General features: G+C 36.9%; 2 protein-coding genes and 1 pseudogene across 6 annotated transcripts; 2 read left to right on the top strand and 1 right to left on the bottom strand.

Moving 5' to 3' along the window:
- The first annotated feature begins 14,718 nt into the window (after nt 1-14,718).
- On the top strand, nt 14,719-15,687 carry LOC124229388 (olfactory receptor 10AG1-like; annotated as a pseudogene).
- A 14,133-nt stretch (nt 15,688-29,820) lies between these two features.
- LOC124229387 (olfactory receptor 10AG1-like) lies at nt 29,821-30,810 on the top strand. Its single transcript, XM_046644580.1, has one exon. It carries the CDS (start codon nt 29,821-29,823, stop codon nt 30,808-30,810), a length of 990 nt encoding a protein of 329 aa, XP_046500536.1.
- A 2,687-nt stretch (nt 30,811-33,497) lies between these two features.
- LOC124229389 (ubiquitin carboxyl-terminal hydrolase 25-like) lies at nt 33,498-63,320 on the bottom strand. 5 transcript variants are annotated; one of them, XM_046644582.1, is made up of 6 exons: nt 63,241-63,320; nt 59,828-59,967; nt 49,699-49,782; nt 42,109-42,232; nt 35,022-35,110; nt 33,498-34,539 (listed from the first exon to the last, which is right to left on the bottom strand). In XM_046644582.1, the coding sequence occupies exons 1-5, from the start codon at nt 63,267-63,269 to the stop codon at nt 35,068-35,070; spliced, it is 420 nt and encodes a 139-aa protein (XP_046500538.1). In that variant the 5' UTR covers nt 63,270-63,320; the 3' UTR covers nt 33,498-34,539; nt 35,022-35,067. The 5 variants fall into 5 exon arrangements, 4 of the variants coding, with proteins under 4 accessions (XP_046500538.1, XP_046500537.1, XP_046500541.1 ...); XM_046644581.1 differs by having other exon boundaries at nt 35,022-35,088; XM_046644585.1 differs by lacking the exon at nt 49,699-49,782.
- Between the last annotated feature and the right edge of the window lie 8,769 nt (nt 63,321-72,089).

The following is a 72,089-nucleotide window of genomic DNA, read 5'->3' as shown; positions in this document are numbered from 1 at the left end:
AACCCTCTCCCACACATTGTGAATTGAGTGCAGAACCCCAGGTAGAGGATAACCCAACCTTCTCCAAATAACTGGACCCAGAAACAGGACATCTAGATTGCTGATATTTCCAGTTGTCCATCTTATATTATGGTCTTCAACACTATGGGCAGTTGTATCCTTTCATGGAATAGTGAAAAACAAACTAATTTATATTGTTCTACAGCCAGGATTTACATATTTAAAGACAAAATGCTGAAAGTTCTTTGTTTCCTCTGTCAAGAAAAAATAAAATGATTCAGGGCACTTGTTTTTCTTTTGTGGGTTAAGGAGGTAGAGAAAGCATTATCTAGATTAAAAGCTACATAGAGGGTACCATGGGCTGTACTGTAAAAGGATCATATTTGGAATCGTAGTTATAAATGGAGGGAGTCAACTTAAATTCATAGAGAATAATTACCTCATATTTTGAAGAGTCATTCATTTTCTGCACTGGCAAAACTAAAGAGCAAAATTACAATTATATAAGAATCACTGTCGCCAAGGTTTTTATATTGGTATGGCAATAATGGGTTCATTCAATCAGCCTGGGCTGCCAAAACTCTGCATTTTCCGAAGATCTTTGGGACTGGCCTTTGTCGCTTGAGTGATAACCTGTGAAACCTTGGAATAGCCCACCTGACAAGAGCATCTTTCTATCCTGGGGCCCACACCAAAAGGTTTATGCTAATGATGTGACTACGGTGAATGCCTGTTTTTGTACCCTCTGGGCTAGGCTGTATCAGTCTGAAATTTGGGGTGGGACAGTTGGAGACTAAGAAATTAAGGACAATTATGTGGGCTCTGCATGCCTATGTACTGACCTCCAATAAACTTTTCTGGTTGGAGATACTTCAAATGAGTCATCAGACAACAATGCTGGGAAAATTGAGTTCTGTCTGTGTGATTCCAACATGAAAGGACAAGTGGAAGCTCATGCCTGGTTTCTTCACCCTATACACCTTTTTCCTTTGTCAATTTCAATCTATTTATGTAGCTGTAATAAACCATAAGGATAGAAATTATTCTGAGTTATGTGAGTTCTTCTAGTGAATCACTGAACCTGATGGTGTTACTGAGCCCTAAGGGAGCAGTGACTTGCAAGTGAGTCCTTTTGCCTAGAGCTGCTCATGCCAATAGAATGAGACCAGGTTTGGAATAGGAGAGTAGAAATTTTACTTGTTGATCAATGAATGGAGGAGGCAGAGCTCATGCTCTAAAACATCTTCTCCCTGAAGGGAAGGTGAGCAGGGTTCTTATGCTATATGAAGGGGCAGAGGTCTCCAAGTCATTGCTCAGGGCAGAGGCATTTGGGGCTCACACAGATATTCCCTTCTTGCACATGGCACTGCTTGCACACGTTTCCTTTTGTACATGGCACCATTTCACCATCTTGGACATTTGTGGTTTGGAGCAGTTCTGTGATTTGGCCAGCTGGCATTGTTCTGCCTTGGTTCCTATAAGCAAGCACAGCTTAAAAACAAAGCATTAAACACGGAAATTTTTGTAGGGACTTCTCCAGGTGACAATAGTGGTCTTATGTACCTCTGGCACAAGTAGTAAATTCAAAAAATTTTGTCAAGTTTTTTTCTTTTTATAAAAATTAATATTTCAAATTTCTTTATTTTTGTGTTATGTAGAATACAAACTTTAATTTATTCTAAAAATATAAAGTGAATATGTAAATTAGGAAAAAAATAAATGAATACATACAAATTCACTTCCAGAATTAAATTAAAAAACAAAGAACCTTGAGTATTTCCAAAACTGGAAGTTCTTTGTGATCACTCCCATTACCCTGCCTCCTTGACAGTGAAAACCATTCTTCTGTATTTTTTATTATTCCTTTCAATTTTAAAAATAAATTTATCCATTTCCCTAAAACTATGTCTTTAATGAATCTATTTTTAATTTTTGAATATTATAAATATGATGTCAAGCTGTTTGTCCTCTGTATTGTTTGTGCTTCTCTTCAATACTGTTTCTAACATTCTACCATGTTTATACTTGTCCCTGCCTTCTTTAACTTCACAATTGTGTAGTATTCTTTTTCTTTAATGTGTCAAAATTAAATTGTCCCTTAACTTCTATTATGACAAATGCTGATGGTTTACATGTCAAATGGGACACAGGAACAAGGGTTTGTCTAGGTGCATCCCCAGATGTGGCGTTGATTGAATATAGGGTATATATATTGTAGAGGGTCAGAATTGGCCACCCCAAATGTGTCTCTTCAGCTTGATTATTTTTAATAACAAAAGACTTTGAAAGAAACTTTTACTTTCCCCCTAACTGCCTAAAAGAATTTAAGACAGAAGGCCTGTCCTAGGACAGGCCATCACCATAGATAACTCTGAGTACAGGTAGACTGTAAGGGTCCTTGGTAAGCCCATTCTTATCAAAGTTCTGTCTACCAAACATTTGCTTTTCCATTTCCATGTGAATTGCATTCCTCCCCTTTGAAGCCCCAAACCACTAATCCCAACATCCTCCTCTGTCTTTATCTGAAGATGGTATTTAAAGTGACAACCTCAGCCATTCTGGTGAGTTATTCTGTTTTTCTGGGTTTCTCCCATGTATACATGTTACAAAACTTTGCTTCATTTTCTCCTGTTAGTCTGTCTCATGTCAATTTAATTCTGTGATCTTCAAGTCATCTAAGATGTGGCATAGCTGACCTTATGGCCTGTTGCAAACAGGTCATTCCACTTGACCATCCAATGCTTTTATTGGTTTACATAGGTGACCTTTGCCAGATGAATGTTCATGAAGGCTTTGGTGTTGTATGTAGTACCTGTGAGCCCTGCTCTCACTCCACAGATCCACAGTGGTTACCTGGCCCTGGAGGCTCTGCAGCAGAACGATCAGGCTGTTCTAAGAAATGGTTCACTCTTTCACTGAGTGGCTTGTCTACATTTTTATGCACCAGCTGGCTACACATTGGCTGGATTCTTTCTGTTCTCCCTGTCCTGTGTATTTAGTGGAATCACATATAGGACCAAGATATTTCACAAGTAAATATTAATATTATACTTTCAGTTAAATGTTTTAATTTCCAGTAAAACTTAGGAATACGAACATGTTGTAAACAATGTTTAGGAGATGAAATCCATTTATTCTGAAATTTGGGTTTTTAGATATAACATATTTTAAGCTATATTCCCTGATCTCTAATTCAGCTCTCCTACATCTAATTAATGTCATTTACAAAGTCTACAAATATTTCCAACTTTGATGGAAATGATATTGAAATTTGACTTGAACATCACAGCTTCTATCAGGTGCAACTTAAGCAGCAAGGGTAAGGGAAGGGCTGTTGGAATTTCCCTCCAAAAACTCTAAATGTGACTGTTTCCTTAGCAAGCCCTGGCCCCAACTCAATTTCCTCCAGAGCTCTACAAAGCCAACTCCCTGGGTACCTCCATGTTAATAATACTTAGCTTTAAAATTAAGATTAATTTTAATTGATTTTTATTGGCAAATGATAGAAGATTTCTATATGCAGGAAGTGCATGAGCCTATGGTAAATTATGTGTGTTGGATTAATCCACTGAACATGAATCTATCTGCTTTGGAACAATACACTGATGAAACTCTTTGCAGTAACTAAATATGTGTGCATGCTGCTTTTAGTGTATGCGTCAATCTGGAAGAGAGAAAGTGAGAGAAGAATTGGAGATTTTTAAGGAGAAGGGAAGGGAATAGGAGAGCTGTTGGAATAGGTGCATTTTAATCAGATAGCAGTTTTCATGATTGCACAATTTTCACAAACTCTCACTTATTCTTTAAGAAATGTGTGTGTATGGGAGGGATAAGGGAAATAAAATGTGGGGGGTTTACAGTTGCAATTAAAATTTTGATGTTGCTTACATTTTAATTCATTAATATATCCTTATGTAAATTTTGATTATTTCTTTAACCCATCATTACCTGTAAAAACTATTTTTAAATTATCATATTTTCTTATTTATTGTTCAAGGAATTTATGTGAAAAATGTTCCAAATATATTTTTTCTTTAACTCAAATGAAATTTAAATTGTAAAACATTGAGACTTCTAATTATTTTATTGAGTGTGATTTTATCATTCTCTTCTTTCTTTAGAATCTGACAATATTTATTAAACACTCTTCTATGAGTGTAATAGTATTTTTGCCTCTTTGCTTTCATATCTATATTGATTTGTGTTTTTTCTAAATTTCCCAGTCTTTTATTTCACTTGAATATTTAGTGTTATTCTGTTCCTCAAATATATCAATCAATGTTTTGTTTTATTCAATGGTTTCTGAATAATTTATTTACTAAAATTAATGCAGGAAGTTAGAAATGTAGGCTCTAGGCTGGGCTTTGGTCAATATTTTCATCAATGATTAGATGAAGCCAAATAGAAAATGACTTACAAAACTTGTTAATATCACAAAGTTGGAAAATAAGCAAACAAGTTGAAAGAAGTGAAAGAATCAATATTCAAAAATCACAGGGATCCAAATAAATAACCAAAACAAGAAAAAGATGATGTATTAATAGATGGAGTCTGGCATTTAGGCAGAAAAAAATTCATACAAATAATTTGATATTAATATGTAAAATAATTTGGGGTTTAATTTGTTAATCTAAACATGGACAATGCAATTTTCATGAATCTATTAAACACAGGAATTCATGCATTTTGTAAACAATAACTAGATAAACACTAGTGCCAAGATTAAGTGATAATCCCATTTAACTCAAACTGCTCATATAAAATCAAACATAGTGTGTTAATTCACAGTCAGTACATTTCAAAGGACAGAAACAAAGAATATTATATCAGGAAGATAATACCCAAATGGTTGGGTGTATGGGAAAGAAAAATCAAATACCAAGTAGTTGAATTGATGTGAAAATACGTTTTCTGTAGAAGAGGAATGTTTGAAGAAATTTATTGAAAACATATAGCTTTAGTAAAATATATTTCTTTATTGAAACAATTTTGAAACAAATAGCTTTACTAAAAACATATAGATTGCATGTCAAATAGGATGTGTGGCATCAGAAAGTAAAAATGTGGTCATTCATTGCTAAACTTAGATATAATTTACTCCTTTGACTCAGAAATTGACATGTTCTACTTTTAAGCTTCTCTTTACATTTTGTGATTATAATCTCCCTGTGAAAATGTTACATATAGCCAGGTACAATCCCTAAGTCTCAAAAGAGTCTTTTATGGTATTTCAGTCACTTAACAGAAATCATTACCCCTAGATTTGTTACCCAAAAAGGAGATGGTGAACATTAACCAAGGAATTTTGAGGTTTTGCAAACAGGAGTTCAACCTGATGAAGATCTACGTCAAAAAATCAGAGTTTCTGAATTGGGATCCAAACCTTCAACCTCCTGAAATTGTCTGATCATTTTAACCTTGTGTTGTATAACAAATAAAATTTATTAGCTCGGTTTGTGTTGAAGGTATGTTAGATTCTTTAATATACTAGTAAGAGAAACAGAAAGATAAAAAAAGGTACAGACTTGTAGAAGATATGGAAATATGTTTATTTAACTGGAAAACAGAATAAGCAGCATAAAAATATGAAATGAAGGTTGAGGTTTCATTTTAAAAATCTTAAAATTATCTCACCTAAATCATGCATTACAGAAGAGGACTATGTGTCAGAATCATCTCAAATGCTAAATTTGGTGAAAGTTAGTCAAAAGGAACAAACAGCACATATAAAGAGCAAATAGTAAAGATATTTACATATGGTTGTAATGACATAGCTTTATCTTCGAACACTAATGCCCAATAGAGACAATTAACTTGGGCTCATAAGATGATGTCAACAGAGAGCAGAAGCAAAGTGACAAGAAACAGGATCTATTTTTAAATGGGCCATTGCCAGAACTTTTTTTCAAAACATAAACAAAGTTGTAAAGTACACTGTTTTCCTATTTTTAATTTTGATTTTCCCTTTAAAAATGCAGATATATTACATTTTTTCCCCTGAGGGTAAGAGGGTGTAACTTCATATGAAACTCATATGAAGTAGCTATTTACTACTGATCTGTTCAGATGAACACAGCATATTTGATGTGAAAAAACACACATAGGATTTTAAAGACACCTCTACTGAGAACCTTAATACTAAAATTTGACTTGCTGAGAGCAGACTCTGTCCAAAAGGCTGTTTCCAGTACACATCTCACTAACATCTTGTGATCAATCTCTTACTCAATTTCACTTTCTCTTCTCAAAAGTACAAGCTGTGGGGGCCAGCCCAGGGGCACAGCAGTTAAGTTCGCACCTTCCGCTTTGGCAGCCTCGAGTTCGCTGGTTTGGACCCCAGGTGCAGACCTACGCACTGCCTGTCAAGCCATGATGTGGCAGACGTCCCACGTATAAAATAGAGGAAGATTGGCAGCGGATGCTAGCTCAAGGCAAATCTTCCTCAAAAAAAAAAAAAGTATAGGCCATGATTCCATTCTCTTCATCTTCTTTGTCAGGGACACATTGTCCATTTAAAGAATCTTTATAGCATGACTCAGTCCACTCCTGATTGCCTGATTCAAATTGATGTCTGATGTTGTATTGATGGTTTTGTAAACAGAGTGTAAACAGAAGAAAAAAGCACCAATACCAGCAACAATACATTTACATAATTCTGGTTATTTTGAAAGTTGTGATTTGCTAAAATATTTTAAAAGAAACTGTGCATTAATTAACATCCAACTACATTGAGCTTAATTACTCACTAAATAACATAAACACCATTATAGCCAAATAATCTCGAATAAGAAGAGCACAGTTGGAGGCACCACACTTCCTTATTTCAAACTATATTACAATGCTATAGTAAGCAAAATGGTATGGTATTGGTATGCAAACAGATACAGAAATCAATGGAACAGAAGACAGAGCCCAGAATTAAACCCACTCATTTTTGGTTAATCAATTTTCAACAAAGGCACCAAGAATATAGAATGAGGAAAGTCTCTTCAATAAATAGTGCTGAGAAAACGAGATATCCATATGCAAAAGAATGAAATTGGACCCTATCTTATACACAAAAAAACAACTCAAATTAAAAACAAGTAGCTTGACAACAATGGTAACCAAAACCCAGCAGCCTGAAGACACTGGATTGTGTAGCCTGGGTTTGGAGATCCTAAGGATGTCCCATCCTCAGAGCAATCGTTAACACATTCTATAAAACATAGGATAATACAGCCTTTTATATTGCATGATAATCCAACAAAAGGACATTAATAGCAATGAAAAAATCCCATCTACATGAGTATTAAAAATTTATCAAAATAGCATGCCAAAAGGAAAATATAATCTGCATATACAGGATAATGTAACATAATGAAGAACACTACTTACTGAAAGTGATGTAATTGCTGCAAAAGTCGTTCAAGAAGTTTATAGGCTGTTAAAATTAACCAAGACATAGTTAAAATAAATTACATATGACTTTGCCTTAAATAATTAAAAAGTATGACCAAGAAACTATGTGAAAAATAGCATAAATGAATTATTAAGAAAAAAAAGAGAAATGGCTGGAATTTCTTAAGATTATGGCTTTTCTATTATTCCATGCACTTACAGTGTGCTGATGGACCTTGATTCTATTGGAGACTTTTCAACGCTTCAAGAGTAGTTGATGCAGCAGACAAACAGTACAAGAAGGGATTAGGCAGGCAGCCTAAATCGCATATGCTCAAAAACTATCCAGCTCACAATTTCTGCTCCAGCCTCCTCATAGCACTTCCCTGTTACTGCTCTGTGATTAAGGTCTCAATGAAAATGTCACTCTTGTTGTCATTGGTGCCACCTAACTGTGCAGAAGACAGTGGGATGACACTGACACTTCAGAGTTCAGATGACAAGAGTTTCACAAATTATTTTGTATATTCTGTTCATGTGAGCTTCAAATTGTATGCCCATCTTCACTGAGGCTAGTCACGGGAGAGATATGATAGTTAGATTTCTAATCTTAAACTGCAGAAATACAAAACAAACCCACCTAATCAAGATAGTGGGGATATTGCATAAATAATAAGTTGTCTCACAGTACTCACTGAAGTTGCAAGAGCCTGAATTCAGTATCTGTGTCCCGGGAACAATGTGAAGCAAGGACTCATATTTCTTATATCATTTATGCTAATATTTGCACACCTGCTTAATTCTCCTCTATGTCCCCGACGTCTAAGTTCTACCTTTTCTATAATCAAGATGGAGGGAGATATGGCCAACGATTCCCATGTTTAAACAATTACAGCTACAAACAGAAGAATGACTTTCACTTGGTTTTTATTAAAACATTTGGGGGAAATGTTTCTTGTTGAACGATTTGGTAGAACATCCATTGTTGAACCAATTAACTATGGCCAGGTGTGTGCAACTAAGCTGAAGAATAGGAAACTTCCAGGATTTTAAGATCTGAGGGCCTTAAAAATGGATAATCTAAGACAGGATCCCAGGTTTAGTGCGAGGCTCAACTCTACCCAATTATTAAAGAACAGGTGGCTTTGACATTTTCCACTGGTGACTTCCAATGTTGCTATGGTCATTCCCTGGCTGCCAGCAAAAATAGGGAGAAGTGGAATTCCAGGAGATGTTCTCTTAAGCAAGCGAGTAAGTCTGCACACATTGTTTCCTCCGTTATTTCATTACCAATGACTAAGTCACATGGTCATGCTAGCTCCAAGAGAGACTGGAAATGTATCCAGGCCACTATATAAAAAAGAACAAAAACAAGAAGAAAACCCCAAGAAATTAAGGAGAATTGAATTTGGTAGATGCATATAAGTCTCTAACATCATGAGGAGTACAATCATGAGGACCAAGGAGAACAAGTGAATGGAATTAAGGATAAAAATGGCATGATTTGACTGAATTTGTAGAAAAATATTATCCTTGAATTAAGAAAGAGAAGATTGATGAAAGTGAGATAGTACTGAAAATAAAGAATAATTTTTAAAAAGCATTTCGGTTTAAAAAGTTTCCAAGGATATGAAGTAAGCAAGTCCCCATGAAAATAGAGGGAAATGAGTGGAATTAATTGAAATTTAGTAGAGTCAGTATAATTACATGACTGGCTAGAAAATGTGGGTAAAAGAGATGGAGAATGATAAATATGTCGTATTTTCTAATACGGCTGATTTTATGTGTGGTAAAATTGAGAATCAAAACAGGAGAAAATGTTTGGGCATAGCCTATATGTAAATTCTGTGACCAATTCTCATTAACATACACTACTTAATCCTATCCTGGCCATTATCATCTCCCACATAGATTATTTCAATCACCTCGTAACTCGTCTTTCTGCTGACACTTGTGTTCATACGAAAGTATATTGTTTTCTTATTTCATACCACCTTTCAGACATTTTACTCACAGCTAACCTTGGAAAAGAATGCAATATATATGATTAGTGATTTGGAAAGTTTAAATACAAGTCTAAATTACGGAGTCCCTAAAACGTTCCAGAATAGTCTATGTAGATGGCTCCATACTTGAGAATGCTCTGCAATCAAGGAGTTTCTGAGAGGAGAGAAAGTCAGATCATGGAATAAAAGTTAAAATATAATATAATATGGATCAAAGTAGAAATTATATTGGAAGGATATGGGTTATATTGAAGCATTAAATTAGAAATATTTAATTTTGCCTCCAGGAATAATGGGTCACTTTTCACAGCATGTGATGCACCAGCTCAGCATAAAAGATAAACAGGAGTTTGGCAGTCAGACATTGTGATGAATCTACGTGGTACAAACTTTTGTGTGCTTCCTGAAGAGTATAACACACCAACTTATATGGTTAGATATTTATTGAATACTTCAATAAATACAGAAAAGCTGAATGCATGAATTAATTAATTTACATAGCTTACCAAAGATTCATTGCAACAATAATAATTCACTCTTTCTCTCTCCCATGAGTTTTAAGCCCTCATAATGTCATTTTCCCATCCTCACCTTCTCGATATAGAAAACTCAGACTCAATGTACTATATCTTTTTGCCCAAATTCAACTTTTTTGATGTAAGTACCTGTAACTGAAAAAAAATTCTATCCATTGCATGAACAGAGGGCCTTAATACATAAAAAATCTAGGTGATGCATGAACTCCAGATAGTTTCCAAGTTACATTCTGTGAGGTTAAGAAATCGTGTTTTAATAATTTCAAATTTACTAACCTCAGATTTCATGCATAGACATAGACCAACTTTAAGACTCTTAGTATCATATACAGCCTTTCTCAGTAGGGGAATTGCTCTACTCTCCAAAGGTGGAGAGACAAGTAGGGAGGAGGGGCCAGGAGGCTAGTGAACCTTAGACCATATTCCACAGAGAAAGAAAATTCAGTGTAGCACTAATCCAATCAGAGACAGACTTTGCTATTTTCTAACATACCACTTGATAAACAGATTATTGAGTTTAGAAATGCAACATGTCATGAAGAGAAGATGCCCCCACAAAAAAGAAGGGTCTATTTCTTACTAAGTCACATCAATTGATTTAAGTAAAGTATGAGCTTCAAGGAAAAATAAGAATGACTGAATTTGTTACTTGAAAAATTCAAGTCAGAAATTTATATTATATAAGACGATATTCTTTACAAAAGAGCAATGCACAGTGATTTCTTCATAGTGTAAAAAGGTAAGCAGTAATTATTTTCCCTCCTTATTTTATTGTAATGTATTTTTTTTAACTCAAGAATTGAAAGTCATCAAAGAAAACACTTTCTTCCAGTCAGATACCTTTATGAGATAAATCTTTTCAACTTGAAATATACAGACTGTAACTAAAAGTGATCAGTCCTTCATTTTTATAGCAGTAAATGAGATACAAAATTGATATGAATTCACCTTGCTGTTGTGAAGTTTTATACTTATTAGTTTTATTGGTATTATTCAGAATATTAAATTCAAAATAATGTTTCCTGTTGAATGTTCTATGAAGCCCATTGAGTTTTGATTAGCGATATGGACTTTGGCATTCCACTGCTGAACTTGAAGTCAGTGAGATTACACACTGGTTCTTGATATTGGACACGTTCCTTAACCTCTCTATGCCTTGGCTCTTTATGCAGAATGTGAATAACAACAGTTCTTACTTCATTCAGAATGCAGTAAATGAGTTAATACAGGTAAAGTCATTAACAAGGTGGTTAGAATATAATAAACGTTCAAAAATTATCAACAATAACAAAATACTTTCAAATAATCAGACATCTTTATTCTCCAGAGCTAGGCTAGTTCTTCCTAACAGAAAAAATGGAAGAGGAAGGACTGAAGTTCCATGTTAGAACTGCCAAAGTAAAGTTAATGGGTGATGAGAAGAGTAGATCAAGTTCAGAAAAGAGAATAACCAAAGTTATCTCTGGGGATGCTTTTATATCTTAAATAGAATTTGAGTTAGACTTTTAATTTAATTTTGCCTATATTTCTCTAATAAATCGACTTCTCTTATGTGCTCAAAATACAGGAGGCTGGCATGGACGAGAGAGAAAACTAAAAATAAAACCCCACTATGTTAGATGGTTTTTCCTTAGATATTGCTGCTGCTCTCTGTTCACCCAGCATAGAATAGTGCACCAACATTCAGCTCAATATTTCTGCTGAAACACTACCGTGGACATTCTCTCTTATAGATTGAGAATACTACTCTAGCGCAGTAGAAAAGATAAACAAAGTTTAAGAAGAAAGAAAAAAGATGTAAGTTAAAATAATGATAAATACAATAAGTATGATAACGATTACAATAACAATGCCTAATAGAACTTCAACTGCCTATTTTAATTCAAGTCGTTAACATAGATTATGCAACTTACTCCTCAAAACAACTCCCTGAGTTACATATTATTGTTGCTGTGTATATTTTCAAACACAGTATATTAAGCTTTGATAATTTAAATAAGGAAATATTACCCAAATATATCTAATTACCATTTTGTCACTTAGGCTCAGGTTCATTGGTCAAATCTAGTTAAATCTAGTTAAACTGAGCACGATTGCTGAGATTACTGGGAAATTACTCATGCAGTTACCCATCTGGATATATTTATAAATCTGTCTAATAAGCACTGGCTTATCTATTGGAATACAAATCTGAATGAGAACATGAAAATATTTTTTTTTTCCTGGAGTATGTTTTATTCTCTTTTCTTAAAAGTAAAAATAATAGAACGATTCTATGATACCTTAAGATCTGACAATTCTCAGGGTAAATGTCTTCCTTAAGAAATTGCCTAGTTCTTCCATAGTACCTTGCAATTCTTTCTACATAGTCTTTGCATGTTGTAGGGTTACACCTGATTTACCTGTCTGACTTCACTACTAGACTATAAACTCTATAAAGACAGAAACTGAGGGGCTGGCCCCATGGCCAAGTGGTTAAGTTTGCGCGCTTCGCTGCAGGCAGCCCAGTGTTTCGTTGGTTTGAATCCTGGGTGCGGACATGGCACTGCTCATCAAACCACACTAAGGCAGCATTCCACATGCCACAACTAGAAGGACCCACAACAAAGAATATACAACTACATACCGGGGGGCTTTGGGGAGAAAAAGGAAAAAAATAAAATCTTTAAAAAAAAAAAAGATAGAAACTGAGCTCATATTACTTACCAATATTATCCTTACTACTTGACGCACTTTGTATTTAACATACACTGTAATTACCCAAAATAAATTTCAACATATACCACAAAATATATGTTGATAGACAGCCTGATATATTCATCAAAAATATCTAGGTCATTGAAAATTCAATTTTATTTTTGGTCCAGTTGTTTTTCATAAAGTATGACTTCTGAGGCAAAAAAACCATAGGGAAGGTGACATAAAATCTTGAAAGTTTTGAGAAGATATGAAATGGAGAAATAACTACCAAAATGTGAAAAGAGGAGGAAAAAAGGGCAGACAGCCCAGAAAAATAAAGATAGGAATGGCAAAAGAAAATTTTGGTGGGGTGCACTCAGTCTCCATTTACAGAGAGTCTCATATTATTTGAATCTGAAGTATCCCAGGTCCTTGATGCCTCCTCTTGATAGTTCTGAGCCGTAAGCGGAGATGAGCCAGGATGGAACATTTATCTTTAGGGTAAGCTGTGAAAAATTAAAGTCAGAATAGAGGATTCACTGAACTAAGAAGGGAACAGTTCAGGATTAGTGAGAAGTGAGAAACAAAAAGTAGAATTTGTTGATTTGTTTTAGTCTTCTGGGATTTGTGAGAGCGAACGGGAACTGGGGACCTTAAAAGAAGAAAGGGAGGTTGTGTTCTGTAGGAAGCAAGGATGAATTTGGAGTCTAAGAAGTGGAAGAGAACTTCAAACATCTTGGCAATGCGGATTTTGGAGTATGTGACAATCTGAAAAAGGTCACAGTTTAGCATTAATGAAGACTGGATGGAAATCACAAGAGATGTCTAGGATCCAGTATAGTGGAGGAGAGATTGAACTCATTTGAAATAAAATGCTTAATTCTTGAAGGAGCTGATTAGGCTAAGTCTATACTGTGTTTAGCACTGTGCTTTCTGATAGTTGTTCAGATATAGATATTTAGAATATGTATTATATAACACATATTCTGTTTACAATACGTAGTATTTATCCATAGTAAACTACAATATTTACGACAAAATATATGTTGATTGACATGTTCATGATATGTATTATATATTCACATATATTTTATATTCATAATATATATTATATATTTTCATTAACTCATATTTAGAGGTAGGAAAAGATTTTATATTTTGTTTAGTGTCAGGTTTGTGAACCCGCTGATCAAATTCTCTTGCACCTTTATTTTCTCTTGTCTTTGGTTTTGTTTGTCTTTTTTTTGTTTGTCTTTGTCTACCCCCAAAAGTGCCTAAATTTTACTTCCAAAGGCCTCGAATTTGGAATATAAACAGAGTTAAGATTACTGGGGGAAAGTTGAGTTGAGGACATATGACAATAAAACCTTGTTCACTTTATTTCACATTCTAAACTTCAAGTGAACATGTGACTTGCTATGATGCATTATTTCTAATACAAATTTGCATGATATAGTAAATTGAATATTTTTCTATGATGGAGGCAAGGCGACATTCCTTATTTTTCTGACCAGTGTTTAAGTCTCTTTCCAGATAGCGGTGGCCCAGGCTGGGCTGAACTGGGCCTGACAGGGGAGTCTTACTGACCACTTTCCCCTTTGGTTATCTGAGATGCAGTTCACAGGAGAAAAAACAAACTAGACATGAAAGAATCATAAAAGCAGATTGTAAATTATAAGCTGCTATGGAGGAAAAATACAAATAAAAAGCAATATAGACCAGATTTAACAGAAAGAAGAAATTTTTCTCATTAGAGAATTGCACATGTTCCCTAGCAGTTCTTATCCTGAAACTAGGCTACCAGACATATTTTGCTCTTATTTTATTGTTGTCTGTTATGCTGTGTTGTTTGTTTAGCTGTATTGCTAACAAGAGCAGGAAGAATAGAATTTAAGATTACTTTCTGTTTTTACATACTGGAATTTTAAAATGTTGTATTAGAAACATATTACCAAATATATTAGCTATATAACCAAAAATATAAAACAAACAAACAAATAAAACTGGATATCTATCCTGTATCAGTGGATTTAAAATCGTCTATGTAACGTCTCACTTTGCAGCTGGGCTTAGCAGACTGAAGTGACTTCTAAACCTTGAAATTATTTTGTTCTTAGATGGAACCCACAGGACAAAATCTCTGACAGGGGAACCACACCATGTTGGTAGAATTCAACCTCTTTGGCTTTTCTGATGTTTCTAACCTCCAGGGATTTCTTTTTAGGGTGTTTTTTTTTTTTTTGTATCATTTATGTGATTATTCTGATGAGCAATAGCTTCATTATCATAATAACCAAAGTTGATCCTTCCATCCAAACTCCCATGTATTTTTTTCTTAGAAATTTTCTTCTTTGGAAATATGTTATTTGTAAATCATTGTACCAAGATTATTAATAGGTCTTCGTACAAAAAACAAAAATATTTTTTTCTGGCCTGTGCTATTCAAATGTATTTCTTTCTCATCTTCAGAGTTACTGAGTGCTTCATTGTGACTGCAATGGCTTATGACAGGTATATTGGCGTTTGCAACCCAGTACTCTACCTTCTCATCATGAATGATAGGTTGTGTATCCAATTGGAAGCTGGTTGCTGGCTTAGTGGAATTCCAGTCCATGTAGGGTTCAGCTACCAGATATTGTCTCTACCCTACTGTGGATCTAACAAGTTGAGTCACTTTTTCTGTGACACACTTCCACTACTTAAGCTTGTCTGTGGGGAGACTTTTATGATTCCAATGTTGATTTATTTTCTTACTGTTCCAGTTGTCACTATATTCTTTTTACGTTGATATTTGGATCTTATGTGGAAATAAGCTCAAGCATCCTGAAGCTGCCATTAGCAACTGGGTGAGTCAAGGCCTTCTCCACTTCTTCTTCTACTCTCGCATTTCTGGCTTTATTCTTTGCATCAGGCATCATTACATATTTGAGGCCAAAATCCAGTCATTTAACAAGAACTCACAAATTCCTTTCTCTGTTTTTTACACGATTGTGACACCAATGATTAACCCTATAATATATTATCTGAGAAACAAAGATGTTAAGGTGGCACTGAGAAAATTCCTACTGAAATGGATTGTGCTATGACTCAACATCATAATCTCAAACAATTTGTTTCTTATTTATCACAGATCTTATACATTAATTTTTATTTTTGTCCAATTTTGCTCATCCTGCAAGTTTTTCCATTTTTTTTCCCACATACGATGGATGTTCAATCCATGAGACTGACACAATCACCATTTTCTTCCGAGAAAAAGTTATATGTGTGTGCATGCACATACACACATCAGTTTCCCTGCTTTGTCTTCTGACCTTTAATGTGACTGAAACTGTTAGAGTAAAGAATATATCTCATATCCAAAAGCAACCACCTCCAGGCCAGGAGGCGGCCTGTAGGGTGGTTTGGAGTAAACCTTTTTCAGAATTGAGGTGATCAACTGACCCTATCACATTCTCCTTGGGTCTTCTAACCATGAATTCAGAGAAAAGGCAGTGGAAACAGAGAGTAAGTGGCAAAAGTCTAGAATCAGAGAAAATAGAGGAGCAAAGAACAGACAAAGGTCAACAAACAAAAGGTGAGCTGTAAGCATCATAGAGCATCATTGAAGCTGGTAGCTACTAAATTAGAAATAAACATCTACTTCTGAAGAGATAGAAAATGATCCATTCTCAAATCTGCTGTTGTTTATGGGACTTCTGGTTGTGTTTTGCAATGAGTAAAGATTTAGCTCTCTGTGAGCTCTGCTGAAATGGTTTTCTGTGCTGTTTCACTATGTGTGTCTCCCCACTGTATAAGTGGAAAGAAACTAACCAACTCAAGAAAGGGTCAAGAAGAAGGTACACATTCAGATAGAGGAAAAAATGTTGGGTCTACTTCTTCTAGCTTTTCTGATATCTTCCAAGGTCTTTGCATCCCTGCTACTTTCCATCCAATCAGTCCAAGAAATACATGACTTTACTTTTTCTTGGAAACATTTTCTAACTACAGTAAAGTTGGCAGGGGGCGACTCTAAATATTCTTCTTCCTTTGTGGCCCAAGAAAATACACTTATACAGGGCAGGTGATAGCATGTTAATTATTCTCTCTTTTGTCTGCAGTCATGGCTTTGAAATAATTTAGACATTCCAAAGTCTTATTTCATCATAGAGGTTGTCTTGGACATTTGCTGCATTATCTACTGGCTCCTGTGGTTATCTAGTGATGGATCTTACTGATTAATGAATGAGAAGATATCAGACTTCTCAGCTCAGTCCCATGCTTCTCACTTCAAATCTACGTGCAGAGAGGATTTATCTGGGTTATTCTCTTCTATGTGTTAAGAAACCTGCCTGTATGAAAAAAGTTTATAATTGTCCAGAACTTTCAGTAGCTGGATGGATAAGCCTACCACGTTCAGGGATGAAAGGCTTCATTCAAACACAGCTGGCTGCATGATGAAAGTCTAGTTCCCCAAGTTCTATATTTTGAGTGATAATAGTGATGGTTTGACTTCAGTCAATCTATTTCCTGCCTCACTTTTCAATATGTTCTGAAATCTGATGAGGAAAGAGGAATTATAAAGATATCTTAATATATTAACACTAGAGAGATTCCATAATAACTAAAGGATATTAGAGAACTGGCAAGAAATAAAGATACATTTTAAATTTGGTTTGTGAATGACTCCACCTTGACTTTTTTCTAAAGGATTTGAAATATACTTTCTTATCTTCTTTTTTCTTAATATTTCAACTGTTGAATATGGCAATGCATGAAGTCTTGACTGAATTCCTTTATTTATAATATTATGCTTTATTTATAATATTATATTTAATTAAATTTAAAATATGAGTGGATAGTGTTTATTGAATACTTCACTAAATGTCAGGAATTATGCTGCACATTTTATAAAATTAATTTAATTTTCAGAGCATTAAAAGAAACAATGAAGCTAAAATAATTTAAGCAATTTGCCAGTCACCACATATGAAATTCTTCAGCTCTAAAGCATGCCCATATATACTGCATTATACTACATATATACTATATTTAGTACTATGTGTCCAGTAAAAACTCATAAGCTTGGGTATCTGAGGACTCTATTTTAAGTCGAGATCCTATCATATATTTCCTGATCATCTTTCCATAACATAAGAGTAGAAGAGCGCTGCCTCATCAACATTCATCTTTTTTACTGTGGTGAAGGTGCCAATATCAAAGCTAAAAATTATGGAGAGGTATGTAAACAAGAAAGATTTAAGATCACAGTTATGTGTCGGGGGGAGAATTAAGTGTTGAGTAAGTCAGGAAGGGAAAGATGAAGACCAGAAGACCAAGGGTATTCTTATCTTTTCCCCTCATACTGATGTTTGTGATTTGGTCTTGATGAGCCTCTAATACTAACTGTAATGTGCCCTTATGTAGTACCACACTTATATGAATCCTCATCAATTTAAGGGAAGACAGTATCAATGATTCCCATTTTACTAGTGAGCAGAATGATCCATTAAAAAGGGATCCATCTAGGGGCTGGCCCCGTGGTCGAGTGGTTGGGTTCGCGTGCTCTGCTGCATGCGGCCCAGTGTTTCGTTGGTTCGAATCCTGCGCGCGGACATGGCACTGCTGGTTGAGCCATGCTGAGGTGGCGTCCCACATGCCACAACTAGAAGGACCCACAACTAAGAATATACAACTATGTACTGGGGGGACTGGGGAGAAAAAGGAAAAAATAAAATCTTTAAAAAAAAAAAGGGATCCATCTAAAAGTGGCAGAAACAAGCTTAAAACCTGTGCTGTCACACTCTGAACTACTATATTGTCTTTGGACATAGTATATGGGCCAGAACAGATCGTATACTTAGATTAAGTGATTTATCTGGTCTCATTGTTAAATCCTGTTCTAGCAACTATGAAATATGGAAAATGTGTAACTCAGATCTGGCAGTTCACGTATAGAATCACTTTTTATCCAATACTAGCTAACTAATTGTTTAGTATTAGTATGCAAAGTAGATTTTATTGATAATTTTGTTGAGGGTAAGAGGATATGTTTTACGCAGTTCACCCTCTTGAAAACTGATTTTTAAATCCTCAATCGATTTATCTGTCCACTCAAATTCCTTTTTCCTTCATGTTCTTAGGGGCTTGTTCTCTGATTCTCCCCAAGAGACTGCTTAAATTGTCTTATTCCTTTTCCCCTGAAATCCACTAATCACTGAAATTGTTCCCTCTTTTATTATTCAAATCACTTAAATATAGTCTCAGTATTTAACATCAGAACTTGTGTTACCAGCCCCTTACAAGCACTAAGAAAATAAGTGCTTATCAAGGTGATGGAAAAGACCCATCTTAGAAGGCAGCAAAAGATGTAAATAAAAAAACATGTTTCAGTTACAAAATCTCATGGTGCTTTTTCAGTCAGTAAGAAAGTTAACGTCTGTAAAATAATTTGAAAACTTACGAGTGATAGGTGGATATGAAAATATGACAATGTTGTTTTCCTGAAGTAGCCACTTTGTACCTGAGAAGAGACAGACTTTTCCCTTGTTGAGATATTAATGCAAGTTTACATTTATTGAGGATTTCTATGCCGAGATTTTTGCATAGTACTTGACATACATTATTTCACTTAATCTTTACATCTCAGAAGTTTGATGGTTATCAATTAAATTTTATTTGTGAGGAAAATGAGGTTCAGGGAAGTTAAGTCACAACCTAATTACAGTTTAAAAGCCTGAGTCTTAGAGAACTAGAGCTAGTTCTAATGATGAGATGGAGTATAATTATAGGGACTGAAGACTCAAACTCTCCCCTTAGAATCTAGAGCAAACATTTGTATCTACCATATTGAAAGCCTCTGTTCCCATGTTAAGGGGCTGACATAGAATTTGGATACAAAAATCTGCAGATTATCAGGCAAATAACAAGGTTAGAGTTTCTTAGGTCACAGATATAAATGACAGGCTATGTATTCATTGGAGAAGAGCCCTCTCTGGTGAGGTCTCAGGAAAGGTGTAGAACTGGCTTGAAGCATGACAAGAGGGTGAAATCATCATAGGCTGTAGAAAATAGACACACATTTTAGGCCAATGAAATTAGGAAAATGCATGCACGTTTGAATGCCCATAGTATATGCAGGAAACAATTTTGAACAGAACACCACTTTCACTTGCAGAGAAGTTGAGGAACCACTTACTATTTCATGAATTTGGGGCACTTTTGGACTAACACAGGTGCCATACACAAGAAATTTTAAACTTTCATATATGCATAATAGTTCTTATTTTAATATATACTATATATATTTATATATGTATTATATATGCACATATATGTTATCAATTACAGAAAATGAAAAAATCAGACTGGAAAGAGATTTTGAAGGTGTATATCCTCATACTTGTGTAGTACAAAGAATTAGACAGTAAAAAATATGGATTTGGTGACAACATGAAAGTGATAATGCCTAGAGGGTGGAAACAGATGTTTAAATCTTTTTAAGTATTTTGAAAAATAAAATATATTACAAGGGAAGAAAATTCTTGTTGAAAAAAATTAAAAAGTCATAGCTTTATTGCTTTGGCATTTAAATATCTTTCATCTCTTGCTGGCCTCCTGCTGTTGTTTGAACTTATCAAGCATCCTCCAGCTTCTCTCCCTTTATTGTCGTGTTGTTCTAACCACAGATATTCACCTTTTACTCACTCACTTCTTTCCATTGTTTATTTAAATGTTATTTCTCAGTGAAACTTTTTACCTATATATATGTCTAAAATATAAATACATTTTATATAAATCTGTATATAGCATATATTAATGGTAATACCATTATCATTAATGATATTATGATAATAATATTTCATTTTTAATAAAATCTGTCTAAAGAAATAAAGAAGGAAAAGAACACAGTAGATGAGAATTTTGAAAATATAACTGTATACAAATGAAACAGAAGAATAATAGTTGAGGTTTTTTTTAAGGAAACATAATCTATTAACAATGAATCTAGGATATCAAAAGTAAATCAAGCAATGTGTTCTTCAAGTAATGACCCCTAATTCAGAAAATAAAGTACAACATTCTTGTCCAAAATTAATTGGTGAATAAGTGTTGAATGTACACATAATGTAATCAACACTTAAGATCTGGAAGAAGAGAATGGTGACATGATTCTCTGAATATATTTTCTATGAAAAAAAGTCATTTACAGGGGAAAAGATTTCATGTGGTCCAAATTAATTGCCCAACAGTATGAGGGATCCAATTTCATCTCATGTAAAAGTCCTACAAATTGATCCAAGAAAGAAGTATGAGTGATTAATAATGGCATTTTCATGAATAGCTTTGCTGCTCTCTCTCTATCAATAAGGAAGATCAGTAACAATTGTATTATTTCTCCAAAATGTCAACCTCATTGAAAAAAATGCAATTCAATTAACCAGTTGCCTTTTATATATCAATGACATTGCTTTCTAGTTATCCAATCATGGATTCATTATTTGATTTTTTTCAACATAATGGTTACAAGCAATAACTGAAAAAAGAAGTTGTATTTTGCTTAAATTGTAGCTCAAATTTTCTGACATTTTTCTGAAGTGACAAAGTAATTGAAACTATCTTCTATCTTAAATCAATTCAGTTAGCATGAATTCAATCTTATATTGATCCGTATAAGCTGAGGACTATGGTGGACAAGAGTAATGTATCAGAAATCCAAACTCCTATCAGGCTTTCAGTGGATTTCTCAGGAGAAACTTTACAGACTGGGAGAGAATGGAATGATATATTAAAAATACTGAAAGACAAAAGATTTTACCCAAGAGTAATCTATCCAGGAAAACTATGCTTCAGATATAATGAAGAAATAAAAACTTTCCCAGTTAAACAAAAGCTGAGGGAGTTCATTGTCACAAGACAGCCCCCCCCAAGAAATGATCACGAATGTCCTCATAACTGAAACAAAAAGTAAAAGGTTTACAAAGCCTTGAACAAGAAGATAAATAGACAAAATCAGACAAAGGCAGCTCTCTATCAGAACAGGTTAGCAAACAATTGTAACATTAAAGATAAATGGAAGGAAAGCATATAAACCATAGGAAACCATAAACACATCATTTTAATCACAAATTCACAACACAAAATCAAATAATTTGTGACAACAATAACTTAGACAGGAAAGAGGAAAGAGATGGAACTGGCTTAGAGTAATGGCGATAGCATGCTATCAGAAAATGGTCTACCTCATCTATGAGAAATTTTATACAAACCTCATGGTAACCACTAAACAAAAAAAATGAGAACAGAGACATAAATGATAAGCAGAAAATTGAGAAAACCATCACAAAACTGAAAATGTCAGTCAGAAATACAGAGGAAAAGAAACAAGGGAAATAGAAAGCAACTGGGGAAAAAAGAGAGAAAATGGCAGGATTAAGCCCTCATATATCAATACTCACTCTAAATGTGAATGGATTGAATTCTGCAGTCAAAACACATGGAGTGGCTGGATAGATTAAAAAGCAAAATCCAACAATATCTGACTCTGGCAAACACATCTCAGCTCTAAAGACAACCACAGGCTCAGAGTGAAGGGATAGAAGATGAAACTCCAAGTTAATCATAAAAACAAGAAAGAAGGTGTTGCCAAACTCATATCAGGCAAACCACACTTCAAGATAAAAATAGCAATGGGAGACAAAGAGGGGCAGTATATAATGATAAAAGGGATGTTCCACTAAGAGGACGAAACACTTATGAACATATATGGATTTAACACAGGAGCACTAAAGTATATAAAGGAACTATTAGCAGAGATAAAGAGAAATATTGATAGCATAAAATATTAGTAGGGGCCCTCAACACCCCATTTGAATCAATAGATGGATCATCCACACAGAGAGTCAAAGAAATAGTGGAATTAAATGAAAAACTCCACTAGATGAACTTAACAGACATATATAGAACACTCCATCCAAAAGCAGCACAATACACATTCTTCTCAAGTGCACATGGAACATTCTCAGAGATGGACCATGTGTTGGCAAACAAGGCAAGCATCAATAAATTTAAGAAGGTTGAAATCATATCAAGCATCTTTTTTGACCAGAATTCTATGAAGCTAGAACTCAACTACTAGAAAAAAGCTGCAAAGTGACAAATATGTGGAGACTAAACAACATTGCACTGGACAACTATTGGATCAATGAAGAAATCAAAGGAGAAATATAAAAGTATCTAAAGACGAATGAAAATGCAAATACATCATACCAACTCTTATGGGATGCAACAAAAGGACAGCTAAGAGGGAAATTCATGGCAATACAGGCCCACTTATACAAACAAAAAGATCTCAAATAGATGATATTAAATTACACCTAAGAGAACCAGGAAAAGAAGAACAAACAAAGCCCAAAGTCAGCAGAAGGATGGAAATAATAAAAATTAGAGCAGAAATAAATGAAATAGAAACCAAAAAACAAGCAAAAAAAAAAAAAAAAAGGAGAAAGGATCAATAAAATTAAGAGCTGATTCTTGGAGAAGATAAACAAAATTGACAAACTCTTAACCAGACACACTAAGAAAAAAGAAAAAGGACTCAAATAAATAAAATTAGAAATGAAAGGGAGAAATTACACCAGACACGACAGAAATACAAAGGATTATAAGAGAATACCATGAAAAACTATATGCCAACAAATTGGATAACTAGAAGAAATGGATAAATTCTTAGAATCATACAACTTCCCAATACTGAATCAAGAAGAAATTGAGAATCTCAACAGACCAATCACAAATTAGGAGATTGAAACAACAACAAAAAAAACTACCAAAAGCAAAAGTCCAGGACCAGATGCCTTCTCTGAAGAATTCTAGCAAACATTCAAAGAAGATTTAATACCTATCCTTGTCAAACTATTCCAAAAAATTGAAGAAGATGGAACACTTCCCAACATGTTATAAGGAAACATCACTCTTATCCTTAAACCAGACAAGGACAACACAGTGAAGGGAAATTACAGGACATGAGCCAGCCCTGTGGCTGAGTGGTTAAGTTCATGTGCTCTGCTTTGGCAGCCAAGGGTTTGCCAGTTTCAATCCTGGGCACGGACCTACACATCACTCTTCAAGTCATGCTGTGGTGGCATCCCACACAGAAGAACTAGAATGGCCTACAAGTAGGATATAGAACTAATGTACTGGGGCTTTGGGGAGAGAGAAAAAAGGAGGAAGATTGGCAACAGATGATAGCTCAAGGCCAATCTTCCTCACAAAAAAAAGAAAGAAAATTACAGGCTAATATTGCTGATGAACATCTATGCCAAAATATTCAACAAAATATTGGTAAATCGAATATAGCAATGCATTAAAAGGAGCATACACTATGATCAAGTGGGATGCAGGGATGGCTCAACATCCACAAATCAATCAATGTGATACACCACATTAACAAAATGAGGAATAAAAATCACGTGATCATCTCAATAGATGGAGAGAAAGCATTCGACAAGATACAGCATTCACTTATGATAAAAACTCTCAATAAGATGGGTATAGAAGATAAGCACCTCAGCATAATAAAACCCACACATGACAAACCCAAATCCAACCTCATACATTTTGGTAAAAAACTTAACACCCTCCCTCTAAGAACAAGACTAAGACAAGGGTGCCCACTCTTGTCACTCCTATTCAACATATACTGGTGGTTTTGGCTAGAGCAATTAGGCAAGAAAAAGAAATAAAAGGTATCCAATTTGGAAAGGAAGAAGTGAAACTCTGTTTGCAGATGACATGATTCTTTACATAGAAAACCCCAAAGAATCTATCAGAAAACTATTAGAAATAACTAACAACTGCAGCAAAGTTGCAGGGCACAAAATCAACTTACAAAAATCAGTTGCATTTCTATACTCAGATAACAAAACAGAAGAAAGAGAATTCAAGAATAAACTCCATTTACAATAAAAACAAAAAGAATAAAATATCTAGGAATAAATTTAACCAAGGAGGTGAAAGACCTGTACAATGAAAACTATAAGACATCATTGAAAGAAATTGAAGAGGACATAAAGAAATGGAGATGTATTCCATGCACATGGATTGGAAGAATAAACATTATTAAAATGTCCACATAACCTCAAGCAATCTACAGACTCAGTCTAATCCTAACCAGAATCCCTAAGACATTCTTCACAGAAATGTAACAAAGAATCCTAAAATTTATGTTGAACAAAGACCATGAATAGCCAAAGCAATCCTGAGAAAAAAGAACAAAGCAGGAGGCATCACAATCTCTGTTTTCAAAACATACTTCAAAGCTATAGTAATCAAAACAGCATGCTACTGGCACAAAAACTGACATACACATCAACGAAACAGAATTGAAAGCCCAGAAATAAAACCACACACCCATGGACAGCTAATCTTCGGTGAAGGAGCCAAGAATATACAATAGAGATTGGAAAGTCTGTTCAATAAATGGTGCTCGGAAAACTGGACAGCCACATGCAAAAGAATGAAAGTAGACTGTTATCTTACACCATATACAAAAATCAACTCAAAATGGATTAAAGACTTGAATGTAAGACCTGAAAGCATAAAACTCCTAGAAGAAAATATAGGTAGTACACTCTGACAAGTCTTAGAAGCATCTTTTTGAATACTATATCTACTCAGGCATGGGAAACAAAAGAAAAAATAAACAAATGGGACTACATTAAACTAAAGAGCTTCTGAAAGACAAGAAATTATGAACATAATGAAAAGACAGGCTGCCAACTGGGAAAAAATGTTTGCAAATCATACATCCAACGTGGGGCTAATCTGCAAAATATATAAGGAACTCATACAACTCAACAACCCCAAAATAAACAACCCAATCAAAAAATGGACAGAGGACCTGAACAGACATGTTTTCAAAGAAGATATACAGATGTCCAACAGACACATGAAAAGATGTTCAACATCACTAATCATTAGGGAAATGCAAATCAAAACTACAATGAGATATCACCTTACACCTGTCAGAATGGATATAATCACCAAGACAAAAAGTAACAAATGATGGAGAGGATGTCGAGTAAAGGGAACCCTCATACACTGCTGGTGGGCATACAAACTGGTACAGCCACTGTGGAAAACAATGTGGAGAATTCTCAAAAAGTTAAAAATAGAAATACCATATGATCTAGCTATCCCACTACTGGGTGTTTAGCCAAAGCACTTAAAGTCAATAATTCAAAGAGACTGATGCACCTTTATGTTCATTGCAGCATTATTCACAATACCCAAGATGTGGAAGCAACCCAAGTGTCCATCAACAGATGAATGGATAAAGAAGAGGTTTATACAATGAAATACTACTCAGCCACAAAAAGGGAAAATTGTTCCATTTGCAACAACATGGATGGGCCTTGAGGATATTATGTTAAATAAAATAAACCAGGTAGGGAAAGACAAGCACAGCATGATTTCACTCATACATGGAAGATAAGCAAAGACATGGGGAAAGAGAACAGATTAGTCGTTACCAGAGGGGAAGGGAGTTGGAAGGTGGGTGAAGGGGAAAAGGAGCACATATTTATGGTGATAGATTCAGTTGGTAGTGAGAATGTTTTCCAGTTTCAGCAAGGAGTCCTTTCTCAGAATTTCTCCCACTGCTGTAGTGTTGTGTATGGAAAGCAAAAAAAAAAAAAAAAAGAAAAGAAAAGAAAATGTGTCTTTTCTTCTCTGGCCATTGGGAGCATGTGTCACACCTATTCATAGTCCGCAGATTCTCATTATGGCTAAGTTGGACATTTAGGTATTCCTTTCCTATGAAGAACATATGATTGAGTCAGATGGCCAAAACTCATTGTATTACACAACCAGTTAGTCATGAGGTTTCCATTAGCATCTCCTATCTGATAAGCACTGGCCCTGAAGCCAGTGGAGACAGCAGGGGCACATTATTTAGTTAGAAAACATCAAACTCTTGTTCTGCACATCAGTGTCTAATTCCACCTTTCTGGCAGTGGAGTTGGGGGGTGCTTTGTCCCAGGCAGTGGAGGTGAGAGATCTGGAAGTACCTATCATCTCCAAATATAAGTTCAGTGAAAGAATTAAAAGGGACTATAACCTCCTGACTAAGAAAAAAAGCTGAGGACAAAAGTTGGAAGAAATATTCTGAATGAATGAAGATGAGCAGAGTCTCTGGCATGTTAATGAATCTGTTACAGTAACAATAGCATGTTGCTATGGAAACAAAATTCAATCAAATATCGAGCAGTATTTTGGGGCTGGAAATCTTAGCTTCATGCTTGAAGCAGTTCTCCCCAAAAAGTGCATAGAGGAGGGTTAAAATTGTGAAATATTAAGTTATTAAATTTTGCAATAACAGGGATTTTTTCAAAAAAATATAGATAATACTGTTCTTAATCCTTATTTACAGAGTTCATTAGTGAGCTAGGTAGGTCTATGCAGGGGCTCCCATAGTGTCTTAGAGAAAATCATAATTTAAATAAAGTAATCTTAGATTCTATAGGACAGAATTGCCATTGTCTTCATAAAATTTACCCCACACCCACAAATGTCTACTTCTACAAAGCAAGTCAGTGCCCCTTAAAGATGAGAAAATAGATAAAACATGTCCAGATGATGTTAACAATGCATGATTTGCCACAAAGGTCTATTCGGAGGAATTATAGAAAATAAAATAAGACATAAGAAATAAATAAATAAGGAATTAGAACATTTTCCTTCAGGTAATATCAGATCATTAAGAGTATTTCTTCTTCTAGGACATCCATGCACTCTGATTGTATTTGGAAATCAAGAGTACATAAAATTATATTCGATAGAGAGACTGAAGGAAACTGATCTACCATGGAAGAATCGTTTGGAAAAACACAACAAATTAATTGCGAACAGGAGTATTTAACTAGCAATTTAGATGTAAGGAAGGAAAAGAAGTATTCCCACAGGGAAGAAGTAATATTTCCTCTGTAAAGAGCATTTGCTGTTTAAAAAGCAAATTAGAGGCCAGCCCAGCAGCATAGTTGTTAGATTCCCACACTCCACTTTGTTGGCCTGCAGTTCGTGGGTTTGGATCCCTGGGACAGACCTGTACACTGCTCATCAAGCCATGATGTGGCAGCATCCCACATACAAAGAGGAGGAGGATTGGCAGAGATATTAGCTCAGGGACAATCTTCCTCATCAAAAAGAGGAAGATTGGCAACAGATGTTAGTCCAAGGCCGGTCTGCCTTGAATAAAAAATAAACTAAAAAAGCAAATTAACTTCTTGTTTAAAAATGGTGTAGATCCTAAACAAATTCCTATTTAACAATATGAAAACGTCGTCCATGAGAAAGAAGCAACTACAGCAAAATTGAAAAAGGTAAATATGAACTACTGATATGTTGATATTCTATTTCAATTCAAGATGATTTTTTAATTTAAGGATGAAGATTCAATAAATAATATCAAACAAATAAAATCATGAGTAGTTGGTTGAAAATGCATTCATTATTTAAGACAGCACCTGTAGATTTCTGAATTTCTGAATTAAAAAAATTAGATAATGTGTTTGAAGCATTTGAAATATATAAACTCTTAACTTGTCTATTGTTGTTAATTATAATGTTAAAAGTCATTCACTTTAAGAACTATCATATTAAGAAAATATAATCAAATAATGACATATTGCATTCAAATTAATTGAACATTTAGCTACTCTGATAATAAAATAAATGTTCGTTTTATAAGTAAAAGTATTTCTATGAGAAGGACTCTGTTTTTATTAGGGAATCTCCCTTTATTTAGGAAAATATGATACATTAATTTCATCCAAATTTTAATTCCTGGAAAAGACATATGTGGCACAAATTCTTTTGCTCATATCCTATTATTATGTTACACAATCAAATCAGACCATAAACATGGCAAGATTTGAACACAACATCTGACTGCATTTACTAAACTTTTTTTATATTGATTTTACTTTTCCCTAGAAACATTTAATTTTGGCTCAAAATAAAGCAATATGCCTGTAGGGGAGCAGAATTTTCCACCTCAACGTTTATCTCCTTGGTATGAGGATTATTTTGGGCTCGATATTTTTAAAAAACTGCACACATGGGAGAAACCCTGAAAACCAAGTAGACATCATCCTTTGTAAGAAATATTTACATTTGTAAGGGAAATCTGTACCTGGAAGAGAGGGGTGACCTTGTCTCTAGAAACTCTTATCAGTGGGGAAGGAAAGGACGTAAATCTGCACAATAACCTTATTCTTGTTTACTATACTTCTGGTAATCTCCCATAACTGACACCCCCTCAACTCCGAACACCCTCCTTTGTCTTTAGCTGAAGATGGTATTTAAGATGACAATCTTGGCCATTCTAGTACGTGACTCAGTTTTTCTGGGTTTTTGCCGTGTATACATGTTATAAAGCTTTGTTTGATTTTTTCCTGTACTTCTGTCTCATGTCAATTTAATTCTTAGACCAGCCAGAAGGACCTAGAGGGTGTACAGGAATTGTCTTCCTCTCCTACAATGCCTAGATATTATTAGATTCAAAATGCCATAATTTGTGTTTTTTAAGCAATAAAATCCATTTGAATTCAACAAATTAGAATGAGAATTACTGGAACCTCATGATATTGTATTTTTACAATTGTATTTTTAATTACCCTCTCTCACTTCATAGAAAATAACCAATTCTAATAATAATTTCCACTTTTAACTTAATTCAGAATCATGTATGAAGTAACATATTAGGGGAGAACCTTGTGCTATATTCTTTATAGAATGAACCATGGGATGGGATGTAATGTTAAGGTAGAAAAGACATGCACGCAAATAGTTAGTGGAACATTGTGTTAGATCTTATAAGCCAGATGCTATATTATGGTCTAGATTGATTGGGAAAAAAATTCATGAGAGTTAGTCAATTGATCATTGATTTGGGGTTTTGACTGGAATAAATAGTTCATCTACATTCTCCCTTCTCACACTGTGAAATTAAATAAAAATTTCTAGCTATATGGATCTTATTGGTCTAATTAGAATGCAAATCTAACACCATAAATAGTTTAAGCATTTTATTTATTTAATTAATTCTTTTTCTGCAGATGACTTTATAGCTCCTGGTTTCACATCAAATCTCCCAGGATCACAGAATACAAACGTGAGCAAGCAATTGAGAAACTATATAGACCAAAGCTCACGTCCCAATCCAATTATAAAAGAGGAAAATGCAGCCAAAAAATCTAAGTCCACAGAGAGAAAATAATTTGAAAATTACAGAAATCAACTGCACTATAATGATGGAATTTGTTCTCTTGGGCTTTTCTGACATTCCCAAATTCCACTGGGTTCTTTTTGGGATATTCTTAGTCATCTATATCATTATCTTGTTGGGAAATGGTATCATAATTCTAATAACAAAAATAGATTTCTCTCTTCAGACCCCTATGTATTTTTTCCTCAGCAATTTTTCCTTTCTAGAAATCTGTTATGTATCTGTCACAATTCCCAAAATGCTCATGGACCTTTGGACCCAGAAAGGAGTTATTTCTTTTTTTGCCTGTGCTACACAAATGTGCATCTTCCTCATGCTGGGAGCTACTGAGTGTTTCCTTCTGGCCATGATGGCCTATGACCGATATGTGGCCATTTGTAACCCTCTGCACTATCCTCTAGTCATGAACCACAAGGTCTGTGTCCAGCTGGTGGTTGCCTCCTGGATGAGTGGACTTCCAGTTCAGATAGGGCAAACATGCCAGATTTTCTCTCTGCCCTTTTGTGGTTCCAATCAAATCAACCACTTCTTCTGTGATATACCCCCATTATTGAAGCTGGCTTGTGGAGACATCTTTGTGAATAAGATGATGGTCTACATATTTGCTGTACTATTTGTCACTGTTCCTTTTATGTTGATACTTGGGTACTATATTAGAATTATCTCTACTATCCTGAAATTGCCATCAAGTACAGGATGGACCAAAGCATTTTCAACCTGCTCTTCCCACCTCATAGTTGTAGTTTTATTCTATGGATCAGCCACTATCACTTATTTAAAACCTAAATCCAATCAATATGAAGGAATGGACAAACTACTCTCTCTTTTCTATGCTGTTTTGACCCCAATGTTCAATCCTATGATATACAGTCTGCGGAACAAAGATGTCAAAGAGGCACTGAGAAAATTTCTTCTCAAATTTTCAGCATTGTGGGATATTTGAACTAGTAAGTTACTGTTTTATATATTTAATTTGCATGCAGATTTAATTGAAATTTCTTTTCATTATTGTCGTAAATTTTTAAATAAACTAGTGATGTAATTACTTTTAGTAGACTCATTTTCTCATAGTTGTGATAACTGTGTTCATTTATTTAGTAGTTTTACTTTTAAAGATCAATTTCCTCTTCACTGTAAACTAGTAAATAAAGATGTGTAACTAAACAAGATGATGTGATAGGTAGTATGTTCTATAATTTAAATCATACCTTTTTTAATTCTTTTGCTGATCTTTCTAGACATTATCTCAACATTCTCTATTGAAAAATCAAAACATCCTTAGATGCTATAGAGTCATTACTAAATGATTTATTTATAGAAATTAAAGCATAAATACATAAGGATACATGTATAAGAAGGACTACTAAAAATAATGAATGCATAAGATAATGTTTATTGCAGCACTCTAGTTCTAAGCAAAAAAACTTTAAAAGTGAATACTTGTATTGAGAAATATTTTAGTAAATATGTTGTATAAATATAATAGACGCTTATGGAGTCATTAAGAAGACCATGTTGCACATATATGGTAATGGCCCCCAATAAATCTTTCCTTATTGTATCCATGCCCTTTTGTTATTCCTTCCCACCTTGACTGTGATGTGATTATCTTTGGTGAATAGAACATTGGTAAACATGAATAGCAGTTGGGCATTAGGACTTGTCTTTTCTAGCAATGGAAATCTTTCCATCCATAGGTCAAAAAGATAAGACTAGATTCCTGGACAATAACAAGGAAAATAGAAAGAAGCCACAGCTCATATACAAACCATAAGGATGAAATCAAATTTAAACAGTTATAATATGTTATTTTGAGAGTTTTTGAAACTATTATTCAACACATTCTATCATATCTTTAAACCTTATGTTATTCATAAATTTTTAAAATTTGTTAATCTCTTTCTATATTTGAAATGTACCTTTTAGTTGTTTTTCTTAGAAATGCCAATATGTGATAGACTTTCTAATTCCTTGCATATCCCCAAATTTCTTCCACAAAGTAGAACACTCTGGTTTGAAAAAAAGTCTCTGGGCTGAGTAACTGTAAAAAAATTTACAAGATCATTACTAATAATATAAAGGGGAGAAATACACATGCTGTCAGATATTGAAATTGTGGATAAAAATGTATGACTGAACTGTTTATCTACAGCTCCCCAAAACAGTATATGCATCCTTTTTAAGGAAAATATTCACCAAGGTAAACCAAAAACTGTACCATTAAAAAACCAATCTCAATACTTAAAATAATAATAATAATACAGAATATGTTCTCTAGTCACAGTGGAATTCAATTTCATTTTCTTGTGTAATGTGGTGGAGGAGGGAATTATGAGGAAATTTTTGGGCTTGATAGATATGTTCCTTATCTTGATTGTGATAATGGGTTCATTGCTGTATACATATGCAAAATGTGTCAAATTATAAACTTTAAATACAAGACTTTTATTATGTTTCAATGACACATTAACAAAGCTGTTCAAAAAAAGTGTGAAATTGAAACACCAAAACTTTCCCTTAAAAAAAATATAAAGAGAATCCATTGCTACGAAACTTCACTTACTAGAACTGCCAAACAAATCCTTATCCTGTAGTAACATGATACCAGAGAAAAGTACATATCTCATAAAGAAATAAATAATATGAAACAATAGTAAATATAAAAATAAACATTAAATATCGTTTCTATTTTAATTTCCTTAAAATACATATGCATCTTTAAAGCAAAAATTTTAACATTTTTATACCACCTAGTACATAATAGGTATCTTAGGTCATGTGGTAACTTGCTGGCCCATGGCCAAGCATTCTACTAAGGCCCAGTGGCAGGTCAAGAGCTTGTTCTCAAAAAATGACTATTTATCCACAGAGAATGACAGGGCCTTAGACATTCGCCTATAGGGACCTGTCACAGGCTCCAAACAGCATCCCTACCTGCCACTCGGCCTTAGTAGAACCATTGGATCTACTGGAACAGATGGTCCAAGTGACAGAGCAGCTTACACAGTGGCCTGGAGCTGTTGCAGAGTCTTCTCTTGTTCTGGGCCCCAATCTAGACCAGAAGCTTTGGGTCATTTGGTAAGTAGAGCAGAGTAACATACCTAAATAAGGAGTATGTTGCCTCCAAAATACAAAGAGGCATACTAAGTATCGCGCTTCTTTCTTGTTGTAGGAGAGACTAGATGCAGAAGCTTATCATAACTTCAATTTAGAGGAGGTATCTCAACATACCCCACATCACTGGACCTCTAGAAATTTCAATGAGGTAGAAGGACCCTGGAATTTAGCTGGATTTATTTTCCACCCTATGGTAGAGAAATATCATACCAATGACTTGTTCACTAGGTCCAATCAGCATAATGTCATCTATGTTATGGACCAGTGTTAATCTTTTTTGGAAAGGAAAGGTGATCAAGATCCCTGCAAACTAAATTATGACAGGCAGTTGGAGAGTTTATACACCCTTGAGGTGAGAGAGTGAAGTTGTATTGGTGGCCTTGCCAGCTGAAAGCAAACTGCTTCTGGTGAGCCTTATGGACAAGTATGGAGATCAAGATCGGTAACTGCATAGCAGGTATCAGGGCATGTGTTAGTTTGCTCAAGCAACGAAACCACGTATGGAACATCAGCTTCGATTGAAATCAGCACTTTATTAAGTTTACAATAATCCACTGTCATTCTTCAACATCCATCTTCGCACATGGCAAATAGAAGAGTTGAATGTTAATGTGGTGAGAATGATCAGCTCTGCATCTTTTAAATCCTTGTAGGTGGCACTGTGTAACCTCTCCAGGAATGTGGTATTGCTTTTGATTTACCATTTTCCTACATAAAGTAAGTTCTAATGGCTTCCGTTTAGACTTATAATAGGCCCCACTCCACAGGTCAGGGAACCAACGTGGGGATTCTGCCAACTGCTAAGTATATCTATTCCAACTACGCAGTCTGGAACTGGGAGAATAACCACAACCAATGATGTTAGGAGCAAGAAGCCAATATTGTTATACTTGTTAGTTTTATAAAAATGTTTGAAAGTATCATATACACGGTCATCAAAACATTTGCTTATTATAAGCATTTTATTAGGAGTATCCAATGGTAATATTTTGCATATCTCTATCATCAGGTCACACCACAGACTGTTAGTGATCTCTTTACTACTGGAAATAGCGTCATCAAGGTCTATAAATGAGATTAATGCTCAATCATCTTATATAATCAATTCCAGAAACTCCAGAACGAATTCAGAAAATTCATGTTTAAAATTCTGATTCTCTAGAACCATTGTCAGTAACAAAATTTGCGTGAGTCAGGGTTCTCCAGAGAAACAGAGCCAGTAGGATGTGTGTGTGTGTATATATACATAGATAGAGAGAGAGAGAGAGACAAAGAGTGAGTGAGACAACTTACAAAGAATTGCATTTACAGAATTATGGAGGCTTGTAAATCCAAAATTTACAGGATGAGCCTGGAGGTTAGTGACCCAGGAGAGCCAGTGTTTCAGTTGGAGTCCAAAGCGCTCTTCTGTGGAACCAGGAAGAGTTGATGTTCCAGATGATGTCTGAAGGCAATACTCAGGAAAATTCTCTCTTGCACAGCGGGGGCTGGTTCTTTTGTTCTATTGAGATCTTCAATTTATTGAATAAGCCTCATTCACACTGTAGAGGGCAATCTGTTACACACAAAGTTTACCATTTTCAATTTTAATCTCATCAAAAACATCATCACAGAAGCAGCCAGAATAATGATTAACCAAATACCTGAGTATTCTATAGCCCACCCGATTTGACTTAAAAATTAACCATCATGGATAAATGCAAAAAGCAAACCAACCAACAAAGAAAATGCACTACACTCATCAGAATAATTGATGAACAAAAAAGGTAAGTAGAAACGTATTAAAGAATTCAGGAAGAAGTTTATATCATATACTGAAGAAATAACATACATGTCTTAGCAGACACTGAAAGAAATGAGACACACTGGGAGATCATGAAGAGATACATTTAAAGTACTGAAAGATAATGACTGTCAATTCAGAATTTCATATTCACTGAAATATTTGAGATAACTTTCCAATATATAGGGAAATAAAGGCTTTGTAAGGAAAATAAAAATGCGTAAACTCACACAGATAAGCAAGTGAACACTTACATGCACACAAACTGAAGTAACTTATAGCCAACAAGTTAGTGCTTCATCAATGTTCCAGGCAGAAGGACTGCAACAGAAAGAAACATGTTCTAGACAAAGAAATAAAAAACATTAAAAATGTAAAAATAATGGTAAATATATGCAGTATTGTTTTTAATTTTATTTCCTTCAAAAAATAAATAAGCAAAACTATGCTGATGAATTGTAACTTTAAATAATACGTAAAAGTAATATTTATGACAAAATAGCACAATGAATAGATAAATTTGATTTGCTGGCGTTTTGCTGAGAATTTTTACATCTGTATTCATAAGAATTAACAGACCATTTGCCATTTGTTTTCTCTACTTCTGTCTGTCTGATTTTGGCATCAGGGTAATACTGATGTCACAGAATGACTTGATAAGTATTTCCTCTTCTATTTCCAGAAGAAGTTATGAAATGAAAGATTGGTAGGATTCTTCTTTAAATCGTGGATTACACCAGTGGAACCATCTGGGCCTGGGACCACTCCTTGGTATCTACCCAAGATAACTGAAAGCATGTGTTCTCTTAAACACTTGTACAAAAAAGTTCATAAGCATTATGAATAACTGCCAAAGAGTGAAAACAACCCAAATGTCCATCAACTGATGAATGGATGAAGAAAATGGTAGAACCCCACAAAGGAATATTGTTGGTCAATAAAAGGAAATGAAGTACTTATAGATACTACTACAACAGAGGTGAACCTCAAAAACATATTTCTAAGTTAAGTAAATTAGATGCAAAAGACCACATATTGTATGATATGATTATATTAAATGTCCAGAATAGGAAAATCTATACAGACAGAAAGTTTGTTAGTGGTTCCTAGATTTGGGGCTGGGAGAGTGAGGAATGACTGCTAGCTAGTGCAAGCTCTCATTTTGGAGTGATAGAATGCACATCTCTTTGAACATACCAAAAATTCTATCTTAAGCCTTATATTTCTTTAAGAATCATTTGCATTTGATAAGGAAAAAAAGTTCATGTGGAACAAACACACAAATAAAAAGTGAATAGATCCCATAAAAACACAGCAGCAAGAGAAATAGAAGATACGAAGAATATATAGACAAATAAAGTGGAACATGCACATGAACTGATCCTTCAAAGAAGAAAACTAAGCCAAAGAAACAGCAGAAACATCACAAGCTATGATCAAGATTCCTTTTTCTGAATTGAAAGAAGATTTGAAACTTCCTATTAAAAGAGCACATTATGTTCTATGTCAGCAAAGAATGATCATACTAAATCATATATATTAAAGTCAGTATTTCCTATAGAGATTCCAGATCAAAAAACTTTGTTAATTTTAAAGACTAGGAAAAAAAATCAACAAATCAAATTTTCAAAAGAAATATTTTGTGCCAAGATAAAATGGAATCAAGGAAACTGAAAAAATGATGAATATGAATATAGGATTAAAGGTAGCAAAATCGACATTTAACTATTAATTACTAATGTCAATATTTCTCATAGTAGGAACCTAAGAGGTGTGCCTAAAAAAGGACAATGATGGGGCCAGCCCAGTGGCATAGTGGTTAAGTTCATGTGCTCTGCTTTGGCCCCCAGGGTTGGTGGGTTTGGACCCCGAGTGCAGACCTAGCACCACTCATCAAGCCATGCTATGGTGGCATCCTACATAAAATAGAGGAAGATTGGCACAGATGGCAGCTCAGTGACAATCTTCCTCAAGCTAGAAGATGAAGATTGGCAACAGAGGTTAGCTCAGGGCAAGTCTTCCTCACAAAAAAATAAAATACATAAAATAAAAAAAAATAAAAAAGGACAATGTGGATAATATAAAGGTGATTTTTTTTTTTTTGATGAGGAAGATTAGCCCTGAGCTACCCTCTGTTGACAATCTTCCTCTTCTAGCTTGAGGAAGATTGTCACTGAGCTACAATCTGTGCCAATCTTCCTCTAATTTTTATGTAGGATGCCACCACAGCAACGCTTGATGAGCGATGTGTAGGTCCCTGCCTGGGATCAGAACCTGCAAACCCAGGACCACCAAAGTGAACCATGCAAACTTAACCACTATGCCACAGGGCTGGCCCCTAAAGGTGATTTTAAATGTATTTGTGTGTGTATATACGACTGTGTATATATGCTTCTATGTGCCTGTGTGTGTATGGCACATATTTGTCACATGAACATTATGACAAAGCAAAGACTAAATATATATTTAGTAATATCTAAAACTGCAACTTGCATAACCTTAAAAATGAAAAGACATTCAGTATAGTTTTTAAAATCCAAATATATCATGAAGTGTTTCAGAAAGGTAAAAATAAAAGCTCAGGCAAAGATATATTTAGGTAATACACATGAAAAGAAAGCATTGGTTCTAATGTTAATATCAAGACATACAGAATGCAGGGAATAGCATCAAAATAAATTAAAAATAGATACTTTGTAACGATAGACTGTAATTCACAATGAAGATGTAGTGAGTATTGTCTATGCAAAATGTATTGTAGCGACAAATATCTTAAATGAGGAAACTTCTCATATAGTACATGCAAAGACAGACAAAGGAACATTTTACCATTAGGAAAACCTAATACACCTCTATTATATATTTTTAGTCAATCAAACATTAATGAGCATATAACAGAATTACTAATAGGCAATAAGATTGTTTTTTATAGATAAGTCTGCATTAAATGTTGATCGTAACAAAAGAAGATTCTCTTTCTTTTTGAGAGCATGTGCAACATTTGGGTAAAATGCCAATGTTAGCAAAAAATAAAGTCTGAATACAGAAAATAATACGAATTACATCCTGTTTTGAAATAAATGACTTTTTTTTAAAAAACAACTTCTCAAACTATTGCATATAGCCACAGAAAAATAATTAAACTACTCCAAATTCATAGAGAGATAAGGAAAAAGTCTTAAATATTGATAATGAAAGTGTGAGAAAGTAAAATGTGTGGGATGCCACTGACATGGTGTCACTGCAAAATCCACATCCAAATCCCAAAGTTAGAAAAAAAATAGCAAAATAGACAATGGAAAGATAAGGAAAAGCTTAAAAGGGAAAACCAACCAGAAATTCTTAAAAAATCCAAATGCCTAAATGAAAAATTCTCTCTCTGTTTCATCTACATCTCTAAGGTGAATTAAATTAACTGTTTTTGACAGTACACTACCTAAAATATTCACTCATTAGGGAATACTCATTGAGTAGCAATATGTGCCAAATATGGTTCCAGATTAAGGAAAATAGATGACAATAATGTAAATATAAATTAAAATACATACTATGTAAATAATGATAAGCACAATGGGAAAATTTAAGGAAGCTATGAGGAGATAGGATGGGGATGAATTGCGATTATAACACAGTCAATGATATCCTTACTTACAAGAAACATTTAACGGTAAATATTCTGTGAATAGCAGTGTGCAGAGCCTTGTAAACATGAGAAAGGAAATGCAGAAAAATTGTACGAAGAATTTTCTGTAGTAAGAGGTAATTTGTGAGTGTAATGCAGAGGTGTTATTTAAACTTAATAATCCCACTTTAAGGAAATATCCTAAGGGTGCACTCTACTTTCTGGGAGACTGTTCTGTTGATACCACATGGGTTTTTACAAAGTAAATATAATAATAATAATAGCAATGATGAGAAAGAATGTAAGGAAGAGAAAAACAGTACCACTTATAATAACTTTGAAGAAAACGTTGCAAATGCAAATAAGTTCTATTTGAAACAGGGCTGAACATATGCATAGTAAAGACACTCTTCTGCACCTTTGTTCTTGAACCTGGACCCTGAGGAGAGGTGGAATCTTCAAGGGCATCTCAAAGTGGTAGGAGTCAAGAAAAAAAACAGCACAAGCTGAGTCAGGATCAGCCCTGTAGGGAAACTCATAAAGACACCTAGGGCTTAGTTGTGGGAAGAGCCCAATCTGCCAGCCAGTTGTATATTATTCTCTAACGTGCTTATCTTTTGTCATTCTTGAGTTTAAGTATAATCTTGATAAATGTTAGTGCATAGTCCCTCTATTCTATAAGGAAATAAAGAATGGGTTTAATGCCCATGCTCTGGAAGAAATAGTGAAATAATAAAGGGGAGAAATATACACTCACAAACAACATGATAATGCACACCAGAATTAGAACACATTTTCTGTGGTCCTTGAACCACAAACTGGGTTCAGATTGCTGTCAATGCATAGATCTGAGGATGGGGCAGAGTGCTTTAAACTGGAGTCAGACATCAATGACCCCATGGAGAGTGGATTAGGATTTATGTGAGCTGTGGTTTTGTTATCGGTTAGATGGTATTTTCTCAAGGTAGGCAGATATAAACTTACATATGACTGCAACTATGGGAGCCTGTCCAACTTGAGTGATAATGGAGTTGAAAGATAATACCTGCCATTTAATGTAAAGGTTAAATACATATATGCCTATGTGTGTAAATAAACCAGTAATGTATGTTGAAATCTTAACCCCCAGTATCTCAAAATGTAACTGTATTTGGAGATAGAGTCATTGAGGAGGCAATTATCTTAAAATTAGGCATTTAGAGTGGGCCTTAATCCAATATGACTGTTGACCTTATAAGAGAAGGAGGGCGCCGGCCCGGTGGCTCAGTGGTTAATTTCCTATGTTCTGCTTCTTGGTGACCCTGGGTTCTCTGCTTCAGATCCCGGGTGTGGACATGGCACCGCTTGGCAAAAGCCATGCTGTGGTAGGCATCCCACATATAAAGTAGAGGAAGATGGGCATGGATGTTAGCTCAGGGCCGGTCTTCCTCAACAAAAAGAGGAGGATTGGCAGTAGTTAGCTCAGGGCTAATCTTCCTCAAAGAAAATAAATAAATAAGAGGAGATCAGGAACAAGCATTCAGAGAGAAAATATCATGTGAAGACATAAAGAGAAGATGGTCATCTTCAAGGCAGGGAGAGAAAGGCTTCAGAAGAAATCAAACCAGTCAACACCTTGATCTAAAAGCCTATGATCCAGAAGAGTGAGAAAATAAATTTCTGTTGGTACTCTGTTATGGCAGCCCCAGCAAAATAATACAATTGGTAACAGCATATATATGTGTATATGTGTGAATGTAGGTTTGTGTGTATGTGGGGGACATATATATATATATATATATACATATATATATATATATATATATACACAAACAGAAGCAGCTGGATGACAGTTTTCTGCATAGATATTGGGTTGACTATGATCTTTATTTAAAAATTACTGAGGTGAACAGAAAGGTACTATGAAACCAAAAATAAAAACACTTCAGTCACTACTTTTTGATATGGAGACAATGAAAATTAATCTTAATTGGTATCAATTTAATGTAAACAGCACACTTTATTCATAAACCAATTTTTCCCAAACACTCTTTTTACTGCCTCTTTTACATTCTCGTTCCTTAAACTGTAGATGTAGGAATTCAGCATGAGACTGGCTTTGCTGTAAAAAACTGACACTATCATGTCCCGGTCCAAAGAGTAGCCGGACCTTGGTCTCACATACATGGAAAAGACTGTTCCACAATAAAGTGACACTCCAGTTAGGTGAGAGCCACATGTAGAAAAGACTCTTTGTCTCCCTTCAGCACAACGCATCCTCAGAATGGCCAACAGAATGAAACTATAGGAGACCAGGATAATCAGGATGGTGACTATCTCGATACCCTTAAAGTAGAAGACTAGAAGATGCTTTTTGTTTATATCAGAACAGTAAATGGTGAGGACAGGAAGGATGTCACAAAATAAATGACTAATTTCATTGGAAGCACTGGAGGATAGGGTAAATGCCGCCCTGTGTGCACCGAAGCATTCAAAATGCCACGAAGATAGGAAACAATGATGAGTGGCACATAGACCCTCGGCGGCATGTTAACTGGATACAGCAGAGGGTTGTAGATTGCTACATAGCGATCATATGCCATTGCAGCCAGGAGAAAGCATTCTGTGGTCGCAAAAGTAACATAGAAAAACATGCTGGACATCCATGGAATGAAATAATTTATTCTCTGGAAGAAAATTGTTCAACATTTTTGGGGTGACAACTGAAGAATAACAAGCATCCAAGAATGATAACACACTCAGAAAAATAGTACATAGGGTTGCGGAGTCAGGAATTGCCAATGACCAATACAACCAGGCCCAAATTTCCTATCAGAGTGAAAAGATAGATTGCTGGAAATAGTACACAAACCTAGATGGTATAGCCTCCTACACACCTAGGGTATATGGTACTAATCTGATGGGACCACCATCATATATGCGGTCCATCATTGACCACAATTTCATTATGCAGCACATGACTGCAGCTAGTTATAATTTAAAGCTTTTTTTAGTCAACATTCTTTTGTGATAAAATCAAATTTATTTATTTGATCCTTCAGTAGATCAAATTGCTTTAAACTAAAAAGTTTTCCTTATTAAATCAAAAGATGCATTTTATCACATCTCTTAGAATTTTGCCTAATTCTTTAAAAAAAAAAAAAACCCTATAAACATACTACCATATTATAGATCAGAGGTTGGTAAACTGCAGCCCATGGACCAAATCCAGCTGGCAGCCTATTTTTGTAAATCAGGATTTACTGGACCACAGCCACACTCATTAAATAATGTATTATCTATAACTGCTTTTATACTACAACACCAGACTGAGTAACTGCAACAGAAACCATATGGTCAACAAAGCCTAAAATATTTACCATTGGCCTTTTACAGGAAAATGTTTGCAGACGCCTTCTATAAACGACTATAAATTGAATTGGACGATGTATCCAAAAGGGATTAGGAGGAAAAAAAAAAATCAGAGAAACATTAAAATATACACCTAAATTTAGTGCCCATAATGCCACTCCAAAGTCCTAAAAATCTAAGCTTCAAACACAATTGGAACTAGAAAATGAAAATTTTGGTTACATAAAATATAAAAAAATACTGAAATATATTCATAATTTATTTAGAATAACAAAGTATATTTTGTGCCTCTTGAAATTAATTAAAGCCAATTATTATTTCTATTATAAACAGAACTTATATCCACTTTATATAAATTAGGTTTTTACCTGCTAATGGCTTGCTCCTCATCAGTCATTCCAGTCTCCCTGAACGCCCTGTTTGATTCCGCCAAACTCAAGGCAATTGCTCTCTGAAGATCATCTTTATCATCTCCAGTGAGATCAATCACATCTGAAAAGCAAAACTAACTTTCTCAAAATGAAAAGTCAAACAGAATGAAAGGTAATTCTTATCATGGAGATTTTACACCCACTATACCCTTTCAAACCAAAGTCAGCACCAACATAATTCTCTATAAGATCCTTTCTGAAGAGAATACAAACATTTTCAATGGAACATACTTCGAAACAATGTTCCTCTCTGTAAAATATAGCTAAAAGCAATAAGGGCATAAATATTTTTCATTACAGAGGAAACAATATTTACTAGGAAGTCCCTGATTAAAAGTATATAATAAGCAGGAAGACTGCTAAAAAATTTCTTTACCAAACAAATTTGAAATTAACATAATTAAACATTTACATTTATGCTTTTGGAAGTTAATCCAAATATACACACGTTACAGTTCATCCACAATACCACCTAGACGTTGTCTATCCAAGTATAATAATTAACAACTGAGCTCTCAAAAATTATGTTTCAGAAACTAACTGACCGTAGATATATATACGTTTATATACACATTGTTTTAAAGTCTGGAAGAATGTGCCAAATTGTCAACAGTGGTTAAGTTTGATGAAGAGGGTTATGGAGGAGGAAGTGTAAGGATCTCTCACTTTCTATTTCAAACACTTCTCTACCATCTGAATTATTTAATAATCATTCAGTTTACTAAATAATTTTAATTTAAAAAAGTTTGCATTTCACAAAAAGAAATACACTAAGCAAAGAAAATAGTTTTGATGCTATAAGTATTCTTTTTCCAAAGAATAAAGGCTACAACTATTACCACCTACAGAAAAAACACTTTTTAACCAATTTCCCAGTAGATATTCATCAATTTCCTTAACCCAAAAGATGCCAATAATACTCACATTATTGTTTAAACAATGGTAAGAACCATAATATGTTGCCAAGTAGGGGATTATAAAACAATATGATGAGAAAGAAAAAACCATATCTGTTATTACCTTATCTTTGTGTGGTTGGGATTTTGCTTCTGGGTATTTTGGACAAGTTTTGTATTCCTTTCGTTTATTTGTATTTGAGACATGTTAAAAACTAATTTTTTTTCATTGTAATCCTAGAATTTTATAAAAGGGAGACAAACAAAAAGGAGTAGGTGATGGGAGATAAGATGCTTGCATTTTACCATCTAGCTATAGGGTTACATACAGAGGCTAGAAAAGAATATTCCACACTTAATAAGAAATAAATAATATATATTGGCCTATTTCTATTGTTATCCACACTTTTTCTCCAAAGGGTAGCTTACAAGGATATTAAAAATATTAGAAATAATAGCTGGCCATGGAAGATTTTTTTTTAATGTTCTTAGAAAGTATAATAAAACCTCACAAAAATGTAGTAAGTAGGGTCCAAAAAAATTCAGTCAAGTAAAATGCAGAACACGTAGCAAGGTAACTGAAACGATGGAGCATGCCTAGATCTATCAGCAGCCAAAGGCTTTCTGAGTCCGGCTTACAAGACCTAAGCACAGGTCGACCACGGCTGAACATGGGTGTCACCGGGGTATAACTATCCAATCCAACTTAAATATTGATGAAGCAGAAGTCAGGACTAGAGAGGGATGAAATGGCCTTATGAAAATGAGAACTACCTTGGTCATTAAATAATGACTAGAATAGAGGTGAGTAAAGAGAGAATAATGGAAGTAAGGGAAACAATTTGAAAATCACCAAGCAGCAGAAAAACAGGTTTTGGGGATATGATCAATTAGCCCTCAGACTCCATTCTCTCATCCTCCAAGTATGCTTTATTCAACTATAGAAGCTGGAAAGATTAAAAGATACAAACAAATCTATTTTCCCAATTCATGTGCAGTTAAGGTTCTGGATAAAATTTAGGTTCCACCAACTGGATGCACTAACATGAGCTTTGGAAGGCAGAGTGAGGGGGAAGCCCGACTCCTGCTGCTTTTGGCTGTTCTCTCCAGCATGACTGAAGAGATGTGGGTTGTTCCACAGTGGCATTCCAGTGTCCAATTTCCAGCTTCAGGGATGTCAAGAGATAAGAGTAGAAGCGGCAACTAGACTCTGCATTCCAATGTCCGGGCAGAGCTCAGCGGCAGTTACCTAATCTTGGATGCTTATTCTTCTCTGGGCTGCAGCTACAGAAGCATGTTCTTGAACCCAGGAGTCCCAGAGGCAGCCTCCTGATTCACTCACTCACTACCCTCCTGATTGTGGCAGAGGGAGAGCTTCCCTGGCTGGCGAGTCCCACAAGAATCCAGGAGTCATTTCTGAAAGCTGAGCTAGAGATCCTCTCTCCAGTGCTTCCAGTGATTTCTTTAAGAACCTAATCCTCTGGATTAAATTTCTTCTATGAAACTATCTAGAGTGTTTACTGTTTCGTGACTGACAAGTAAACCAAACCAGCTAAGGCAGAAACTCACTCAGAAATAGCAACAACTTAAACTTAGAGCTTTTTCATAATTTATCAATTGTAACTCAAGCAACACAAAAGCAAAACACAAGGCAAGATATTTTTAACTCTATCTGATACAAGAGACAGATAACTGACATTGTGAGAAATGAAGTATATCATCGTAAGAATAAAAAATGGCGGCGAGACTTCAAATTTAAGTCTTCTATTAAATCCAGTGGCTTTCCTCCACAGTAGCAGTTCTCCAAGTGGAGTCCATGGATCCTCAGGGATCCCCTATGGCCCTATGAGGGAAAGGAGGTCCTTAAGTAAAATATATTCTCATAATAGTACTAAGGTGTTATCTGCCTTTTCTACCGTGGTCATATTGGCACTGATGATACGAAACAACAATGCATTAAACTGCTGCATCTTAGCACACAAATCAAGGCAGTGGCACCAAGTTGTGTGAGCAATTCATTGTTATTACTCACAAATAGGCACACTCGTTACTCAAAAAAGAAAAAGCCAGTTTCTCTTAAGTCCTTGATAAAAAGGGAAAAATCAATTTTATTAAATCTCAAATACTGATTTAAATTTTCTTTTAATTCTACATGACAAATAAGAAGTATGCACAGGACTTCTGCTGTATATCCAAAGCACACTGTTGCTAAAGAAAAAACACAAGTGCAACGCTTGAGTTGCAAACTGAACTGATTTTTTTTCATGGAACACTATTTTTACTTGAAAGAACAACTGACAAACCACAAGCTATGATTATGCAGACTTGAGTATTTGACAGATGTTTTCTCGAAAATAAAGTGAACCTGTCACGAGGGAGAATGAATGACAGCATTTGTTGACAATGACTAACACAGAATTTTCAAGCAAAAATCAGAATTTTGGAAAACTTGTTTCTACCATTATGAGCTTGATATTTCCCCAATACTTAAAGGATTTCTGGTGAAATCAGGTGATATTGACAATTTTAATTTGTTTTATGATGCAGACGTTCTTCCAAGATTTGGAAGGAAATCTTTTCCAAATTACCAATGCACAGTATTACAAAATCATGCATAGGTAAACAATCCATTCAAAGAGCAAGGTAAGCCATAAAGACGCTTCTAGCATCTTCGGTCTTTGACCCTGGATCCTGACACAGAGCTTCTAAATCACTTGGAACTTCCTGGGTGATAGGAGCATCTTTTGTCCTAATGAGACGACTCTTGGTGGCCTCCTGTATAGCTTCAGGGTGGGCACTGATCACCAGAAAAACCAAACCATGATTAGAAGCTTGGAACTTTGAGCCTCATCTCCCATCCTCTGGGAAGGAGAGAGAGGCTGGAAATTAAATTAATAATCAATCAAGCCCACCTGATGAAGTCTCCATAGAAATCCCTGAAGTACAGGGCTCCGAGAGCTCCTGGGTTAGTGACATATCCACATGGTGGGAGGGTGGCGTACCCCAAATCCATGAGACGGAGGCTCCTGCACTCAGGACCCTTCCAGACCTTGCCCTATGCATCTCTTCATCTGGCTATCCATCTGTATCCGTTATCATATTCTTTACTATATAATAAACGGGTAAATGTGTTTCCCTGAGTTCTGTGAGCGACTGTAACAAATTATCAAACTTGAGGAGGGGGTCATGGGAACCCTCAATTTGTAGCCCAGTCAGAGAGAAGTGTGAGTAACCTGGGAACCCATTACTTGTAACTGGCATCTTAGGTGGAGGCAGTTGTGTGCAACTGAGCCCTTAACCTGTGGGATCCGATACCAACTCCAGGTAGTGTCAGAATTGAACTGAATTGCAGGACACTCAGCTGGTATCAGAAAATTGGTCGGGTGTGGGGTAAAAACTCACATATCTGGTGTCAGAAGTATTGAGTGAGGGCAGAGGAAGAAACAAGCAATAGTAGCCTTTGATGCTAGAAAGGTTGGTTGGCGAGAAGTTATTGGTCCTTAACTGAAAAGCTGAGACTTTTTCCTTTAAGCAGTGGAGAAAGTTTATTTATTATTTGTAGCTTCACTATAATTATCATAATTTTTTCCAGGATGTTCCCATTACTTCATAAATCCTCTTCTTTCCAGAAGATATTTTAGAACAATACAGCAATCGTGAAAGACTATTATAACTTACTCGCATACTAAATACAGATAAGATTTTAAAACCAGATATTAAGAAAATAAAATGTTATTTCACTAGAATGGTAAAACCTGAATTTCTTCTTTTTCTGGAGTTAGGGGAATGACTTCCAAAAACACGTAATGAACTATCAATTTCACAATGAAAACTAGCCCTCTGTGATTTTCTTATACGCTCACACTCAAAAAGGAACATAGAATAAACTTGGCGGAAACAATTTCTAATTGGCCAAACTAAATAAAAGTTGAGCCTATGTAAAAATCCCATCCAAATACCAAAGTGTTATAAATATTTTTATATCTGTACCAAGCGAGGACCTTGGCAAAACACTCAAACTTTGTTTTAACCAACCCTCCCTCTAGTATTAGTGTGAACACAACTCAAGGGCACAAGCATGTTAGTGTTAGTTGGATACCAGTGTAGAAAATCACACATTACAAAAGCCTATGAACAGGAATCTTCAACATGTTCAAGACTGCTCAAATTAAAACATTTTTTCTGTAAGGTCACAAGTATATATACCAAAACATAACACTCAACCTAAAAAAATCTTGTACATTCCAAAGAGTTAGCATTTGAGTAAAACTTAAATACCAACTACCAAACATTTTTCTGCTAAATCCGAAATACAGGCAATCATCAACTGGTCAATGAAGCAGACTTTAACTGTATGCATTGTTTACAACTCATAACTCATTTTCCCATGAAGACAGTGTATGAAATGACAAAAGCCTTCCAAGTTAGTTCAAAAGAAATCCACTTAGCCCATAATCTAATTGAACTACAATATATGCAGAGATTTTGACTTTAGAAGAAAGTGATTTTCCTTGCTTTCCTTATTTACATAAGCCCAGGCATAGGTGAAACACTTTTTTATATAACCACATTTATATTTACCACCAGCTAAGATCTCTAGGCAGGGGAATGATATGAGCAGAAAGAACTCTGTTTTGGGAGTTAGGAGGTTAAGTGTTGAACAACAGTTGGAGAAGAGTTGTAGTAAGAATATGTATCAGGGCAGGAGCAACTAAAGGAAAAGTACGCAGACAAAAACTCATAGAACTGCAGACTAAATGGCTGACTTGGGAGATTACGAAGAGCAGTAAAAAAAACTAAACCTTTAATACAAAATAAAATCACCGGGTCCCCAGAAGGATGGGGATGCCCTTAAGAGAGAAAGGCAAATACGAACACAGGGATGGTCAGCAGGAGCTGAGAAGGGAGAATACTACCATTCTCGCCCTCACTCATTCTGCTTCAGCCACAGTGACGTCCTCCCTATTCATCTCCTGAGCCAAATATACTCCTGCCTGGAGGCCCCAGCCTGGGATGCATTTCCCTCAGACATCCACGAGCTTCCCTCCCTCACTTCACTCAGGTATCTGTATAAATGTGACCTCATCCAAGAAACATTCCCTGACGGATCCTCTATCTAAAATAGCATATCCCATGCCTGACCTACAACCGCACCCCTGTCACCATCTGTCCCTTGACCTTGCTCTCTTGTTCTTCATGAACTTACCACTGCCTGACATTATTTATTTATTGCTTACTGTCTGTCTTCCCCCTATGTAAACTGACACTTTGTGTTTTTTCTAATGGCCTAAAAACCTATCTAATACATATTAGGCAATCAATAAATATTTGTTAAGCAAATAAAGGTTGATATCTAGACTATGGAATAGAGATAAAAATTAGTGAGTCATCTTCATAGTGGCACTAACTAGAAGACTTAAGAACATAGGCTTTATCCATATAAAATTTTTTCTAGTAAGTCAAAGGACAAATAGAATAAGGTATCACGTTAAAAGAATACTTAAAATCAAGAAGACATAAATAATGTAAATTGTGTTTCCTACCTGACTCTCCCATTCTCCTCTGCCCTCAGTCAGCTCTCTTAAGATGTTCCTACTTTTCTAATCTTCTTACTGCGGAACTCAGATTCTCTAAAACAGTGCTCTCCACTAGAACTTTCTATGATGATGGAAATGTACTATTATCTGCGCTGTCCAGTAGGGTGACCACTAGCCACATCTGCCTACTACTGAGCATTTAAAATGTGTCTAGTGCAACATAGGAACTGAATTTTAATATTATTTAATTTTAATTTATATTTAAATCTAAGTTGTCACATGTGCCCGTTGGCAACTATGTTGAACAGCTCAGCTCCAAATGGTCTTGTTCTGTTTTTAATAATTCCTGCTAAAATTATAATGGCAGCATTGGTAAGAAGGGAAAGTGAATAGCAAAGGAGCCATTTGGGAATTCTGTCATCAACTTTACTATGTTTTCAAACTAAAATTGTGAAAAAAAATTAAAGTTAACATTCTATATGAGTCAACAAAAAGTACAAAGGTCCATGGCTACCATTCTTCCCTAAAATTAAAGAAAACTCACAAAGTTATACAAGTCATTCTACAGAACATTGTAATAGAATGTAAGCCTAATTGCATGCAATCATTTACAAGTAACTTTCAGAGCATTGTAGAATCTCATTTTTAAGCTTAACCTTAACTTTCAGTGAATCATCAAAACAGTTTTCTACATTAGAAATCTCTACGGAAAAAGAGATTTAACTTTCATGGCATTAATTTTTTTCTATCTGAAGTTACTTGTTTAACAAATGTGGGGGGTGGGAAAAATACCAGGGTTCAGTTAATAAACTCCTAAACTGCTGAACATACGTGATCTGCCCTCAGCAGAGATGAGAGCACTAGACCTGGATCTGTCACTTGTCCTTTAGATCACTTTTAGGCTGGCCAAGCAACATAACTACGAGCAGAGTTCTAGGACAGAACTTCAACATTTTTCTCACTTTCTATGCAATCCTTACCAAATAAACTGATTCTAAATTGGTAACACTTAACACTTATTCCAATGTGTTATATCAACTTCTCTAAAACTTAAGCCAATATGTGGCATTATTTTCTGTGCTAAAATTACCTACCCAAATCCCTCTTATCTTTTGATCCATTCTTTGATTGCTCAATTGTAGCACATCTCGTTCTGGTGGGCATATACTGTTTCTTTCCTGTTTTAAAAAAGTTCAAAAGAATTTAATGATCATGAAAGAAAGAATATTACTATTTAATTTCAAGTGGGCAAAAGCCTGGTACGGTCATGTCTATGACAGAGTTTGCCATCACACAAAAACTTCGAAGAATCTCTCCTCTGACTATTAAGTTCACCTACGATATCTTAGTATCCTGCATTGCTACCTCCTTGCATTTGCATTTTTTTACTGCCAAACTCCAACACAATTTTATTTCCAATTTAAGCTGGAGGTGGGAGGCACTCATCTGACAATTCACAATATCCAATCTGGACAGGAAATCCAAGTAATGAAAAAAAGTACCTAAAAGTGTTGTTAATACTCTAAATGATTTGGGCTTTTTCCCAGAATTCAACAGAGTATTAAATTACAGTATAGAATGTTACCAAAACAATATCAAACACCAGGTACACCACTTCTTAATTCTCTATGATACAGAATACAAGCTTTCCTTGAAATGTTTCTTTTTTTTCTCTCAAAAATGGAAGGTGAAAATGTACTAAAGGCCAATCATTGTCCTACTAACTAGTGAAAATGTAACAACTTCTTGAATATTAAGTGAAGGTTCAAAAATATATGTTCTTCAAATCAAGTGACATGATTTACTTTATCTTCTGATGTACCCAGGTATGAATAAATGAAAATTTCCCCACAAGCCCCAAATGTAACTTCTATGGGATATTTTAGTTTAAAAGCTAAATTTTTCAAGTCATTAAAAACACATGTATTTTATTCCTTCTAAAAGAGACGCCCAGTCATAAAGTTATATTCTAGCTTATACAAGTAATCATATGTATTTAGCATTAGAGACTTTCACGTCAAAATACAGATGTTTTGTCAGTACTACAACCAATAGATGACACACTTAAAATTAGCCAGGCTCTGTCTATGCTATAGTCCTGTCTGTAATAGACTTTTTACTTAAAAAAGAAAACAAGGAATTAAAAAAAATAAAAACTCCTGCCATATTTGAAGAATTAGTTAAGCCATGGTCAACTTTCAAATAAAAATATATTTCACATAAAGTGAAGAAAATGTTCAAAAAGAGTTTTTGTATCTAGAACATTGCCTTGAAAACTTCCTCAGACTCTGATCACTCCAATACTCCACATTCCTTCAGCGCGCAGGTAGTGTTTTCAAAGGAGGCCTGTGTCTGAATATACATCTTTCCTTCCCACGTTTTACCACTCCTTTCAAGAATTAAAAATACATGAAAGATTTCATTTCTTATCAGCAATATAGCATAATAATTTAAAGAATCTGCTAAATGCATGACATCTCCTTACTTTCTCAGTTTTAAACTATGAAACACTATTATGACACTGCCAAATTTAAATGCTGGATCAAGACTATCTCCAAAAGGCAGCTGTACTTCTTAGAACTTGATAAAATATGATACAAATTTGTTAACTGGAAAAGAATTATTGTTATTCATCGGCTACTTTTTCCCAGTTTGATACTAATATTATTATAATGAAATCACCACATTATATTTCTACAACAGTTTTCCTCAATAATCTCAAAGCAACTTTATGGACACACTATCCAAATTATTGAATTCTTTTTTTTTTTTAATTTTTATTTTTTTCGGATGTACATCATATTTCAAATTCTGGATACATTACATCATGTTCACCACCCGAACACTAATTATAGTGCATCTCCTCACATGTGAGCCTAATCACCCCTTTTGCCCTCCCCCTTCCCCGCTTCCCCAATGGTAACCACCAGTCCAATCTCCAATGCTATGTGTTTTTTTTTTTTTTGTCATTTTTATCTTCTACTTATGAGTGAGATCATATGGTATTTGACTTTCTCCCTCTGACTTATTTCACTCAGCATAATACCCTCAAGGTCCACCCATGTTGTCACAAATGGCTGGATTTCGTCATTTCTTATGGCTGAGTAGTATTCCATCGTGTATAAACACCACGTCTTCTTTATCCATTCGTCCCTTGATGGGCACCTAGGTTGCTTCCAAGTCTTGGCTATTGTGTATAATGCCGCAATGAACACAGGGGTGCAAGTATCTTTATGCCTTTGTGTTTTCAAGTTCTTTGGATAAATACCCAGCAGTGGAATAGCTGGATCATATGGTAGATCTATCCTTAATTTTCTGAGGATACTCCATACTGCTTTCCATAGTGGCTGCACCACCACCAGTAGGAGGGTTCCCATCTCTCCACATCCTCTCCAACATTTGTTGTTTCCTGTCTTGTTAATTATAGCCATTCTGACGGGAGTGAGGTGATACCTCATTGTAGTTTTGATTTGCATTTCCCTGATAGCTAATGATGTTGAGCATCTTTTCACCGTGGGTGTGTATGTGTGTGTAGCTCTTGAAAAATATCCACTAAGTAATTTTATATTCCACTTGAAAGAAATGGTAGAGAAATGGAGTTTCTGGTTTATCTCAATTAATTGTCATACTGAGCAGATTGCTTGCTGTTGTGGTTTCTTTATCAATAAAATGTGCTGTGCTTCTAACCAGGATACTAATTCATATTTAATATATTTAAAATACAGATGTCTGGGCCCCACCCAAGAGCCACTGAATCAGAGCCTGGCAGGGAGGAGCCCCAGCACAAGGAGATCACTACTGTGCTGTCTTTCTCTTTGTGTTGTCTTTCTAGGAGCCCTTTTCTGGGTATAGCAACTTCATGTCTTTACCTTATACCTTGTGACTCAATCTCTTACTTCCCCACAAAACGTGCTTGTAACTGAGTCGAACAAACATAGGCGTTATTTATCTATAATTCATAAGATGATTTCAATCTTTGAAATCTACATTACTTGGACTCTTGCAAAGAGATTTTCAAGAGCAGTCCCTTCTGGTTCCTCAATAAGTTGGAAAGGCCTTGACTTTAATCCAACATATTTGGTGTTATGTTATCCCTGATATCATTCAGTTCTTACTGTGAGCTTCTCAAAACAAAGATGGCTTCTATTTGGCCTGGAAGAAGGAATGTGAAATCATCTGAACCAAAAACGTGATGTCCTCACTCTGGCTAAATTGACAAAATAGTGATGATTCTTCAACTGTCCGAGGCTGCATTTAGATTTGGATTGAAATCATGTTGTCTATTTTTCTCATGAGCTCATATATTTTTTAAAATGTTGCACTACTATTTGGAAAAGTTTGAACTCGTGCAAGGTATTAGTTTTGTGACTATCTAATTTCTTGTCGTAACTGGAGCCATTTTATGAGTGTAAAGGGGAGCTATCCATAACATGCCAGGGACAAAACAAGCACCAACAGAGCTGTCCAGACAGCAGTGGGATGTGAGCCCACCCTTGCCATCTGTGACCCAGAGGCAGGAGACATGGGGGTGAGAGCAGGAGTCAGCCCCACCTTGGTCAGACACGTCCAAGCCTGGCTTTGTTCTGGCCCTGCCCAGGTCATGGGTTAAAGAGTCTGCTGTGTCTGCCAAGAGGAGGTCGATGGGAGGAAGCATGGTGACCTGGGCCCAGTAGGAAGGACGGTCAGCAGAGTGACAGTGACCCAGGGAAGAGAGAGAGTGGTGGTTTATACTGGAGGGTGGTGGCAGAGATGGAGAGAAGAGAACAGAGGGAGTTTGAGGGAAATATCTATGGACTGCCTGATGCATTGGATGTAGACGGTGAGGAAAAAGGACAGGTCAAGAGGGGTTTCCAGGTCTGGGCTGAAAGCGAGGGGACGTGGGGGGCTGTGGACTGACTAGAGCATTCTGAAGCTAAAGCAAGTCTTCCGTGGCTGGCTTCCCCAAGAGCAACCCCAAGTCTGTGGTTCCTCATGCTCCTCTGAAACAGGTCGTGTACTTGGGACAGGATCCGTCCATGTAGTCAGCAGCGTTTGAGAGGATAATTGGGAGCAGATTTCCTGCAGAAGTTGTACATCTGCTCTGCCAGGCTGTTTGTACCTTCCTGTCTGTGTCTGCGCAGAACCCTGACCAGAAATGGCACTGTCCTCTTTATCTTCCCTACACTTTTCCTCTCATTCATCTCAAGATCCTTGTTATTCTATGTGGATTCCCAGCATGGACATCACTTGGGAGCAGTGCAGGGACTCGGGCCCACCCAGGACCTTATGAATTACGATCTGCTTTGTAACGAGATCTTCAAGTGATTCATATGCCCCTGAAAGTGTGTAAAGCACTGTGGATAACTCCTCCTTCTCCTTCAGCATTCAGCTCAGGACCACGTCCTCCAGAGACCCTCCCTGACCTCCCACCCAACACCCAACCTGTTGCAGGGACAGTTCGAGAGCCGGGCACAGCGCCAGCAGCGGGTGCACACGCCACCTCCATGAGCATTTATAGTCCGTGAGTCTTTCTCTTCCACTGGCTCTGCGCTCTGCTGCAGTCCATTGAGTGTTCATCTTGGCATCTCCACGAGTAGCATCATATCGGCTCCACTAAGGCAGTGGACGCATCAACCTTGGGAACTCTCACCCTGCCCTCGAGCCCCTCCTGGAGCTGCCCTGGGAGCCCCTGTTGTAGGAGCGCCTAAGAGGTAAGACCCTCTGATCCCCAGGGCCTTCATGGATGGTCGAAACCTCATGGACGTCCAAATGGACATGACTACTCCCCTCTCTATTCCTTCGAAAAAAGCTTTTCACTCAGTGTACTACATCCACACACAGCTGATTTTTTTTCCGGATTTCCCTGCAAAGATTTTACTATGATTTTCTTAAAGTACCGCAGATAATATACGTGTGATCATAAAAGTTCTGAGTCCTCCTTCATACCTCTTCTCAGACCCCACAACAGTCAAACACAGCCCCATCAGTCCTGCTCCTCCACCTCTGTGATGACCACCCCAGTGCCAGCCCCAGGGCTCCCTGCAGACCCCTGTGAGGCCCCTCACCAAAACTCTGCCCCCTCTTCCCCCACCCCACATTCCACTGTCTCGAAGCCACAGAGATCTATGTAGATAGCACATCACAGTATACCCCCATCCACCCTCTGTCTCCTCCCCAGGTCTACACCCTTCCCTGGTGTCACTCCCCTGCACTACAGAGACATCTATGCAGTGGGCCCTGGTCCCTGCCCACCTTCCCTCCCCCTCATCTCAGTCCTATTTCCGCTGCCCCAGAAGCCACCTCTCAGGTCTCTATACTTCCTGTTCTGTCTGCCTGGAACATTCTGCCCATGACCTCCCAGGCTAATTCCTATTACCCTTCATCTCAGCATAAATGTCACCCACTGAGTGTTAGCCTGTCACCACCCTTACCATCCCCCTATAGGAATCGTCTGTAGAGCACGTATTTCCCTCCTTCGTCTCTCTTTCTTTATTATGTGACCTTGTGCCTTGCTAGAATGTAAGCTGCGGGTCCCCAGGCCTCATTAGACCGTTTTGTCCATCACTGCATCTTAAACACCTGGAACAGCGCAGAAGACATCACAGAAGCTCCACATGTAAAAAAAGAATGGATGGGAAGGAAGGCAATGAAACCCTCGCACTTCAGATTCAGCAGAGTCAAGTGTGCTGGTCGCTCTCCAGATTCCTTCGGGGCCCCTCTCTGGCCGGCTCTGTGCCCAGGCTGACTCCTCTGCCTGCACTGCCCGGGCCTCTGGGGGGCTCCCAGGCTCCAGCAGGAGGTGGGAGGACATGAGGGCAGAGGTTGGGGCAGTCTTCCCTGTTCCCCTGACAGCCCCTCATGGGCCCAGAGGACACCATTTCCCCTCGTCCCTCCAGCCCAGGGCTGGGAACAGCTTCCCTCTCGCTGGCCCCTGGGAGCCCCGCATCCCTGGCCCTTCCCTCCTCCCTGTCTCAGCTCCACAAACAGCTGCATCTCAGTCTCTTCATCTGCACCATTGGGGTGAAGTGTTTGTAGTGGGAATTTTGTCGGCTACATCAGGCACCTCTCCTTTTCTGTGTACAGGACTTAGGAGTCCTGTGTGTACATTGCGGTGGATTGCATGATCTTTTTCTTTCATTTATTTTAAATAATTTTTCAAAATTGAATCTCTTAATTTTACATTTTCCTTAGGTACTGAAATAACAAAGTATTCTACATCTGTACTGTAGTTTGTGCGTGTCTGTGTGTGTGGGTGTGGGTGCATATGTGATTGCCACCAAGGGAAAACTGCATAAAATGGACTGCAAAACCTTGAGAAATGTTTTGGCAAGAAACACTATCTTAAACAATACAACAAAGATTTAAAAAATTACAGAACAAAAAACAGAGTGCAAATTATCTAAAATTACCCTCTAAATTAATCTATAAATTTAGGAATAAATCAAAACATTATGAAATGTGAACGGGAGTATGTTGAAGTCTTTTTTTTTTCCTGCTTTTCCATTGGTTTTTACTAACAATCTAATTCATTCAGGCAAATATTGTCACTTCGCAGATTCCTAATAAGGGCTCAGAGCACACAGAAACAGTCTTTATTGTTTTCTACATCTCTATGTCCTACTCTAATGATGGCTTAATGAATAGTGACCTTTCATTTAAATCTAAACTCAGCCCTTATACTGTCTTATTCTAGAGGGTCCAAGGACAGAGAATGCAATTGATAAGCAATGTATTAAATGAAACTTTATTTGAAAAAATATCTTACACATTAGAATGCTTTATCTACTTGAATAAGAATAATTAAGTAAGTAATAGGAGCTAAACTAAAAACAGAAAAAATCAAAATTCCTTTGAAAAGAGAACACCCGTGCAGATGTCCTGCTGTGGCTGGGGTGCTGAAGGCCCAGATGCTGTGGATGCTGAGTCAAATCTGCAGGTGACCCCAGGCCCCTGAGGCCTCATGGCAGGGCCATCCTCCTTCCTGGGGGGGGTCCTACCGGCCCAGGGGATCCCCCACACTTCTGGGCCTCTGGGGACCGTGGGAGGAGCAGCTGGAGGAAAACTGCCTCTTGGCAAACGCTGGAACGAGGCCTCCAACATGGCCAGCCTTTGCCTGTTGTGCTCGTTTTCTCTTCTTAGCTCCTCGAGCTTTCTCTCCGCCAACACGGCTGCCCCCCAGCTTTCTTTGGCTCTTTGCATCTGGAAGAGGTTCTCCTTGTGATAGTAGGAAGTGCACGTCTTCACTTCTTGGGCCAGGTCTTCAGCCATCTTCTTGTAGAGGTTGCGAAGCTGGTATGTGGAGTTCATCTCCCAGCACACGTTGAGGAGCTTCTTGTTCAACTCGGAGCAGACCCTTTCCTCCTCAAAGAATTTTCTGTAAAGTGGCCCAACTTCTTCATCATGTAGCTCATGCAGATTTTGAAGTTTGAGCTTCAGCTGCTGAATCTCACCTTCAAGCTTGGTGTTTTCGTGTTGCAAAGTTGCTTCCTCGGTTTGGAGGGAGAGGATTTCTCCTGGAAGCTCTTCCTCAATTTGCTTTTGTTGCTGCAACCATCTGGCTCTTTCCTGATGTTCCTCTTCATCAGTTGCTTTGGAGACTTTAACAGGCAGGCTCTTCAAAGCCTTTTCCAGAAGGTCGACAGTGTCCTGAAGTGCTGATGTGCTCAGGATTGTATTGATCGCTGCCAAGCACAAGGTTCGTAACGGGAGAGGACTGGCCTCCACCCGAGGGCACTGAAGGGCTTCCACGGCTCGGTTCTCAGGTCCGGTATTCTCCCCACATTCTCCACTGACTTCACCGCAGGCAGAACACCTTTCACCTGGAGACTTCCCTCTTCTGAAAATATGTCCTGTCTTGACTATCAAAGCCACCACCACAGTACATACCAGGACCTCCCAGGGGAACGCAGGGAGACCTGGACCCTGGCTCAAGCTTTCCGAAATCACCAGCAGAGCACACCACAGGTGCCCCAGGATCAGCTGGAAAGTGGATGCGATGGCAGGCAGCAGGCCCTCCATGGCTGGGGAGAGCTCCGCAGCTGTGCCTCTGAGTGCCAGTGCCCTGTGGGCCACAACTGACAGCTCAGAACCCTGAGGAGTGTTCCATCTCCAAAGTAAACAGGTGGCTGGAAGCAGGGTGTGTCAGTTGGTTGGGGGAGGGGAGGCCAGCCAGGGTCTAGGAAACAGACCCCTAAGTGAGCTCTGAAAGTAGAAGGGGTCTCACTTCTCCAGGCACTGGGGGAGGTGGACAGGGCTGATGGCAGCCTGGCTCTGCCAGTCTAGGCCCACCTGGCCCTACAGCACACCTAGGGGACAAAGCAGGGCCAGGCCACGTCCCTTTCTGTGCACAAGAGCAAGTGATGGGGGCCATCCCTGGGTGAGGCCCACTCTCCTCCTGTTTTCAAGTTTCCTTCTGTGCAGGGACGCCTGGGACTGCCCACACAGCTCCCCAATCTTCCTAGTCTGAGGCTCCCTCTGTCCTTCTGGTTGGTCACTGGGGACAAGCAAGGGCAAAGACTGAAGGGTGTCCCTAAAGGTATGAACTAAGAGACCAGGATTCCAATCCAAACAACTCAAGAGTCATCAATATGAACTGGCAATCTTAACATTTTATGGATTTTGGTTGAGACAATATGTCCTCATTCAATCCAAGTGTTCCTGGGTGGAAGTGACTCTCCTGGGGTGACACAGTGACCAGGGCTCCTTTCCTCATGTGGCCCTGCCATCTTCAGTATAAGCTTCCCAAGGTGGCCCTGAGGAGGGTCCAGTCCACCAAATTGTCTTCAGAGGTGGGCCTCTGGGGATGGCGTTTTTACACATATTATCAAAAAGAACTCAACAAACACTTTTTGAGAAACTCTGACATTCTAATATGATGATGGGAACATCAATAGTCTCTTGCCCTGTTAGGCTTCATGTTTGGTAAGCAAGAAAGGCACAAGCAAATAATTTTAAAATAACACAGTACTCATTAAGACACAGGTATGCTCTGGGTGCTGGAAAAGCACTTGGTCCATACTAGAGGCCAGGGGAAACATTCTAGAGCCATTAGCTCCTGAGCTAAATCCTACAACGCCAGAAGAAATTAGGCTGGGGATAAAGGCTAGAAGGGATTCCTTCGAAGGAAAAGCAAGCATAAAGACAAAAGAAATTAAATAGCACTGGGTGGATGAGAACTTCAAGCCATTCTGCGTCATCACAGTGTAAAGAGAAAAGAACAAAACAGTAGAAAACGAAGTCAGAGATGCAGACAGGAGTCAAGCCACAGTGTGTCTTCAACTTGGACACAGCAACTGGGTCTGTCTTACACACATAAAACTTCTCCCGATTATCACCTATTATCTGTGTGAAGTAGAAGTATTCCAGGCTTAGCCGACATAAGATCATTTGTAGAGCAAAAATACTAAGATTATCCTGAAAACTTGACATCAACCAACATTAAACAGTATTTAATGCCAATTAATAGCTATAAACATCTATGTGAATGGGTTCTTCCTGGTTATTTCCTAACTTTGAGAAAGTCTATAAACAAAATCAGAAATTCTCTTCCAATACAAGTTAGTAATCAAACTTCTCTAATTGAGAATGCATAAAAATAAATACCTACATTTTATATAATACAGTTATACCACAATGAGATATGGAGGTAACTGAATGTATTTTGAAAAACTCAGTGCTATATAAGCACAAAGTATTCATGTTATGAATAAAAATTAGTCCATAGAATTTTCCATATGTACCTGTGTGTGCGCACGTATGTGTGCTTATTTTGTTACATGGTAATAAACCTTTCTCCAAAATCTTTATTTTGGGAAGGGGCAGGGATTGAAAGAAGGGAAATTCTACTAAATGGTAAAGCTATCAGTAATTAAAAATACTACTTTATCTTCAAAAATAATACTAAGCCTCTACCAACACTTAAAATCCATAAAACAAATGATTTTGCCCATTTAAAATTCTAGAAATTTTTGTTTCTTTAATGAGTAACACTGTAGCTGTTCCATATTTCAAAACAATGAATACTCCATGAGGTGCTCTATGAAAGGATATACCAATGAAATACAATCTGGAAAAAAATATAATGCAGCTAATTAAAACATGCTCCTTTCAAATACACTAAGAAGAACCAAGGTTAAAGTAGTCTTTTCTTTTGTCCTTTACCTCTGCTTCAACAAAAGTAATATATCCCCAAAGAAAATTTTTCATTACATTCCTGTCAAAATATTAAGAAAGAAGTAAACTTACTCGCATCTGCTTGGCTTCCCACACTGATGTATCTATCACTGCCAGGAAGCACGGTTTGGTAGTAAGTTATCTCCTCCTGCTGAGGGGTCTTGGCATTCTTCGCAGTGAGGAAAGCCACTGCCAACTCCAAGTTTCCATTGCTATCCTTCAAAGATCAAGAACAGAACATCAAATATTTTGGAATAACTCTGTACATTCTCACATGATTTATGTAAGCTTTTCCATAACAACTAATTCTCAAAGCAAAAATCATTTTCAGATTCAAAATCATTCTGTGTGATTCTGATTTTATAGTATAAATTCATCATAAACAAAGAACACTATATCAATGGTAATTCCTTTCTCTATTAATTAAAACTACTAATATAACGTAAAACTCAACTCTATAACTAATTTCTCAGTTTTCCATTACTTTCATATCTGCTTAACAAAAGCCAATCGCAAACTTGTACTTCTAAACAAATGAACAAACTAAAACATGTTTTCTGGAACTTGCCATACACAAGGATGAAAAATGAATATTTAAAACAGTGCTTCTGCAAATAAGAACAAAAAAAGGTATTCCCTTTAAAATGGGTGCTGAACACATACCTAAAGGCAAACTTAACAAGGAAATGTCAAAGACTTATAGGAAGAAAATAGCAAAATGTTCTGAAGCTTGACAGTATGGAGAAACACAAAGAACTCCTAGACAGAAATACTCAATACTGTCAAGATAACAATCCTGCCCAAATTAAATATAAATTTTATGTAGTTCTCATCAAAAGCATACCTGGACAAAATTCTAAAGTTAATTTAGAAGGAAGTAGCTGCTAAAAAACTAAGAATTTTTGAAACAGTAAAATAATAAGAGACCTGCCCAGTTATATCTCTATATTTTCTGTCCAGTTAACAATAAATATAACACTAGCTCTATGACAGCTAGTTGAAACAACATTAGGAAATCCAGGTATTAATAATGAAGTTATCTCTGTGACACAAGGCCAGAACACATTAAGATTGTGTAGGCCTTAAGAATTTTAGGATACGAGAGGAGTGTAATAGGAAGCCAGTCGAGGGTTCTGCCTAGAAATGACCTGGTATGACTTACATTTTAAAAGGATCATTCTGGCTGTGTGTTGAGACTATAGGAGAGAAAGGGCAGAGAGTCTATTATTTGCTATCATATTAAATGTAGCGGGTGATAGAAGGAGAAAGATTAGAATGATTCCAAGATTTGAGGAGTGAACAACTAGAAGAATGAAGTCCCCAACCCACCTCGACTCCAACTCTAGGAGCTGCTGAAGAGATAAAGTAAGAGTACAGTTGGAAAAGCACCACTGCTTTCACCTTTGTTATCTGTCACAACCACTTAAGATTCTCAAATGACTCATCCAAAATACAGGTATAACATATCCCATAGTTAGATAAGTAAACTATAGTAAAACAACTTGCAATAACAATGGCTAAGATTTACCGAGCAGTAATATGTGCCAAAACATGTGCCAAGTACTCTTCACAGACTACCTCATATAATAATTAGCTGACTACAACAGGGACTTACACAACGTGAAGGTCACTTACTTTGCGAAGCTAAAAATAGATGCTCAAAATAAATAAAAGTGCTGAAATCAATCAACGACATGTGGTTCCCAAAAGTAGACTCCATATCAGTATTTTACTGAGAGACTCAACTCATTAATAAACCTCTTACAAATTTATACCGGGCAACAGTTAAGGTTTAAGTACACTGTTTTCACTTCCAGCTACTGAGAACTGAAATGAAAGTTAAAAAAAAAAACTAAGGTCACACAGCTTACCTCAAAGGAAATGTGGACAAGAATTAATTGGATTAATTCTTTACATTTATTTAATTAAACATATTCTACATGTTTCCCAAGTCAAGAAAAAGAAAAGTGCCCTGACAAGGTACCGAGTGTAGTGTCACACTCACTGACACAGAATGGAAAAAGTACATTCTGAAAATAGACATGATTTAGTCATATTTATCACAATAAAGAAAGGACTAGTGGGGCCGGTCGAGTGGTTGAGTTCGCGTGCTCCACTTTGGCAGCCCAGGGTTTTGCTGGTTCGGATCCTGGGCGCAGACATGGCACCGCTCATCAAGCCATGCTGAGGCAGCATCCCACATGCCACAACTAGATGGACCCACAACTAAAAATACACAACTATGTACTGGGGGGCTTTGGGGAGAAAAAGGAAAAATAAAATCTTTAAAAAAAAAAAAAAGAAAGGACTGGCAATCATCTAAACATCATCATATAAACTGACATACAACACATTTGTTTCCTCCCTAAATGCTTACAGTGGCTTCATAAACCCTGCATTAATGCTCTAAACAGTACTGCTTCATCACTGTCCTGATGAGGCCAAAACGAAGCAAAGCCTCTAGTGAAAGCAGAGATTAAGTGTGATGCTCTGGGATCAGGCCGCTTGGTTTCTATTTCAAACTCCTCCACATACCAGCTGTGTGATCTTGATCAAGTCACTTTAACCTCTGTTTCCTTATCTTTTAAAAAGGGATGAAAATAATACCCCATGGAGTTATTAGGAATAGCACCTAGTACTGTAAGTGCTTACTAAGTGCTTGTTGTTATCACTACTATTATGAGGATTATGATTACACTCACCTAAAAGATAAATTGCTTCCAGACACAAATGAAGAACTTTTGTGTCAACATCAAAAATTACATAATTTTGTCTCATGGAGCAAATTCCAAAGGATTGAAGCTGTGTGTATGCCTACAGTGGCAAAAAGGCTCTCACTGCTAGCCTTTGCAGCTATATATATATATAGTTCTTGAACATCTTTCACTCGCTTGATCTTTTCCATGTGCATACCCATGTGATTTAACTCATGTGAGTGCCTCTGTGTGGAAATGAGGGTACTTCATAAGATACAACAAAATGATGCATCTTATCTGTTGCATATACTCAAAAGTTTGATGTTGAATGTTCTTAAGGTAAATTACTTGAATGTTAGCCAGTTTCTATTTCTCCTTCTTGGAAGGAAAAAATGTAAGCTTTTGACTCTCTATTAATTTTCTATTTCTCCCTCCTCCTCCTCTCTCTACTCTCCCGCACCCTCTGCCCCTATTTAAACTCTAAAATCATGGTTCTTGAGTAAAACCAGCCATTAGCATTTGGATTCACATCCCCCTATTTTGCATGAAAAGTGTTTCCTATGGAGAGAAGTCATCTGTCACTCCAAGGTATCTTGGAACATTAGGTTGCTGAAAGCTAACATGCTCAAAATTGCAGTATATGTTAGCTAAGGCTCTTACTTTATACAAGTTCTTTCCTATATCTCTACTACTACCACACAGTATAACTAAAAAACTCAACTTTCAAATATGGCAGGCAGTAGAGATGAGGGTGTAACACAACTGTAGGTCATAAAACAGAGGCCATACCTTCCAAGCTTGCTGTAGTATCTGGGCATCGTTGATCCCAGTAATTTCTCTCAGCTGATTCAAAAATGTCTGCTGGTGCTAGAAGAGAGGAAAAACCAAAATCATTACACTCTGAAATCTGAAAATATACAAGGACAAGAAAATAAATGACCTTGGGCAAACAAACAGAAAACAAAATAAACTAGAGTAAAAAAGAAAAACAAAAACAGGGGCAGGCCTGGTGGCACAGCAGTTCAGTTCCTACACTCTGCTTTGGCGGCCCGGGGTTTACTGGCTTGGATCCCATGTGCAGACATAGCACTACTTGTCAAGCCACGCTGTGGTAGGCGTCCCGCATATAAAGTGGAGGAAGATGGGCACAGATGTTAGCTCAGGGCCAGTCTTCCTCAGCAAAAAGAGGATTGGGAGCAGATGTCAGCTCAGGGCTAATCTTCTTCAAAAAGAAAAAACAAACAAACTTGAGAGAGACTGAACAAATTTCATTCTTTTAGGAAGAAGGAACCATGCTGTGGGGAGCCCTTATTCCATTTTCATGTTTCCAAAAGGAAACTTCTACATTACTTCCCAAGAAGAAGTCTTACTGAATTAACAATTTCTGGTCCATTCTTCACCACCTCATTTATGCCACCCAACAAGAAAAGGAGTGATTAGCATGAGGCTAAGCCTGAGAAACTAAGGAAACAAGTATCCATTGGGTTACTTTAACTAGGGCATGGGACCAGTGATGGAGATTGAGGCAGCTCTGGTAATCTCTCCCTGTCCCTATGGACAGCCAGCATCCAGGCCCCTGGGATATGTGAAAAAGACACGCTTTTGGCAGGCCATGCACTAGGTGAGTATATTATATCACTGGCATCCTACGATCGGTCTGAGGAAAAAGAGGACCATCTCATCCTCCCATCCGTCATAAAAGATCCTAAACAGAATTGATCATTTGCCCCCTTTTGCTTCAGATCTGTTTACAGTCTACTGGTCTATGTACCATATAATCTATTACACTCTATTGGGGGGATAGCATCCCACTACCAAACCCTTCCCTGAACTTCCCTAATTAAGAACCACGTTCCTCCCTACATCTCTGTATTTCTCAAAACAAATTCCCAAAAACTGTAAGACAGCACCACGACATAATGCAAGCTCAAGGGATATGATCTGGAAGACAAGTCGTCACTAGAATGAAAGGATCTGCAGAAATCTTTCTTGAAAATGTTTTACAGTCATCTCAGTAAGAATTTTATGGGGTGAAAGTTTAATGAGAAACAGTATAGTTACACAGTTTCAAATTCTTCCTACAAATTATAAAGGGAGAAAAAGTAAATTTATACTGAAGAAATCTAACAGATACCAACTCAACCAAGTGATCAGAGCTAATATTACCAATAATGGGACTGACAGCGTGTGCCTCTTGATATGATATGATACAATACACCAAGAAGACAATATCACCTGTGGTTTTCCTGCCAAAAACCATAACCTGAATCTAATCTTGAGGAAGTATCAGACATCCAAACTGAGGAACATTTCGCAAAATAATTATTGTGTTATCTTCAAAATGTCTATATCATGACAGACAAAGGACAAGTTTCCAGATTAAAGGGGACCAAAAAGGCATGGTAACCAAATGTACTGCAGGAGACCACAGTACATCTCAAACTAAACGCAATACAGGATATTATTCGGACAACTGGAGAAAGACGAATGCGGACTGCTTAGTAATGATATTTTATTAATATTAAATTCCTGAATTTGATAATGCACTATAGTTATTTAAGAAAATATCTTTTTTCTTAGGAAGTACACCCTGAAGTATTTCAGGGGGTAAAGGGACATGATGTCTGCAACTTACTCTCAAATGGTTCAGGAAAAAAGTTATGGGAAGTTCTCTGTACTAATTTCGGAACTTTAAATTTGAAATTACTTCAAAATATAAAGTTTTAAAATGTTATGCATACAGATTTGTTGATGTCAGGATTGTAAAATGTGTGTTTCAAAACATGCTTGACAATTTAAACATGCATAATGTATATACATTCAGAAGTGAAGGGTCCTAAAGAAATTACAAAATGAAATGAAAAAAATAAATAAATAAAAGCAATTTGAAAGTCAGGTTTGAGAGAACATAGTCGAGATATCTTTTACAAAAGCCACACATATAAGTTACAATTATATTCAGCTACATGTAACAGAGTCCCATCTAAATAGTAGCTTCAACATACTGCAGTGTCTTTTCCTAATATAATTAGACTGGAGGTGGGCAGTCCAAATCTGATAAGGACAGCCCACAAGATATCAAAGATCTAAGCTCCTTCTGTCTTCCCACTAAACATTCCTATATATGACATTCAGCAAGTGTCTGTCACTCCATGTCTCCTCCTCCAGCATCCTGTCCAAGTTCTAGGTAGGACAAAGGGAAGGGCAAAGGACAAAAGGTGTCTGCCAAATGATTCTGCCTTCTTTATCAAGCCCTTTCTGGCGACTTCCACTTAAAGCCTCACTGAACAGAACAAAGCCTCCTGGCCACTCATAAGTGCAAAAGCGGTTGGGAAATGTATTTTTCAGCAACGCAAAAAGCCACTCTGAAGATGAAATCAAGGCTCTGTTTGTTAGGGAAAAGAAAGAACGTATATTGCATAGGCATTGGCACTATCTGCCATGTCATTAATGAATTTTCATTTCCATAAAAATCTTATTAAAGAGTTGAGATAACCAAGACTATCTAACAATAAAATAGATAATAAAGTACATAAACAAGGTCATATAAATGCCAAGAAGAATCAAAATAGTTGAATAAAAGAACCAAATTGCCAAATTTCCAGGGCTGAAATACAAGAAAAATAAAATTCTTTTTAAACTTGTCAACTTTTCTACTTTCTTTTAAAAAGTTAACAATAACTAAGCAACAGAACCATGACTAAGTTACATAATACCCAACATTACAAATTAAAGATGTATAAAAATTTTACAGAAATTCTCCTTATCTAATTCAAGGCTTTATTTTAGTGAACATAAAATACGTGAAAGATTTTATAAGCCTGTTTGCAATTTCACCACCACCAGCACTCCAAACTCCATCCTTTACACAGACCATTATTTTCCTCAGCTGCGAATTATTCAATCGTGCATTGGGAAAGACTATTGAATACCCCAAAGAAACTACTCATTTGTACAAACGTCGCTGGCTATTATTTATAATGCTAGAAAAATGAAAAAAGATGCAAATGTCCTTCCACTAAGGAAGACATTCTAAACTTTAATGTACAGAAGAATGACCTGATGAGTTTTCTAATAATGATGATTCCCCGGCCCCACCCCAGAGACTGTGATTCCAGGAGGGTGTGAGTTAAGGCTAATAAATCTGTATTTTTAATAAGCATCTCAAAAGATTTTGATACAGATGGACAAATCCAAACAACTGTATATTTTTAAGTAGTGAATCTATATAGAAGGTTATCTTTACAAAATCGCATTAAGCTGAAGTGGTAGGATACAAAATAGTATACATATACATTAATGACAAGATGAAATGTAAATACAAATGTAAAACCCAGAAAACATTACAGGGCCTGTGTTAGACTCCCAGTTCTCCCATCTCTGCTCTCACACCTTTTGCAACTTTTCCCTTTCTCTCACTAGAGATACCATATATTTCCTTGCTGCATTGAGGAGCTTGACCATGTGACACACTTTGACCAATGACATAATAGCAGACAGCATGCAAGCAAACATGAAATGTGCTTACATGGTTGGGCTTGCCCTCTTCATCTTCTTACCTTAAGAAGAACATGACCTGGGAAGCCCACTTGCCCCAGAAGAATGAGGCGCTTGTAGAGAAGAGCCACTCCAATCAACCCACAAATCTGTGAACGTGATGATAATATTTTGGTATGTCACCAACTTTTGGAGTGAGCTCTTATGATGTTAGTTGACCGATACAGAGTGCAATAAGAACACTGAGTATTTTATCAAGAAAAGCAACATCTTTGAAATTTTGTTATGGTTTGGTAGTTTACCATCTTTCACGATTAAGCCAGCTAAAACCTAGGAAAAAAAATAATCCAGATGTATCTCTAGCATAGTTTTATGACCGCATGAATTTTGACTGAAAATGAAACAAGGAAGAGAAAAGGATTAAGGTGACAAAGAAGGCTGAGCAGGAAGGAGAGAAGGTGAAAGAACTTTCTCAGCTAAGTTACCAAGAAATGGGAGAGAAATCGAAAGAGGTGACCTATGAGAAAAATTCTCAGCTTATGGCAGAAAAACCACCTCATTTGTAAGGTTTTCCCCTTTGTTATTGGCATCTTACAGCTGTGCTTTTCCTGTCTTTGAAAACCTGCACCTTCATTTCCCGTAATCATATGTTTTTATTGCTGTTATTTCTGTTGTGATTAAGACCCTGGTCTTTCTTTCAAGGCTTGCATTTTCCTATTTACCAAACTTCTGGTCTGTGATACACCCTGATCCTCAACTGAAAATGTCTTGCATATGATTCTCTCCTCCTTGACTAGCAATTTGGGATCCAAGGTGGATCCAACCCACTTGCATGTCTAGAGCTCCTCTTCTGAGCTCTGAGGTCTTCCTTGTACAGATTTCATATCTAATAGGCATAAGGAGGTGGGTGCAACATAGTCACACTTGTTAAAAAGAAGGCAGCAGGGGCCAGCCTTGTGGCCGAATGGTTAATTTCACTTGCTCTGCTTCAGCGGCCTCGGGTTCGCAGCTTCAGATTCTGGGCACGGACTTAGCATGGCTCATCAAGCCATGTTGTGGCAGCAACCCACACAGAAGAGCTCGAGTCACTTACAACTAGGATATACAACTGTGTACTACTGGGGCTTTGGGGAGAAAATGAAAGTTGGCAACAGATGTCAGCTCAGGGCCAATCTTCCTAAATAAATAAATAAGGAGACAGCAGGCCCAAAATGGAGTCACTAATGTTAAGGCCCCACAGTCAGAAAACCAAGACTTAATACCTAACCTAATTTGCAGTTTCAACTCCCCAGGAATGTAACCTTGGACCAGTCAACACAGAATTTCCTGGTCAGCCCTAGTGGGTTATCCACTGACAGACCACTTCCATTCCCCTTAGGAGGGCAACCTTGCCTAAAACAATGCATTCTTTGGTAATAATTGCCTTTTGTCCCCTCCCTCTCTGCCTTTAAAATCATTTCTTTTCTGCAACTCTATGGAGCTCCTTTCTATTTGGTAGACAGGATGCTGCCTGATTCATGAATCATTCAATAAAGCCAATTTGCTCTTTCAAATTTACTCAGTTGAATTTTTTGTTGTTTAGAAGATTTGGTGGCAGCAGCAGAACTAAAGGAGACTTCCAGTGGCATGCAGGGACAACAAGAAACACAGGCATGGTAGTTGCAAACCCGTTTTTGAGTTCACTGTCTTTCTCACCATTTCCAAGGGCTGTGGGTAAGTTCCCTCTGGGTTCTGAGCTCGGCTCTCTTTGCACTGAGCTCCCAATCTAACTGGCTTTCCAGTTAGTTCCCCATTTGTCTAGAATCTCTAGTTCCACGTTGGGAGCTGCTAGCAGTTTGGACCACAATTCCCTATTTGATTGGAAACTCTAGCCCTTGGTTATGTTTCCAGATTCCGTGTTGGGAACTGCTGGTGGTTTAGTCTGCAGTTCCCCATTTGTTTGGGATCCTTCCCCAGATTCCACGGTGGGAACTGCTAGCAGCAAGTGCACTTCCCCATTTTTTTGGAATCAGTCCACAGTCCCCATTTGTTGAGGTCTGTTGGTTCAGTCGTTCCCCAGTCTCAGGTTCCAATGTTGGGAACTGCTGGTTTTGCACACAGGGCCTTTTCTTAGCCAGGAAGAGTAACATCTCTTGGTTACTGCCGATACATTAAGGTGCACCTGTCTGTCTTGTTTCATGTAGACAAAGGCTAACAGGAATCTCTGAAGTCAAAAAATCACAAAAATCATGGGCACAGATCAAGTATTTAAAGGCTGTTAGAGAGTTCATCACCTAACTCAAAGACTCCTGTCAGGAGAAGGTGGTCACGGAACAGGTTAGATTGACACCAGGCCACCTGCCAACCTCAAGAAAACTTCCATGCAACGAGGTATACTGTAAAACACACACAATCCTCAACCCAGCAGCACACTCTTTTTACACATTAATTTGGCTCCAAAAAACCCAAAGTCTTAGCTAACGGGATCTTTAAATTCTAAACAGTCAAGCATGCCACCTTCTGGCACACCTATTTATTTTATAGCTAAGAACTATGGCCCAATAATAAATTGCTCAATAAAGTCAATTTGACTTTTTAAATCGACTGAGCTGAATTTCTTTTCCTTGTTTTCTTTTTTGAGGAAGATTAGCCCTGAGCTAACATCTACCACCAATCCTCCTGTTTTTTGCTGAGGAAGACTGGCCCTGAGCTAACACCTGTGTCCATCTTCCTCTACTTTATATGTGGGATGCCTGCCACAGCACGGTTTGATGAGCAAGCGGTGTGTAGGTCTGTGCCCAGGATCCAAACCAGCAAACCCCAGGCCGCCGAAGCCGAGCACGTGAACTTAACTGCTGCACCACCAGGCCAGCCCCCTGAGCTGAATTTTTTGTTGTTTAACACACTGCTCAACCAAGAAGGGCAAGGCACAATGTTCAAAGAGATTCAGTGGCTTGCAAATACCACAAAAATCAATAAGGAACAAGCCAAGACTACCTACAGACCTTCAGATTCCTTCTTCAAAGTAATTTTTACTACATGATGACATCCTTAAGTGCCTACTCTGTGGAAAAGACAGTAGTATACACTCCAGGGAGAAGGAGACATCAGTAATTTCAATATAAATTAAAGATCAGAGGGTTTCATTGAAATTCTTTCCTCCCTCAGTTGACCCTACTTAATGTTGGGTCTGTTTTAAATCTGTTTCAGTAAAGACTGCAGAATATTTAACATCGGTATAACTTTTTGAGGATCAAAAAAAGGGGATCACTGGTTTAGGCCAAGGAAAAAGATAAGCAATTATGCTCTTGCTGTATGCCAGACTCTGCTTTAAGTGTTCCCAGCATATAATCTCATTTGACACATGCAAATGTGCACATGCACACACACCCCCTCTAAGAAGTTCCTCTCATTTTATAGCTAACGGGCTTCAAGAGATGAACAAGTGCAGAGACAGGAATGAAAACAGGGTTTTCAAATCCCACAGCCCATGTCCTTTCCATATTTTCTCTCCTCTACGGTACCTGATTTTGAAGATTAAAGATGCAGTAAAAAATGTAAGCGGTGGAAAAATCTCCTACCATGTTGATGTAAAACACTTAGATAGCGGTACGAGAAGACTGGAGCACTGCTGACTAGAAGGCAGGAAAGCTTTCTGTGTTAAGAGGTGAATGCCTCATAAGTCAGTCATTGGTTCCTTTAACTGCATTTCCAAATATAAATAAAACTTGGTTTAGCGCAAAAGAAACAAAGTCAAAGTCTCCCTCTTCAGGGGAAAAAAAGGCAACTCTTAGAATGACCTCTAAAAAAACTTCCAAATTCTCTTAGAAAAAAGGAAAAAAACCCCAATGAGATAGACAATCCCAAGGCATTCTTAAACTTCGAATCATATACACTAAAGACTAAAGTATTTCCGGCACTGAGTGGTAAGCAGGTCAAAGTTACCTATCAATGAAAGGATTAATAACACCACTGCCTTTAAAGTACATAACCATACGCACATCTGTTTCCACAAATACCTTCTGCGTCTACCTGATAACACTAAACTGCCCTAGTTCGTATTATCTCACCATAACAAGAAATCCCCAAACTTCGTTGACAGATAATTCCTAGTACACGTGTCCTTCGAATAGCTCTTCGTAAGCCCCAAACCTGCCCCTGGCCAGCTAAAAGCTATAAGCAAAAACCAAAAACAAAAAACTTTTATTTCCCGAGCCTTGTCTTTTATTTTTCTCTCTCATTTTAAGGAGGACAACATGATCTTTCATTTCCCTTCACATGTAATATTCCGTGAATTTTCCTGCAGTACAATCCTTATCATGGCCTAACGGGCTGTCTGCAGGCTGCGGCTCTCTCTAGCCTCACCTTGCACTACTTTCCCATCTTCCTCTTCCCTCTAACTTTTATTCAGGGTCTACAAAATACCACTCTGCTTCCTAATTCAAAGATCTGTGTATATTCAGTTGCCTTCTGTTAAGGTTAGAGGTTCTCCTGGCACTCACCACATTATAATAATATACTACGGTTAATCACCAGATTCTAAGTCCAAAAGGAGCACAGTCTGTCTATTTCACTCATCACTGTAGTCCTGGCAACTAGTACCAGTGCTGGCATGTGGTAGGCACTCAATAAATATTGACTGAATAAATGAACATAGCAGAGTTTACAGAGGGTAAGTGGACTAAGTCAGATCACAGGGCTTGAACTCATCCACAAGAAAGAGGTACTAATTACTGGAGACAGGAACAAGAGGCATACCTAAATCAGGCCCACTTACTAAACAAACTTTCTACACTCTCCTACAGTCTATCTAGAATATCCCAGAAGGCCTCCTTTCTTAGTTCTGGTCCTGTCAATCCTGCTTGAAGGTGAGTGTACAGGACAATATTATTGAAATTCTCCACTGCAAATACCCCAAAGAGCTATCTCATGAATGGCTGGGGTACCTTGTACTTCCTACTGGCACAGAGCCAAGTTTATCTCAACCTTTTTGGGTTAACAGCACGTCAGTGTTAAAGTAAATTAATCATATATCCCTCTGGGTGTAAAAATCTGAAGATGTGCTCTTTTTTTTATATAAATGAAGCAGGTAGTTTTTTTTTTTTTTTAAGATTGGCACCTGAGCTAACAACTGTTGCCAATCTTCTTTTTTTTTTTTTTCT

The sequence above is a fragment of the Equus quagga genome, chromosome 17, assembly GCF_021613505.1.
Source record: "Equus quagga isolate Etosha38 chromosome 17, UCLA_HA_Equagga_1.0, whole genome shotgun sequence".
In the NCBI taxonomy this organism is placed as follows: Eukaryota; Metazoa; Chordata; class Mammalia; order Perissodactyla; family Equidae; genus Equus; species Equus quagga.
Note: the sequence above shows the minus strand (reverse complement) of the source record. Positions and strands in the feature narration are given on the sequence as shown.

Bases quoted from the DNA above. Each gene is read 5' to 3' on its own strand.
- LOC124229389 (XM_046644581.1), bottom strand. From the start codon at position 63,269: ATGCCCAGATACTACAGCAAGCTTGGAAG. The intron at 49,783-59,827 runs GTAAGTTTACTT...TTTTTAAAACAG, and splicing joins GGGAAGCCAAGCAGATGCGA to GAAAGAAACAGTATATGCCC. The intron at 35,089-42,108 runs GTAAAAACCTAA...TTTCTGTTGCAG, and splicing joins GAGGAGCAAGCCATTAGCAG to TCCTTCTGCCTGGAACATTG.
- LOC124229387 (XM_046644580.1), top strand. From the start codon at position 29,821: ATGCAGCCAAAAAATCTAAGTCCACAGAGAGAAAATAATTTGAAAATT.